This window comes from Nerophis lumbriciformis, linkage group LG23 (genome assembly GCF_033978685.3).
Source record: "Nerophis lumbriciformis linkage group LG23, RoL_Nlum_v2.1, whole genome shotgun sequence".
In the NCBI taxonomy this organism is placed as follows: domain Eukaryota; kingdom Metazoa; phylum Chordata; class Actinopteri; order Syngnathiformes; family Syngnathidae; genus Nerophis; species Nerophis lumbriciformis.
The window spans coordinates 34,305,742-34,357,278 of record NC_084570.2 but is presented as its reverse complement, the minus strand read 5'-3'; the positions used below and the strand labels follow the sequence as shown (position 1 = coordinate 34,357,278).

Below are 51,537 nucleotides of genomic sequence, written 5' to 3'. Positions count from 1 at the left end.
TGCTTGTTGGCTTCAATCATGATCCGTAGGCCGTTCTCTTTGAAAATTTGGCATATGCGCTTCTTGGTATTCTCGCTGCTCCTTGGCGAGGCGCGACACACTGCCAGTCCGTCATCACGGTAAATACCAAGGTTCAGATTGAGGCTAGCGAGCTGGGAGAGGAGGAAACTCCCAACGAGTTCACACGTTTCTGCTCCGTCAAAACTTCACATAGTGACGTCAAATGTTGCATTGTTCTTTTTTTGCCATGGTGTACTTTTGTGGATGAGAATGGAGTTTTTTGCGTGGATGATGATGTTTCTTTCGTTGCCTGTGATTGAGTCGTAGTCTGAGGTGAAGTCTAGTGCTTGAGTCAGTAGGTCTTGCGTGATGGAAGGGTAAAATTCTTCGATATCAAAGGAGATAAAGTTGTGCTGTTGTTTGTCTTGGATGTTGTTGAACCATTTGATTACTGCTGCTGTATTTCTCCATTGGTTGAGTGGTGTTTTGTCCTTGATTTTTGTGTTGACTCTGTCCAGGATTATTTTGCTGATTTTTCCTATTTCAGATTTAGTTGGGTTTATTAGTCGGCATGTTGGGTTATTTGCGAAGTTGGGTTTGTGGTCCTTCAATGTGATGAAGGCTTCCTTGTTGGCTGTGGCGTCCACCCTGTCCTCAATGTCCAGTTCAGCCGCGATCCTTTTATTTTCCAGGTGGATGTTCTGTAAGGTGTTGGGTTGCGCTTTTTTGTATGATTTGGTGATGCTTCTGTCCAGTAAGGTGTGATGTTCTGGTATGTCCATTCTGTAGAAGTTTGTGGTTTTATCGGCAGCTATGATGAGGTTGTTTACTTTCTTGATGCGCTCCTTGTCATTTTTCAGCTTGGTGAGGAGTGGGTTGCGGATTGGCTTGAATTTGACTGATTGTATCATTTTGAGCATGTCGTTCTCAAAATCCTTTAGTTCCTCAACTGTGGGTGGGTTCTTGGTAGATTTGAATCCGTAAGTTTTCTTTTGCGTTCCTTTTGTTTCAGGGTGGAGGAAAAAATGTGCTTTCCACCGCATCCTTCTTAGGAAGTGTTCCGTCTTTTCTATGAGCCTTAGCTTGTAGTCATTCTGCGCGGGTATGGGAATGTTCTTCGTGGAGTAGTCGATGTTGAATTTTTCCATTTCTGATCGTCGTACAGTGCTCAACAAATGTCAATTTGGAGCGGAGTATATGTCTTAATAAGGTTATCCAAAAAATAGTGCTCGATACCGTAGTAGAGCGCAATATATGTATGTGTGGGAAAAAAATCACAAGACTATTTCATCTCTACAGGCCTGTTTCATGAGGGGGGGTCCCTCAATCATCAGGAGATTTTAATGGGAGCATTCACATACCATGGTTTGTATAGGGCACAGAGTGGGTGGGTACAGGCTGGCGTAGGGGCGTGGTGATTGGCTCATGTGTTACCTAGGAGGTGTTTCCGTCTGTGGCGGCATGCTGTTACAATTTCGCTGCGCTTGTTGAGGGATGACAGGTCTGGACGGTAAATAATAAACAGTTTCTCTTTCAAGCATAGGTTGCATCTTTTATTACCACTATTGTAAGGTGTGCTGGATGCAAGAATTTGCCATGTTATTGAATATTCAACATTATTGTCTTTGAGGTCCCAAATGTGTTTGCTGAGTTCTGTGGTATTCCGCAGGTTTTGGTTCCTGAAAGAAGCCTTGTGATTGTTCCATCTGGTTTTGAATTCTCCCTCGGTTAATCCTACATATGTGTCGGATGTGTTAATGTCCTTGCGTATTACCTTAGATTGGTAGACAACTGATGTTTGTAAGCACCCCCCGTTGAGAGGGCAATCAGGTTTCTTTCGACAGTTACAGCCTTTGTTGGTTTTGGAGTCGCTCTGTCCGGGGGCCGACGGCTCATTTGCAATTGTTTTGTTGTGGTTTGAGATGATTTGTCGTATATTGTTCATACAGCTGTAGCTCAATTTAATGTTGTTCTTGTTGAATACTTTTCTTAGGGTGTTGTCTTTGGGAAAGTGTTTGTCAATCAGATTGAGGAATTTGTGTCCAATGTTAGTTGAGACGTTTTTGCTGTATGGGGGGTTGTACCAGATGATGTCGTTTCGTTTTCTGTTCTTTTTTGGCTGGTTTCCTGGCGTGGGTTCATAGGTGAGGGTGAAATTGTATCTGCTTTCATCAAGGGCTTTTTGGTACAGGGGGGTTGCTTGGTCAAATTCAGCTTTGCTAGATGACAGCATCAATAGCCTTTTATTAATTCCGGAAGGTATTCTTTTCGTGGTGGTGGGTGGGTGGTTGCTGTCATGGTGCACGTATTGGAGTGTTGTGTTGGGTTTCGTGAATGGTTGGTAGCTGTTATTTCTCAGGTTGAAAGTGACGTCAAGGAAGTTGACGGTTTGCTTGTTGGCTTCAATCGTGATCCGTAGGCCGTTCTCTTTGAAAATTTGGCATATGCGCTTCTTGGTATTCTCGCTGCTCCTTGGCGAGGCGCGACACACTGCCAGTCCGTCATCACGGTAAATACCAAGGTTCAGATTGAGGCTAGCGAGCTGGGAGAGGAGGAAACTCCCAACGAGTTCACACGTTTCTGCTCCGTCAAAACTTCACATAGTGACGTCAAATGTTGCATTGTTCTTTTTTTGCCATGGTGTACTGTTGTGGATGAGAATGGAGTTTTTTGCGTGGATGATGATGTTTCTTTCGTTGCCTGTGATTGAGTCGTAGTCTGAGGTGAAGTCTAGTGCTTGAGTCAGTAGGTCTTGCGTGATGGAAGGGTAAAATTCTTCGATATCAAAGGAGATAAAGTTGTGCTGTTGTTTGTCTTGGATGTTGTTGAACCATTTGATTACTGCTGCTGTATTTCTCCATTGGTTGAGTGGTGTTTTGTCCTTGATTTTTGTGTTGACTCTGTCCAGGATTATTTTGCTGATTTTTCCTATTTCAGATTTAGTTGGGTTTATTAGTCGGCATGTTGGGTTATTTGCGAAGTTGGGTTTGTGGTCCTTCAATGTGATGAAGGCTTCCTTGTTGGCTGTGGCGTCCACCCTGTCCTCAATGTCCAGTTCAGCCGCGATCCTTTTATTTTCCAGGTGGATGTTCTGTAAGGTGTTGGGTTGCGCTTTTTTGTATGATTTGGTGATGCTTCTGTCCAGTAAGGTGTGATGTTCTGGTATGTCCATTCTGTAGAAGTTTGTGGTTTTATCGGCAGCTATGATGAGGTTGTTTACTTTCTTGATGCGCTCCTTGTCATTTTTCAGCTTGGTGAGGAGTGGGTTGCGGATTGGCTTGAATTTGACTGATTGTATCATTTTGAGCATGTCGTTCTCAAAATCCTTTAGTTCCTCAACTGTGGGTGGGTTCTTGGTAGATTTGAATCCGTAAGTTTTCTTTTGCGTTCCTTTTGTTTCAGGGTGGAGGAAAAAATGTGCTTTCCACCGCATCCTTCTTAGGAAGTGTTCCGTCTTTTCTATGAGCCTTAGCTTGTAGTCATTCTGCGCGGGTATGGGAATGTTCTTCGTGGAGTAGTCGATGTTGAATTTTTCCATTTCTGATCGTCGTACAGTGCTCAACAAATGTCAATTTGGAGCGGAGTATATGTCTTAATAAGGTTATCCAAAAAATAGTGCTCGATACCGTAGTAGAGCGCAATATATGTATGTGTGGGAAAAAAATCACAAGACTATTTAATCTCTACAGGCCTGTTTCATGAGGGGGGGTTCCCTCAATCATCAGGAGATTTTAATGGGAGCATTCACATACCATGGTTTATATAGGGCACAGAGTGGGTGGGTACAGGTTGGCGTAGGGGCGTGGTGATTGGCTCATGTGTTACCTAGGAGGTGTTTCCATCTGTGGCGGCATGCTGTTACAATTTCGCTGCGCTTGTTGAGGGATGACAGGTCTGGACGGTAAATAATAAACAGTTTCTCTTTCAAGCATAGGTTGCATCTTTTATTACCACTATTGTAAGGTGTGCTGGATGCCAGAATTTGCCATGTTATTGAATATTCAACATTATTGTCTTTGAGGTCCCAAATGTGTTTGCTGAGTTCTGTGGTATTCCGCAGGTTTTGGTTCCTGAAAGAAGCCTTGTGATTGTTCCATCTGGTTTTGAATTCTCCCTCGGTTAATCCTACATATGTGTCGGATGTGTTAATGTCCTTGTGTCTGTTACTACAGTATATATACAGTATACTTGCAGTGTGTATATTGTACATATTACATATTGTTATGAGGGTGTCTTTTACTACATCATATATATACTTGCAGTGTGTATTTTGTACTTAATACATATTGTTATGAATGTGTCTGTTACTACATTATATATATATATATATATATATATATATATATATATATATACTTGCAGTGTGTATATTGTACAGATTGCATATTGTTATGAAGGTGTCTGTTACTACATTATGTATATATACTTGCAGTGTGTATATTGTACATATTACTTATTGTTATGAAAGTGTTAATTTCTACATTATATATATACTTGCAGTTTGTATATAAAACATTTGACATATTCAAGATTCAAGATTCAAGATTGTTTATTGTCAGATGCACAGTTAAACAGACAGTACAATGAAAATCTTACTTTGCTAGTCCACCCTTCAACAAGTCACACGGTACTTAGCTAAAAATAAAAAATAAAAATAAAAAATAAAAATATATATACAAGGCACAGTAAGTAACATAACATTATTACACATTCTGATTGACAGTCAACAGTATAAATATGGAGGTGACCTTGGGTCACAGCAGCAGTTAAAGTGTCTTTAGTGATCAAAGGTGACAAGTGTCTACAGTGATGGTTCACAGTTCAGGGGTGGTCGTGGTAGCTGTCTTTTGTTCAAAAAGATGAAAGTAAAACGGAAAGGAAAACGGGGGGGGGGGGAGAGTTAGCATTCACAAGCCTGATCACAAGTTAGCACTCACAAGCCTGATGGCCTGTGGGTAGAAACTGTTTGTCAGTCTCGTAGTCCTGGATTTCAGGCTCCTGTATCGTCTGCCTGATGGCAGGAGGCTGAAGAGACTGTGCTGGGGGTGTGTACTGTCCTTTATGATGTTGTGTGCTCTCCTGGTGGCCCTGGTAGAGTACATGCCCTGTAGTGAGGGGAAGGCTGCTCATGATATGTACTGAGCAGTTTTAATCACTCGCTGGAGTGCCGTCCTGTCCTTAGCAGTGCAGTTTCCATACCAGACCGTGATTGAGCTGGTCAGGACACTCTCAACCGTACTTCTATAGAAGTTGCTGAGAATTTTGGGTGGCATGCCAAATTTTTCAGCCTTCTTAGGAAGTACAGTCGCTGCTGGGCTTTCTTTATTGTTTGTTGGGTGTTGTGATCCCAGGTGAGGTCCTCGCTGATGTGGGTCCCGAGGAATTTAAAGCTTTTCACCCTGTCCACCTTTGTCCCCCCTATGTACAGAGGTGTGTACTGTGCACTCCTTCTCCGTGGGTCAATAATCATCTCCTTGGTCTTGTCTGTGTTCAAGGAGAGATTATTATCCTGACACCAGGCCACCAGTTCCGCTACCTCCCTTCTGTACGCTGCCTCAGCTCCCCCGGTGATCAGTCCGACGACCGTAGTCCATCCATCCATCCATCCATCCTTCCATCTATCTTCTTCCGCTTATCGGAGGTCGGGTCGCGGGGGCAGCAGCCTAAGCAGGGAAGCCCAGACTTCCCTCTCCCCAGCCACTTCGTCCAGCTCTTCCTGTGGGACCCCAAGGCGTTCCCAGGCCAGCCGGGAGACATAGTCTTCCCAACGTGTCCTGGGTCTTCCCCGCGGCCTCCTACCGGTTGGATGTGCCCTAAATACCTCCCTAGATAGACGTTCGGGTGGCATCCTGACCAGATGCCCGAAGCACCTCATCTGGCTCCTCTCGATGTGGAGGAGCAGCGGCTTTACTTTAAGCTCCCCCCGGATGGCAGAGCTTCTCACCCTATCTCTAAGGGAGAGTCCCGCCCCCTGGCGGAGGAAACTCATTTCGGTCGTTTGTACCCGTGATCTTGTCCTTTCGGTCATAACCCAAAGCTCATGACCATAGGTGAGGATGGGAACGTAGATCGACCGGTAAATTGAGAGCTTTGCCTTCCGGCTCAGCTCCTTCTTTACCACAACGGATCGATACAGCGTCCGTATTACTGAAGACGCCGCACCGATCCGCCTGTTGATCTCACGATCCACTCTTCCTTCACTCGTGAACAAGACTCCGAGGTACTTGAACTCCTCCACTTGGGGAAAGATCTCCTCCCCAACCCGGAGATGGCACTCCACCCTTTTCCGGGCGAGAACCATGGACTCGGACTTGGAGGTGCTGATTCTCATCCCAGTCGCTTCACACTCATCTGCGAACCGATCCAGTGAGAGCTGAAGATCCTGGCCAGATGAAGCCATCAGGACCACATCATCTGCAAAAAGCAGAGACCTAATCCTGCAGCCACCAAACCAGATCCCCTCAACGCCTTGACTGCGCCTAGAAATTCTGTCCATAAAAGTTATGAACAGAATCGGTGACAAAGGGCAGCCTTGGCGGAGTCCAACCCTCACTGGAATCGTGTCCGACTTACTGCCGGCAATGCGGGCCAAGCTCTGGCACTGATCATACAAGGAGCGGACTTCCACAATCAGACAGTCCGATACCCCATACTCTCTGAGCACTCCCCACAGGACTTCCCGAAGGACACGGTCGAATGCCTTGTCCAAGTCCACAAAGTACATGTAGACTGGTTGGGCAAACTCCCATGCACCCTCAAGGACCCTGCCGAGAGTATAGAGCTGGTCCACAGTTCCACGACCAGGACGAAAACCACACTGTTCCTCCTGAATCCGAGGTTCGACTATCCGGCGTAGCCTCCTCTTCAGTACACCTGAATAGACCTTACCGGGAAGGCTGAGGAGTGTGATCCCACGATAGTTAGAACACACCCTCCGGTTCCCCTTCTTAAAGAGAGGAACCACCACCCCGGTCTGCCAATCCAGAGGTACCGCTGTTCACGCGATGCTGCAGAGTCTTGTCAACCAAGACAGCCCCACAGCATCCAGAGCCTTAAGGAACTCCGGGCGGATCTCATCCACCCCCGGGGCCTTGCCACCGAGGAGCTTTTTAATTACCTCAGCAACCTCATCCCCAGAAATAGGAGAGCCCACCACAGACTCCCCAGGCACTGCTTCCTCATAGGAAGACGTGTTGGTGGGATTGAGGAGGTCTTCGAAGTATTCCCTCCACCGATCCACAACATCCGCAGTCGAGGTCAGCAGAACACCATCCTCGCCATACACGGTGTTGATAATGTACTGCTTCCCCTTCCTGAGGCGGCGGATGGTGGTCCAGAATTGCTTCGAAGCCGTCCGGAAGTCGTTTTCCATGGCTTCCCCGAACTCCTCCCATGTCCGAGTTTTTGCCTCCGCGACCGCTGAAGCCGCGCACCGCTTGGCCTGTCGGTACCTGTCGCTGCCTCAGGAGTCCTATGAGCCAAAGAACCCGATAGGACTCTTTCTTCAGCTTGACGGCATCCCTCACCGCCGGTGTCCACCAACGGGTTCTAGGATTACCGCCATGACAAGCACCAACTACCTTGCGGCCATAGCTCCAATCAGCCGCCTCGACAATAGAGGCGCGGAACATGGTCCCATACTTGCCAACCTTGAGACCTCCGATTTCGGGAGGTGGGGGTGGGGGGCGTGGTCGGGGTGGGGAGGGGGCGTGGTTGGGGGCGTGGCTAAGAGGGGAGGAGTATATTTACAGCTAGAATTCACCAAGTCAAGTATTTCATATATATATATATATATATATATATATATATATATATATATATATATATATATATATATATATATATATATATATATATATATATATATATAAGAAATACTTGACTTTCAGTGAATTCTAGCTGTATATATATATATTTTATTAAATATATATACGCAAACCACAGTCAGGACCCGTTCCCCCACCCGAAGGCGGAGGGAAGCTACCCTCTCGTCCACCGGGTTGAACTCCAACGTGCAGGCTCTGAGCCGGGGGGAAACAAGAATTGCCACCCCAGCCCGTCGCCTCTCACTTCCGGCAACGCCAGAGTGGAAGAGAGTCCAGCCCCTCTCGAGAGAACTGGTTCCAGAGCCCTTGCTGTGCGTCGAAGTGAGTCCGACTATATCTAGCCGGAACTTCTCCACCTCGCGCACTAGCTCAGGCTCCTTCCCCCCCAGCGAGGTGACGTTCCACGTCCCAAGAGCTAGCTTCTGTAGCCGAGGATCGGACCGCCGAGTGCCCTGCCTTCGGCTTCCGCCCAGCTCACATCGCACCCGACCTCTATGACCCCTGCTATGGGTGGTGAGCCCATTGGAGGGGGGACCCACGTTGCCTTTTCGGGCTGTGCCCGGCCGGGCCCCATGGGGACAGGCCCGGCCACCAGGCGCTCGCCATCGTGCCCCACCTACGGGCCTGGCTCCAGAGGGGGCCCCGGTGACCCACGTCCGGGCGAGGGAAATCTGGGTCCTTTGTTTTTATTTTTCATGGAGGTCTTCGACCGTAGTATCATCTGCAAACTTGATGATACTGGTGTTGTTCTGGGAGACCACACAGTCGTGTGTGAAGAGGGTGTACAATAGGGGGCTCAGCACGCAGCCTTGGGGGTCCCTATGCTTAGAATCTTTGTGCCTGATGTCTGGTTGCCGATTCTGACTGACTGGGGCCGGTTTGTGAGAAAGTTCAGGACCCAGTCACAGAGAGACCAACAGTGAGGAGTTTAGCAGTGAGTTTTTGTGGGATGACCGTGTTAAAAGCAGAGCTGTAGTCGATGAATAATAGCCTGGCATGGGTGTCCTTGCCCTCTAAGTGGGTGAGGGTGGTGTGGATGACGGTGTTGACTGCATCCTCAGTGGACCGGTTCTGCCGGTAGCCAAACTGTAGAGGGTCCAGTGTGTCTGGGATGGTCTTCTTGATGTGTGACATGACTATCCTCTCAAATATTGTTATGAAGCTGTCTGTTACTACATTATATATATACTTGCAGTGTGTATATTGTACATATTACATATTGTTATGAAAGTGTATGTTACTACATTATATATATACTTGCAGTGTGTATATTGTACATTTTACATATTGTTATGAAGGTTTCTTTTACTACATTATATATATATATATATACTTGCTGTGTGTATATTGTACATATCACATATTGTTGTGAAGGTGTCTGTTACAACATTATATATATACTTGCAGTGTGTATATTGTGCATATTACATATTGTTATGAAAGTGTCTGTTACTACATTATATATATACTTGCAGTGTGTATAGAAAATGTTGATGGAAGATTTTGAAGTAGTTTTAGAGGCTCGGAAGGCTACAAAGGTGACTACCATTAGCCGCATCTTCCAAGCGGTTTTTAAGATGTTTAAAATCCTAAAAAAAAACATACGTGTTCTTGTCGCTCATAAGGGACGGCGTGGCGCAGTGGAAGAGTGGCTGTGCGCAACCCGAGGGTCCCTGGTTCAATCCCCACCTAGTACCAACCTCGTCATGTCCGTTGTGTCCTGAGCAAGACACTTCACCCTTGCTCCTGATGGGTGCTGGTTAGCGCCTTGCATGGCAGCTCCCTCCATCAGTGTGTGAATGTGTGTGTGAATGGGTAAATGTGGAAGTAGTGTCAAAGCGCTTTGAGTACCTTGAAGGTAGAAAAGCGCTATACAAGTACAACCCATTATAATGATTGTGAATGACAGGCAAAAGTCAGAAAAAATTGCTGTTCCCCTTTAAGGCAATTTAAATCATGCAAGCGAATAACAACCTATAATTAATCATGATTAACCCAAGTTCAAAAGTGTAATTAATCTAATTAAAACTATTACTATGTATATATATATATAATATATAATGCATATATATATAATGTATAATGCATATGTTCCTTTTGACTGTACATGTACTGTAAATGTATAATGTATTTATATTATGACTGCGTGGGTTCCCTCCGGGTACTCCGGCTTCCTCCCACCTCCAAAGACATGCACCTGGGGATAAATTGATTGGCAACACTAAATTGGCCCTAGTGTGTGAATGTGAGTGTGAATGTTGTCTGTCTATCTGTGTTTGCCCTGTGATGAGGTAGGGACTTGTCCAGGGTGTACCCCGCCTTCCGCCCGATTGTAGCTGAGATAGGCTCCAGCACCTCCTGCGACCCCGAAAGGGATAAGTGGTAGAAAATGGATGGATGGATGGATTATTCACATGTGAATAATACGGTATAATAGACTGTATCTATGTTATTCACATGTGAATAATGCTGTATAATAGACTGGATTTATATTATTCACATGTAAAAAATACCTAAGTGTTTATCGTCTATTGTGAGCGAACTGTGGTGCTGAATTTCCCCCAGGGATCAATAAAGTACTTTCTATTCTGTTCTATTCTATTCTAATATTTGACAGCACTGGTTTAGACATGAGTACCGTATTTTCCGCACCATAAGGCGCCCTGGGTTATAAGCCGCGCCTTCAATGAACGGCATATTTCAAAACTTTGTCCACCTATAAGCCGCCCCGTGTTGTAAGCCGCATCTAACTGCGCTAAAGGAATGTCAAAAAAACAGTCAAATAGGTCAGTCAAACTTTAATAATATATTAAAACCAGCGTGATGTGGGCGCGCATGGAATCGTATATCAACATGGACGAAGCTGCGTGAAAAAAGCCACCCGGCCTCTTCGAGTAAACTTAAACTTACCTTAACCACTCGCTCATCTTTTCTTCATCCATCCCTTCGAGTTAGCTTTTATGATGACGCCGGCTGGAAAGGTCTCTTTTGGCAAGGTCTTCCTTTTGAATATCACCATGGGTGGAAGTTTCTGGCCATTAGCATGGCAAGCTAGAACCACAGTGAAGGATGACTTCTCATTCCCTGTGGTGCGAATATTCAACGTACGTGCTCCCGTTGTATCCACAGTGCGGTTCACAGGAATATCAGTTGCTGTGAAATAGTAATCCGTGTGCGGATGGAGAGATTGCGTCTTTTCATGAACCGGATCCCTGTCGCTTTGTAGGAGCCATTTTGTGGTCTTTACAGATGCAAACACACAAAGGAAATGATAATATCCGCGCGCTTTTTCTTCTTCTACGCGGGCGGGTGGTTGCTTACAGTAGAAGAAAAAGCGCTTCCTGTTCTATGGGGGCGGGTGCGTAGAAGAAGAAGCGCTTCCTGTTCTACCGGGAAAAAAGATGGCGGCTGTTTACCGAAGTTGCGAGACCGAAACTTTATGAAAATGAATCTTAATATTTATCCATATATAAAGCGCACCGGGTTATAAGGCGCACTGTCAGCTTTTGAGAAAATTTGTGGTTTTTAGGTGCGCCTTATAGTGCGGAAAATACGGTATATACAATATGTCGACTATCCCAAACTGGAATCTTTTGCTAGTATCAAGTCGAACAACTGTCAAACAATTAGTTAGCTTGCTACTTACACTCTCAATTACAGCTTTGCCTTCGCAATTATTTTTTTTCTTGTGTAAAAGTTTTATTTTATACATATATATTTTTTTCTTTCTTTTTTTTTTCTTTGATGCGCCTGAAATAGCATGTCACAGTAGCTCCTTTGATTTCTTTCATTTTACTTTATTTTTGGTATTCTTGTCACCTTTTCTTTATTATTTTTATCACTTATCTTTTCCATAAACCACTAATTATGGTTCTTGGGCGCATTTGTGTGTTTTCGTTACTTTTCTTTTTCTTTTCGGGCCGTTTTTGTGTTTGGCTTTGATCAGTTGAGCAGCCGGGTTTTTGTGTATACACTCGAAGAGATGTTTGCGCTCTCCTTGGCAGCGCTTTGGGAATCTTGGCCGAACATTCCCGTGGAACTACGGTAAAAGCGCCGGGGATGCCGTGCAGGCACAACGATGAAGGAGCGGAGAAGGAAATTTAGGCCTGCAATTCCCTCTGGCCTCATGGGGAACGTGCGGTCTTTGGCGAATAAAATGGACGATTTGTTCGGGCTCGTCCGAACTCATTAGGAGTACGCCGTGTGCAGTGTCATGTGAGACTTGGCTACCATTGCCATCTTGGTGAACGAGAGGTGGTGTAATCCTGGACATATTATTGTAAAGGAGTGTGTTTTTATGCCGGACATCTAACTTCTGGCTGTTGGAATTCGACCTTATTATTTGCCAATGGAGTTTAGTTCTGTAATCTTCATCGGAGTGTGCATCCCTCTTTATCCTTTCCATTCTTTGTAACTGAGCTAGTGTGTGGAACAATCTCCCTTGTGGATGAATAAAGTTTGTCTAAGTCTAAGTCTAGGTGAGCCCTGATCCTAGGTGAGAAGGTGTGACAACCAACCTCGTTTCTCCCCAAATCAAACGACACATCAATAGTCACATAATGGTTGAATTATTTTATTGCTGCCAGGTCACATATTAGTTGATGGCTTGATTCACTCTGTCAGATGTTGTGCAACTATGTTTGGAAAATGAGCACGTATACTAATTTGGTTTGCTTCATTTAGCCGTGGAGCCTCTTCCTCGGGGACTGTGGCAGCTCATTGAAGTGCATCTTGGAGCCTGTGAAGAAAGGAAAATGTAGTTCCGCTCCATTACCATTGCACATTGAGCTTTCCCTCCTCTCATGGACTTAACTCTTACTTGAAATCGCCACCGTCCAGCAGGCTCTTGTAGGTCTCAATCTCAGCTTCCAGTTTCATCTTGAGGTTGAGCAGCGCCTCGTACTCCTGAGTCTGCTGGTTGATGTTTGCGCGCAGATTTCCGAGCTCCTCCTCCAGACGTACAAGAATGGCGTTGTACTTCTCCATTTCCATGTTGTTGCGTAGCTCTGTGTTGCGCAGTGTGTCCTCAAGAGAGGCTTTCTGATGGTGCATCAAACAGGACTTGTTATTCCAGTGACTTGTGAACAGAAAAGAAACATATTTGATGTGTGCTTACCAAGCTCTGTTGAGACGCGAGCTCTATTTCCAGAGTCTGTATCTGTCTGGTTAAGTCACTCCTCTCCATTTGTGCGCCCTGGAGTGCCTCTGTGTTCTGTGATACCTGCGCCTGAACATCTTCTGTCTAATGACCAGGGAATGACAGACAGCATCGAATTAGAAGACTTCCAACTTGATGCATGATGAACCTTTTGTAGCGTGTCCTCACCTGACTTTCATGCCACCGTTTCAGATCCGCCGCATTCTTTAGCGCAATCTTCTCATAGTTCCCCCTCATGTCCTCCATGATCTGGGACAAGTCCTGACCTTTGGGGGCATCAACGTCTACTTGCACTCCTGACTGAGAGATCTGGTTCCTCAGCTCCATCACCTCCTGCATGGCACACAAACAAGAACATCAATGCATAGTATAATGTTCATAAGTAACGTATGTTAGGTCACTACCTATTAGTGCTGTAGTGAGTAATGAACAAGTACACTTGGAACTTGGAAAATGATAGTTTGATTGTCCTAGGTGAGTGGAGTGTGTGGATGGTGGAACGGTTCGAATCGGTTGAGAAATGTGGATTATGGAGAGGTTTGCGTATTGCCCATTCATTGAGAAAATTCCTGGAAAACAGGGAATTTGGGGAAAAGAAAACATGTTTTGCGTTCCATATATGGGAAGAGTAGTGTGGGTGGATGATTGAAAGGTCGGGATCGGGTTTAAAAATTTGAGTGTTTGGACATTGCAGAACTTTGAATACATCCGTTCATTTGAATGGGAATTTCCTGGAAATTTGGGAATTTCGAAAAACCGGGACGTTTTGAAAATTATGATACTAGCACAATTGTCCTAGATGATATCAATTTGTTGGTGTGGACATTTTTGGAATGAAAAATGTTGACGTAGTAACAGTTTGAATTGAGAATGGGTATTTTGAAGTACCTGGAATTTTGGGAAAAGCGGAAAAAAATAGAGGAATGTTTTGAAGGTGGAATGGTCAAAAACAGTTGAACAATGTGGACCGTGAAAACTTTCCGGGAAGTGGTGAAAATAGGGCTTTGGAAAACCGGGAATTCTGGGAATTCCTGGAATTAAAAAAAAAACTTGTCCAAGGTGAGTGAAGTGTGTAGATGGTGGGACGGTTCGAATTGGTTGAGAAATGTGGCATATGGAGAAGTTTGTTTTGAATTTACATGGGAGGAGATTCCTGGTAATTCCGGGTAATCAGGGAAGTTTTCCAAACCGGAAAACATGCATGATTGAATGTCCAGGCTGAGTGGAGTGTGTGAATGTTGGAACGGTTCAAATCGGATGAGGAATATGGGATAAGCACTAAATTTCAAATTTTTCCATTAATTGTCAGTGGGGAGAATATTCTTGGAAATTCTGGGAAAACCGAGAATTTTGAAGGAGAAAATATATTTTGTGTTCGGTATATCTGAAGAGTAGTGTGTGTGGATGGTTGAAAGGTTAGATTCAGGCACAAAATGTTGAGAATTTGGGACATTGTAGAATTATTATATGCCCATTTATTTGAATGTGAATCTCCTGGAAATTTAGGAATTTTGTGAAAATTGGGATTTTTTGACAATATTGATTCTACCACAGCTGTTTGAGAAGATATGAATGGGTTGGTTTTGGAATGTTTTCAATAGGTTGAAAAATGTTGACGTAGTAACAGTTTGAATTGGAGAAAGGGTATTTGGGAAGTTCGGGAAAACCAGGAATTTGTATGGGAAAAAAATAATTGTTCCAATTAAGAGGAAGGTTTTGAAGGTGGAATGGTTGGAATTGATTGGAAACGTGGTCCGTGAAAGTTTTGAAAAACCAGGAACTCTGGGAATTCTTGGGATTCGGAACTCGGTAGTTTGATTGTCCAAGGTTTCGAATCGGGTGAGAAATGTGGGATGTGCAGTAAATGTTATATTTCTCATTCTGGTTCAAACTGAAGAAAAGAGCTATACAAATAACTGAATGAATATATTGGAACTGGCCTCAGCCCTGATCATAAACCATCGAGTTTGTCTTCATTTTCAAAATATTACAACAAATAATAACAGCACTCCCCATGTTAGCATGAAAAACACAAATGATAATTCCCAAATAAAGTTGCCTCTTTTCCGTCGATAAATGACGACAACATGTTGTTTAGGTTGAAAAAAGTCACACTTAAGACCCTTGGGTCTAAAACGGGCCACTGCCGAAAAAATGCTGTACAGATCATATCAATTAATATTTTATAATCCATCCATCCATTTTCTACCGCTTATTCCCTTTTGGGGTCGCGGGGGGCGCTGGAGCCTATCTCAGCTACAATCGGGCGGAAGGCGGTGTACACCCTGGACAAGTCGCCATCTCATCGCAGGGCCAACACAGATAGACAGACAACATTCACACTCGCATTCACACACTAGGGCCAATTTAGTGTTTCCAATCAACCTATCCCCAGGTGCATGTCTTTGGAGGTGGGAGGAAGCCGGAGTACCCGGAGGGAACCCACGCAGTCACGAGGGAGAACATGCAAACTCCACACAGAAAGATCCCGAGCCTGGGATTGAACCCAAGACTAAAATACCTTCGTATTGTGAGGCAGATGCACTAACCCCTCTGCCACCGTGCTGCCCATATTTTATAATATTATTATTATTTTTTGAAATATTCGCTTCAATCCTAATTAGGACTTTTAAAGTTTTTCTTTTTCAAAGTATAGCACTTATCTCTCCACACTCGGCCTCAACATTTGTGGTAAAAAGTGTTATGTGCAAAACTGAAGGACGACCTTGAAGTACACTGATTCAAGTGTACTGCACACTCACGTTCTCATGGTTCCTCTTCAGGAATGCGAGCTCCTCCTTCACAGCCTCGATCTCACTCTCAATGTTCATCCGGCTCATGTTGGTGTCATCAATCACTTTCTTCAGCCCGGCAATGTCGGCCTCCACCGACTGGCGTATTGCCAGCTCTGTGTCAAACCTGTAACACCGACAAACACTTCACTGTATCACACACATTAATCAAAGTCCTTAAATGACAACACTGGCAGTCAAAGCTCTATAAAGTTACATCCCGCTACTTTTTACCTCATGTTTAAAGCCTGCGGCTTATAAAATTGTGCAGCTAATTAACTATTTTTTTTCCCGCTATATGCAATAGTTTTCGTAAAACATCAACAGAGACACTGAAAAGGTGTGTTATTGTTTGTGCTAAGGCGCCATCTTTTGGACGAGTTCGCTCACTGCAGGTGCTGCGGGTTGAAAAAGTGCTTCCTGTTTCGGGCCGTTCATAGCGTTTCTGCTCGAAAGGATTCTTCATTCATCACTCCAAGCGACGTTTTGTAAGTTTTACAATATAAACAAAACAATTCATACCTACTAAACCGACCCATCTGTGAGAAGTGTTTTCATGCATATTTGTACGTGCTATCATAATGTAATCAAGCTAGCGTTGTTAGCTTTGGCAACTATGCTAACATGTTCCCAAGTGTCTATGTGTCTACCTTACAATGGAATTCTTTTTGTGTTGTTTCAGTTTGGTAAAATCACAAAAACGTCACCGTGGAGTTATTGAGTCTGTTTAGCTGATTGGAGAGCAGCAGTGGGTCCATGACCATGACTTCTGTTTTGTTTGATCAACCATTTTACTGCCGTGTTTCAGGCACAGTTTGTAAACAATGCATGGAAATAAACATTTACAAAATATATCTGCTAATTTATGTAGACACATTGATTTATTCTCAAATTTGCTGGGTGCGGCTTATAGCACTCTAGCCCGGAAAATAGGGCAAATAAACAAGAGAATGAAGTGAAAAGGACATACTTCACTTTGAAGTCATCCGCAGCCAGACGGGAGTTGTCAATCTGCAGCACCACGCGAGCATTTTCCGCTATCTTGTCAAAGATCTGGAAAGGAACAACGGGACAGCTTTTAGTTGACGTAGTCTTGGTGCTCCGTTGACATTTCTTGAGGACTCTGCTCCTAAAATTATGTGCAACTAGAAGAAGTAATTCCTGAAGGAAGTGCGTTTGAATGCTCCAATGGTGAAGTTGAAGTGAAATGCTGACAGAAAGTAAGAATAGTTTAAATGTTGGAATGGTTTGAATGTTGAAGAGTTTGAATTTCCAGGAAAACTGGAATTTGGTTTGGAACTTGGGAAAGTGTTAGTTTGAATGTCCAGGATGAGTGGAATGGTTTGAATAGGTTGAAAAATGTGGGAATTGTGCAACTTGGAAAAATGTCCCATTCATTTCAAATGGGAACTTCCTGGAAATTTTGGGAAAAGCAGGATTTTTTTTGTAAATGATTAAGAGCATGCATGTAATGAATGAGCTGAATTTGTTGGTGTTGGAATTGTTTAAATCCGTCAAGAAATATTGAAGTAGGAACAGTTTTTTAATCGAGAAATGGTATTACACAATTTCGAGAAAACCGGGAATTTTTCAAGTTCTTAAACCAACTTGTTTTTTTTTTTGTCCTGACTAATAAGAATGTTTTGACAGAAAACTGTTGGAATTGTGCAACTTGGAAAAATGTCCCATTCATTTCAATGGGAACTTCCTGGAAATTTGGGGAAAAGCGTGATTTTTTTGAAAATGATTAGGAGCATGAATGTCCGGAATGAGCTGAATTGGTTGGTGTTGGAATTGTTTAAATCCGTCAAAAAATGTTGAAGTAGTAACATTTTTTTATTTAAAAAATGGTTTTACAGAATTTCGGGAAAACCGGGAATTTTTCAAGTTCTTAAACCAACTTGGTTTTTTTGTCCTGACTAAGAGGAATGTTTTGACAGTGGAACGGTTGAAATGGGTTGAAAAATGGGAAAGGAGTCATCGCACTAAAAAAGGTTGAAAATAAGGTCAGAAAAAACAGGAAATCCTGGAAATTTGTTGAACATGGAACAATAGTTGTCTGAATTTCCCGGATGAATTAAATGTGTTGAAGGTGGAATGGTTTGAATCAGTAGAAACATGTGGAAATGGTGGAAGTTTGAAAAAAATGGCCAATTCATTTTAAAAGGGAAAAATGTCCCGGAAAACTGGGAATTCTGGGATTTTTTTGGAATTTGTCAAGGGAAAGCCTGTGATTCCCAAATAGGCTGAACAGTTTGATGTTGGAACGGTTTGAATTTCCAGGATGAATTAATTGTGTTGAAGGTGGAATGGTTTGAATCGGTTGAACAATTTGGAAATTGTGGAAGTTTGAAAAATGGATCATTCATTTTGAATGGGGAAAATGTACCTAAAGACTGGGTATTCTAGGAAAATCCGGGATATATTTTTTTGGAATTGTTGAAAGGAAGCACACAATTCCTTAACAGGCGGAATATTTCGAAGTTGGAACGGTTTGAATCTGATAAAAATGTGGGAATTGTGGATCTTTGAAAAATATCCCATTGTTTTCAATGGGAATTTCATGGAAATTTGGGGATTTTGGGAAAAGTGGATTTTTTTGAAAATGCTAACAAATGTGAATGTTCTGAATGGTTGGTGTTGGAATTTTTCAAATCAGAAGTTGGAACGGTTTGAATCTGATAAAAATGTGGGAATTGTGGAACTTTGAAAAATATCCCATTATTTTCAATGGGAATTTCATGGAAATTTGGGGATTTCGGGAAAAGCGGGAATTTTTGGAAAATCCTAAAAAAATGTGAATGTTCTGAATGAGTTGGTGTTGGAATTTTTCAAATCAGTCGAGAAATGTTAAGGTAGTAACATTTTTAATTGAGAAACGCTATTATGGAATTCCTGTAATTTCGGGAAAACCGGCAAGTTTTCCAGTTCAAAAACAACTTGTTTTTTTTCCTGATTAAGAGGATTAATTTGACGATGGAATGGTTGAAGTGGTTGGCTCATGTTGGCAACGACAGTGAAACCTGGAGAGGCGTGATTGGGAAGAATGGCCGCCCGGATCTGAACCCGAGTGGTGTTTTGTTATTGGACTTTTGTGCTCGTCACAGATTGTCCTTAACAAACACCATGTTCAAGCATAAGGGTGTCCATATGTGCACTTGGCACCAGGACACCCTAGGCCGCAGTTCCATGATCGACTTTGTAGTTGTGTCACCGGATTTGCGGCCTCATGTTTTGGACACTCGGGTGAAGAGAGGGGCGGAGCTTTCTACCGATCACCACCTGGTGGTGAGTTGGCTGCGATGGTGGGGGACAATGCCGGACAGACCTGGCAGGCCCAAACGCATTGTGAGGGTCTGCTGGGAACGTCTGGCAGAGTCTCCTGTCAGAGAGAGTTTCAATTCTCACCTCCAGAAGAACTTTGAACATGTCACGAGGGAGGTGCTGGACATTGAGTCCGAGTGGACCATGTTCCGCACCTCTATTGTCGAGGCGGCTGATTGGAGCTGTGGCCGCAAGGTGGTTGGTGCCTGTCGTGGCGGTAATCCTAGAACCCGTTGGTGGACCCCGGCGGTGAGGGATGCCGTCAAGCTGAAGAAGGAGTCCTATCGGGTTCTTTTGGCTCATAGGACTCCGGAGGCAGCGGACAGGTACCGACAGGCCAAACGGTGTGCGGCTTCAGCGGTCGCAAAGGCAAAAACTCGGACATGGGAGGAGTTCGGGGAAGCCATGGAAAACGACTTCCGGACGGCTTCGAAGCGATTCTGGACCACCATCCGCCGCCTCAGGAAGGGGAAGCAGTGCACTGTCAACACCGTGTATGGTGCGGATGGTGTTCTGCTGACCTTGACTGCGGATGTTGTGGATCGGTGGAGGGAATACTTCGAAGACCTCCTCAATCCCACCGACACGTTTTCCTATGAGGAAGCAGTGCCTGGGGAATCTGTGGTGGGCTCTCCTATTTCTGGGGATGAGGTTGCTGAGGTAGTTAAAAAGCTCCTCGGTGGCAAGGCCCCTGGGGTGGATGAGAACCGCCCGGAGTTCCTTAGGGCTCTGGATGCTGTGGGGCTGTCTTGGTTGACAAGACTCTGCAGCATCGCGTGGACATCGGGGGCGGTACCTCTGGATTGGCAGACCGGGGTGGTGGTTCCTGTCTTTAAGAAGGGGAACCGCAGGGTGTGTTCTAACTATCGTGGGATCACACTCCTCAGCCTTCCCGGTAAGGTCTATTCAGGTGTACTGGAGAGGAGGCTACGCCGGATAGTCGAACCTCGGATTCAGGAGGAACAGTGTGGTTTTCGTCCTGGTCGTGGAACTGTGGACCAGCTCTATACTCTCGGCAGGATCCTTGAGGGTGCATGGGAGTTTGCCCAACCAGTCTACATGTGCTTTGTGGACTTGGAGAAGGCATTTGACCGTGTCCCTCGGGAGGTCCTGTGGGGAGTGCTCAGAGAGTATGGGGTATCGGACTGTCTGATTGTGGCTGTCCGCTCCCTGTACGATCAGTGTCAGAGCTTGGTCCGCATTGCCGGCAGTAAGTCGGACACGTTTCCAGTGAGGGTTGGACTCCGCCAAGGCTGCCCTTTGTCACCGATTCTGTTCATAACTTTTATGGACAGAATTTCTAGGCGCAGTCAAGGCGTTGAGGGGGTCCGGTTTGGTGGCTGCAGGATTAGGTCTCTGCTTTTTGCAGATGATGTGGTCCCGATGGCTTCATCTGGCCAGGATCTTCAGCTCTCACTGGATCGGTTCGCAGCCGAGTGTGAAGCGACTGGGATGAGAATCAGCACCTCCAAGTCCGAGTCCATGGTTCTCGCCCGGAAAAGGGTAGAGTGCCATCTCCGGGTTGGGGAGGTGACCCTGCCCCAAGTGGAGGAGTTCAAGTACCTAGGAGTCTTGTTCACGAGTGAGGGAAAAGTGGATCGTGAGATCGACAGGCGGATCGGTGCGGCATCTTCAGTAATGCGGACACTGTATCGATCCGTTGTGGTGAAGAAGGAGCTGAGCCGGAAGGCAAAGCTCTCAATTTACCGGTCGATCTACGTTCCCATCCTCACCTATGGTCATGAGCTTTGGGTTATGACCGAAAGGACAAGATCACGGGTACAGGCGGCCGAAATGAGTTTCCTCCGCCGGGTGGCGGGGCTCTCCCTTAGAGATAGGGTGAGAAGCTCTGCCATCCGGGGGGAGCTCAAAGTAAAGCCACTGCTCCTCCACATCGAGAGGAGCCAGATGAGGTGGTTCGGGCATCTGGTCAGGATGCCACCCGAACGCCTCCCTCGGGAGGTGTTTAGGGCACGTCCAACCGGTAGAAGGCCACGGGGAAGACCCAGGACACGTTGGGAAGACTATGTCTCCCGGCTGGCCTGGGGACGCTTGGGATCCCCCGGGAGGGGCTGGACGAAGTGGCTGGGGAGAAGAAAGTCTGGGCTTCCCTGCTTAGGCTGCTTACCCCGCGACCCGACCTCGGATAAGCGGAAGAAGATGGATGGATGGATGGATGGTTGAAGTGGTTTGAAAAATGTGGAAGGAGTAGTAAACAGAAAAAAGGGTGAATAAAGGGGTGCAAAAAAACGGGAATTCTGGGGATTCCTGGAATGTTTTTGAAATTGAAAAAAATATAGTTTGAATGTACAGAATAAGTTGATTAAGAAGAATGATTTGACGGGGGAACGGTTGAAGTGGGTAGAAAAATGTGGAAGGGGTAGTCCACAGAAAAAAGGATGAAAAAAGGGATGTGAAAAACCGGGAATTCCTGGAATTTTTTTTAAATTGATAAAATATAGTGTGAATGTCCAGGATGAATGTGTTGAAGGTGGAATGGTTTGAATCGGGAAAAAAATGTGGGAGTTGTGGAACTTTGAAAAATGTCCCATTATTTTCAATGACAATTTCATCGGAATTTGGGGATTTCTTGAAAAGCGGGGAATTTTTGGAAAATACTAAAAAATGTAAATGAGTTGAAACGGTTGGTGTTGGAAATTTTCAATCCAGTCGGGACATGTTGAAGTAGTAAGATTTTTAATTGAGAAATGGTATTATGGAATTCTTGGAATTTCGGAAAAACTGGGAATTTTTTCAGTTAAAAAAACAACTTTGTTTTTTTGTGCTGATTAAGAGGAACGATTTGATGGTGGAACGGTTGAAGTGGGTTGAAAAATGTGGAAGGAGTAGTCGACAGAAAAAAGGGTGAAAAAAGGGATGCGAAAAACCGGGAATTCTGGGGATTCCTGGAATTTTTTTGAAATTGATAAAATATAGTGGGAATTTCCAGGATGTGTTGAATGTGTTGAAGGTGGAATGGTTTGAATCGGATAAAAAATGTGGGAGTTGTGGAACTTTGAAAACGTCCCATTCTTTTCAATGAGAATTTCATCGGAATTTGGGGATTTCGGGAAAAGCGGGACATTTTTTGAAAACACAAAAAAATGTAAATGAGTTGAAACGATTGGTGTTTGAAATTTTCAAACCAGTCGGGACATGTTGAAGTAGTAACATTTTCAATTGAGAAATGGTGTTATGGAATTCCTGGAATTTCGGAAAAACTGGGAATTTTTTCAGTTCAAAATACAACTTTGTTTTTTATCCTGATTGAGGAATGATTTGACGGTAGAATGGTTGAAGTGGGTGAAAAATGTGGAAGGAGTAGTCAACAGAAAAAAGGGTGAAAAAAGGGATGCGAAAAACCGCCAATTCTGGGGATTCTTGGAATTGTTTTGAACTTCAAAAAATAATAGTTTACATTTCCAGGATGAGTGGAATATGTTGAAAGTAAATTGGTTCGAATCAGATAAAAAATGTGGGAGTTGTGGAACTTTGAAAAATGTCCCATTCTTTTCAATTGGAATTTCATGGGAATTTGGGGATTTCGGGAAAAGCGGGAATTTTTTTGAAAATGCTAAATGTTCTGAATGAGTTGAAATGGTTGGTGTTTAACATTTTCAAACCGGTCGGGACATGTTGAAGTAGTAAGATTTTTAATTGAGAAATGGTATTATGGAATTGTTGGAATTTCGGAAAAACTGGGAATTTTTTCAGTTAAAAAAACAACTTTGTTTTTTATCCTGATTAAGAAGAATGATTTGAGGGTGGAATGGTTGAAGTGGGTTGAAAAATGTGGACGGAGTAGTCGCCAGAAAAAAGGGTGAATAAAGGGATGTGAAAAACCGGGAATTCTGGGGATTCCTGGAATTTTTTTGAAATTGAAAAAATTATAGTGTGAATGTCCAGGATGAGTGGAATTTGTTGAAGGTGGAATGGTTTGAATCGGATAAAAATGTGGGAGTTGTGGAACTTTGAAAAAGGTCCCTTTCCTTTCAATGAGAATTTCATGGGAATTTGGGGATTTCGGGAAAAGCGGGAATTTTTTTGAAAACGCCAAAAACTTTAAATGTTCTGAATGAGTTGAAATGGTTGGTGTTAAACATTTTCAAACCAGTCAGGACATGTTGAAGTAGTAACAATTTTAATTGAGAAATTAAAAATGTTTCCAGTTCAAAAAACAACTTAATTTTTTGTGTGTTTTTCCTGATTAAAAGGAATGATTTGACGGTGGAACGGTTGAAGTGGGTTGGAAAATGTGGAAGGAGTAGTCGACAGAAAAAAGGGTGAATAAAGGGATGCGAACAACTGGGAATTCTGGGGATTCCTGGAATTTTTTTGAACTTGGAAAAATGATAGTTAAAATGTCCAGGATGAGTGGAATGTGTTGAAGGTGGAATGGTTTGAATCGGTTGAAAAATGTGGAAATGGTGGAAGTTTGAAAAATGGCCAATTTGTTTTGAATGGGAACAATGTCCCGGAAAACCTGGAAATCTGGGGAAATAAATTAATTTTGGTGTAGAAAACCTGTGTGAATACTTTGGAGCATTCACACAATGAGAAAGTCATGTGCAGATGTCTACATGTGTGTGAGGGCCCAGGAGTCAGATTACACAAAGGGGGCCATGGAGGACCCTGGAACCCTCCTTCTCTCTGGGAAAGAGTCAACCCACATAAATTCCAGTCTTCCTCATTTCTTTATGCGCGTGTGTTTGTGTGGGCGCAATTCTTGGTGGTTTTATGCGATTTTTTTCTTCTTTATGAGTGGAGAAGAAAAATGTGGCATTAGAGACGCTGGGAGAGAGATTGGGACAAATATGTGACTTGTGAAGCTGATTGTTACGCTCACACACACCACATGCTCACACACACACATTTGGTCACACACACACATGCTCACACACTCACATGCTCACACGCACACATAGTCTCACACACACATGCTCACACACACACATAGTCTCACACACACATGCTCTCACACACACATAGTCACACGCACACACATGCTCACCCACACACATAGTCACACACACACACACACACACATAGTCACACACACACATTGTCACACCCACACACACACACACACACATGCTCACACACTCACATGCTCACACACACCCATGCTCACACACACACATGCTCACACACACATAGTCACACGCACACACACACCCACACACATGCTCACAAACACGCATGCTCATAAACACACATGCTCACACACTCACATGCTCACACACACACCACATAGTGGAGCACAAGATCCTTTGTGCCACACATCTGTTTGACATTGAGGCCCATGGGGGAGTGGTGCAGAATGTGGAAGTTGCCCCCCTGCTGGTGACTCATCATGGGGAAGTTCTGACCAACTTCTGCTATGAAACACAGATTGATGGTGGGGGAGGGGAAGCGCTGGGCCGCCACACCCTTCATTCAGATGCAGGAAACTCGATAACTTTTTGAGGGCCTCTTCTTTGCATAAGTATTATCAGTGGCGGGCTGGGCCCTCAGTGATGTTCTACGTAGCCCAGCTTTAATGGACACCACATATACCCACATAAGGACTAGTATACAGAAACACACTTGCACACTACTTTTGTTGAAACACCTCAATAGTGCACAAAACAGGCTGATTTCCGGCGCATTTAAAAAAGATTCCAATCGAATGGCCTTGCAAGTATATATCTGTAAATGAATCTTCTTCAGCCAATGTGTAGTAAAAAAGCAAGTCCATATCAAATGTCTCTGCTCGCCAAATTACTTAGACTTGGATTTAGACTTAGACTTAGACAAACTTTAATGATCCACAAGGGATTTTTGGTCATTTTTACCATGCATTACTGTAAAAATGGGACAATTATAATTTTAAATTCTGGTGACTGAGCTGGAAAATGTTTTTTTTTCCAGGTATTTTTTTACAGAGCATTACTGTAAATTGAAAAAGTATACTACTGTTATTTTTTACGCTACAATTCTGGCAACTGAGCTGCTTTTTTTTTGTTGCTTTTTTTTAACCGTAAAATCTGTGGTCATTATTATTATTTTTTTTTACAGTGCATTACTGTAAATCGACGAATTATACTTATGTTTTTCGATATTTTTTACCGTAACATTTTTGGTCGTTTTTACCGTGCATTACTGAAAAAATGGGACAATTATAATTTTAATGGTAAAAGTCTGGTGACTGAGCTGGAATTTTTTTTTTTTTTTCACTTATATTTTTACAGGGCGTTACTCTAAATCGAAAATTATACTATCGTTATTTTTTACGGTACAATTCTGGCATCTGAGCTGCTTTATTTATTTTTTTTACCGTAAAATCTATGGTCATTGTTTTTTTTTAATCAAATATATATACTTATGTTTTTGTTTTTTGTTTTGGTTTTTGTTTTGTTTTTTACCATAATTTTTTTTACCGTGCAGTAATGGGACAGTTATAATGGTATAATTCTGGCAACTGAGCTGGAATTTTTTTTTTCTTCTTAACTTATTGTTTTACAAGGCGTAACTGTAAATTGAAAAAATTACACCACTGTTATTTTGAAGGTATCATTTTTTTTTAACGTGCGGTTCTGTTGATTTGCAGAGCACTTCCTGCTTTGGCAAGTCCCAACGAGTGCCTACAGGAGGTGTTCAACATGTGGCAACCTAGTGAGGCGTACTGACAACAACTCGTCACCTGATTGGCTGTGGCAAATGTCTATCAACTGTATGCCAACTTACACTGCACAGACCGCCGCCTTTTTTATTCAGAAGGCGTCCGGCAGATTTCATGCAACAAGCTGGTTGGATTAAAGCACTATCTAATGTAAAAATGAAAAATAAAGTTCACTTTAATCAATTTATGATCATGATTTAGGTGAGGCCAGCATAGGCCTTGCTGCCCCCCACTGAGCAATATTCATTTTTGCGTCTTTGTTTCTTCACGCCAATGTCAACCACGTTTCTAACTTCGAGAACCTGTTTCCATATCTTTATTCGGACCTTTTTGCCGCACCCACCTGTTGACGCAGGTCTTCAATGATGGGTTCGTACTTGCTGTAGTCTCTCAGGTCGGGCCCTCCCGCTTTCAAGGCCACCCTGATCTTCATCTCCAGCTCCTGGTTGGCCTGCTCCAGGTTCCTCACCGTCTCGATGTAGTTGGCCAGGCGGTCGTTGAGGTTCTGCATGGCTCCCTTCTCGTTGCCGGTGATCCCCGCTCCCTGGCCACCACCCGCAACAACCGAGCCCCCGAAACCCGAACCCATCCCGCTGCTCACCCTGAAGGCGCTGGAAGAGGAGATGACGGGAGCTCCGGAGCGCATGGAGGATGAGGACACGGAGGAGATGCGGGCATCGCGGCCGCCGGCGCCACCGTAGATGCTGGCGGATTGGTACCGGGGCGAGACGTGCGAAGCAGAGACCTGCTGGAAGTTGGACCTCCTGTAGCTCATGATTCAGTTTCTGCGTGACAGAGGAAGGGAAGTAGAGGCTGTTGCTTGGTCGGCTTGAAAAGAGGCGATGGCAGCAGGAAGTGGGGAACTTATACTCCTCCCTCAATCATGGCCCCTTCTAGACCCTGCCCACCTCAACGTCGCCCCATTTTTTTATTTCCCTCCCCTCTCTCTCTCTCTCTCTCTCTCTCACTGCCCACATGTTTCCTTTTGTCACCTCGTGTATCTTTCATCGCCATGGAAACCGGTAGCCGTACGAACCAAACACGGGAACTATGCAAATGCGTCCATTTGCTTCAGAGACTTGAGATGAGAGGCAAATGAGGCACGAGCTCGAACTGAAGCACAACTTTAGGCTGGAATGTTATCAGAGGAGGAATGGGGCCTGCTAGTTTGGTGCAGACTCCCAAGTTTGGTCAAACTGACACAAAACTAAACACAAAAGGAGATAAAGGAACAAGGTCAGATTTTCTTTCTGTGCTCAGTGAAAGAAGCACGTTTTTATTTTTTTTAAACATTAGTATCAGATTTACAAAGTTGGATGACCGCGCCTGCAATTGTACTGTGTTCACTTTTCAACAGCCAGGACAATGACTGTTAACAAAGACACCTTCATTATAACATTTATACAAGAATTTTAAAGTCCTTTTGATAGTAGGCTAATATAGACACTTATATCATGTGTTGTCTTCATTACAACACTTATATAAGACTTTAAACATAATTTTGATAGTAGGCTAATATAGCTAATATAGACATTTACATAATGTGTTGTCTTCATTATAACACTTATATTAGACTTTAAAATTAATTTTGATATTAGGCTAATATAGACACTGACATCATGTGTTGTCTTCATTACAACACTTATATAAGACTTTAAAAGTCATTTTGATAGTAGGCTAATATAGCTAATATAGACATTTACATAATGTGTTGTCTTCATTATAACACTTATATAAGACTTTAAAAGTAATTTTGATAGTAGGCTAATATAGCTAATAAAGGCACTTACATCATGTCTTGTCTTCATTATAACACTTATATAAGACTTTTAAAGTCAGTTTGATAGTAGGCTAATATAAGTAATATAGGCACTTACATCATGCGTTGCCTTCAATACAACACTTATATAAGACCTTTAAAGTAATTTTGATAGTAGGCTAATATAGCTAATATAGACACTTACATCATGTGTTGTCTTTATTACAACACTTATATAAGACTTTAAAAGTCATTGTGATAGTAGGCTAATATATACACTTACATAATGTGTTGTCTTCATTATAACACTTATATACGACTTTTAAAGTAATTTTGATAGTAGGCTAATATAGCTAATATAGAAACTTACATCATGTGTTGTCTTCATTATAACACTTATATAAGACTTTTAAAGTAATTTTGATAGTAGGCTAATATAGACACTTGAATCATGTGCTGTCTTCATTACAACACTTATATAAGACTTTAAAAGTCATTTTGATAGTAGGCTAATATATACACTTACATAATGTGTTGTCTTCATTATAACACTTATATACGACTTTTAAAGTCCTTTTGATAATAGGCTAATATAGCTAATATAGACATTTACATCATGTGTTGTCTTCATTATAACACTTATATAAGACTTTTAAAGTAATTTTGATAGTAGGCTAATAAAGACATTTACATCATGTGTTGTCTTCATTTCAACACTTATATAAGACTTTTAAGATATTTTTAAAAGTAGGCTAATATAGACACTTACATCATGTGTTGCCATCATTAAACACTTACCGTATTTTCCGCACCATAAGGCGCCCTGGGTTAAAAGCCGCGCCTTCAATGAACGGCATATTTCAAAACTTTGTCCACCTATAAGCCGCCCGGTGTTGTAAGCCCCATCTAACTGCGCTAAAGGAATGTCAAAAAAAACAGTCAGATAGGTCAGTCAAACTTTAATAATATATTAAAAACCAGCGTTCTAACAACTCTGTTCACTCCCAAAATGTACGCAAATGTGCAATCACAAACATAGTAAAATTCAAAATAGTGCAGAGCAATAGCAACATAATGTTGCTCGAACGTTAATGTCACAACACACAAAATAAACATAACGCTCACTTTCTGAAGTTATTCTTCATTCATAAATCCCTCGAATTATTCTCCTTCGTTGTCCGAATTGAAAAGTTGGGCGAATGTGGGATCCAAAATGTCGTCTGGCGCTGTCTCCCTGCCTCCCTGTCTTGGTGAACGTCACGTGTGTTCGCCTTCTGTCATCCACTGTTCCCACGCAGTTAGCAGTCTAGCTTCGAATGCCCTGTTGACACCAATATCTAGCGGCTGGAGGTCTTTTGTCAATCCACCCGGAATGACGGCGAGTATTGAATTAAGCGCGTAAGCGTGTCTCTTAATGTGATGTTATGAGCTAGCAAATATAACAACTACACTACCCAGCATGCAACGATAGTGACGAGCATGCGCGGTAGCCCTGAGAAGCGTTGTTGTATGCTGGGAGTTAGAATGTGGTTATGAGCACGCTGTGAGCAAACGTTGAGAACTCAGTTAACACGCCTCGTCTGCATTATTTATAATTAGACAGACAACACACTTAATAGGAGCCATTTTGGGGTCTTTACATAAACACACAAATGGAAATGAAACGTCACATATCCCAGCATGCACCGCGCGCTTCTTCTACGGGGAAAAAAGATGACGGCTGTTTACCGAAGTTGCGAGACCGAAACTTTATGAAAATGAATCTTAATATTTATCCATATATAAAGCGCACCGGGTTATAAGGCGCACTGTCAGCTTTTGAGAAAATTTGTGGTTTTTAGGTGCGCCTTATAGTGCGGAAAATACGGTATATAAGATTTTTAAAGTCATTTTGATAGTAGGCTAATATAGCTAATATAGACACTTACATCATGTGTTGTCTTCATTTTAACACTTATATAAGACTTTTAAAGTAATTTTGATAGTAGGCTAATATAGACACTTACATCATGTGTTGTCTTCATTACAACACTTACATGAGACTTTTAGAGTCAGTTTGATAGTAGGCTAATATAGCTAATATAAACACTTACATAATGTGTTGTCTTCATAATAACACTTACATAAGACTTTTAAAGTCATTTTGATAGTAGGCTATTATAGCTAATATAGACACTTACATCATGTGTTGTCTTCATTATACCACTTATATAAGAATTTTAAAGTCAGTTTGATAGTAGGCTAATATAAGTAATATAGACACTTACAACATGTGTTGTCTTCATTAAAACACTTATAAAAGACTTTTAAAGTAATTTTGATAGTAGGCTAATATAACTAATATAGACACTTACATCATGTGTTGCCTTCATTATAACACATATATAAGACTTTTAAAGTAATTTTGATAGTAGGCTTATATTACTTATATGGACACTTACATCACTTGTTTTCTTCGTTATAACACTTATATTAAGACTTTTAAAGTCATTTTGATAGTAGGCTAATATAACTAAAATAGACACTTACATCACATGTTGTCTTCGTTATAACACTTATATAAGACTTGTCTTTATTTTTTCCAATTTTTTTTTTAAATTTTGGCTTTTTCAACATTTCGGGTTGTCGACTCCTGAGCTAAAATCACAGAGAATTTTCTTAAGAGCATAAATGATGACTGAGTGGTGAAGCTGTATTTGACGACAGGCGAACTTCAGAAATACCCTGGAGATTACGGAGACACTTTGTTTACCTTTGATATAATACTCTGATATCATCAAATACCAAATAAAGGTGACTTTTGTTCACCACTCTTATTTTATCTGATTGCCGGTATCAGTTTGTGTCGGGGGTCAATAAATTCGACTGCGCTTTAAAACTCGTCTGCATGGGCTACAAAGTTCAAAACTGCTATGTAATAACATACAATCCAAGCCAGGGGTTCTTAACCTTTTTGACCTCGGGGGCCCAACTTTTCCACTACAGAGGGGCCCGGGGGCCACTCAAATATTAACACTGAATTAATAATCTCACTCTTATTCAATAATTATTTACAACCACTTACAGTTGAACAGGATACACCTTGTCAAATTACATGAAGGCACGTGTTATTCATAAAAAAATTTTTTGTAATCAGCCTGACCTAAGCCTTGATATTAAATACTAATACAAATATACTGCAAAAGGAGAGACAAATAAAAACTGATTAGAAATACTTTCACAAACAATTACGCAGTGCTAAAATAAATACAGTCTAACTGAATTTTTGATAGATAATGATATATGTTTCCTAAATAAACTGTCAATAAAATTTAAGTACAAATGAAAATACAGCTTCACCACTCAGTCATAATTTTTGCGCTTGAGAAAATCCTCTATGACTTTAGCTCAGGGGTCGGCAACCCGAAATGTTAAAAAAGGCAAATACACAAAAAAAATCTGACAAACAAAACAAAAAGCCTTATATAAGTGTTAAAATGAAGACAACACATGATGTAAGTGTCTATATTAGTTATATTAGCCTACTATCAAAATGACTATACAATTCTTATATACGTGTTATAATGAAGACAACACATGATGTAAGTGTCTATATTAGTTATATTAGCCTACTATCAAAATTACTTTAAACGTATTATATAAGTGTTATAATGAAGGCAACACATGATGTGTCTATATTAGTTATATTAGCCAACTATCACAATAACTTTAAAAGTCTTCTATATGTGTTATAATGAAGTCAACACATGATGTAAGTGTCTATATTAGTTATATTAGCCTACTATCAAAATGACTTTAAAAGTGTTATATAAGTGTTACAATGAAGACAACTAATGATGTAAGTGTCTATATTAGTTATATTAGCCTACTATCAAAATGACTATGTGCAGGCTGACGCAAATCTTCGTTGACATAAATGTTGAAATGTAATATTTATTCTACACATTTTTACAACCTTGGAAAACATTAGTAAAACTTCTCAGAGGGTGAGATAACTCCTGGAAATGATGGTATAGATGTGTGTGTCCAAGTTAAAGGAAATGGCAGGCTGTCTAGTAGAATTATTACAATCTTTGCAAGCTGGGTAATGTTTGCTGTGGTCTGGAACAACATGGCACACAAACATCAGACATGCAGCCTGTATTACATACAGATAATGTGTCATGAGGCATGCAAATACAAATTAAATACACAGAGGACATAAGTAAAGAAAATTAAATGAGCTCAAATATACTTACAAACGAGACATAATGATGTAATACGTACATACAGTTAGCCTAAATAGCATGTTTGCATGGATTAGCTTGCAGACATGCAGTGACCAAATATGCCTGATTGACACTCCACACAAGTCAATAACATCAACAAAGATCACCTTTGTGCATTTACGCACAGTATACAATGTTTGGTGGACAAAATGAGACAAAGTAGGAGTGGCATACAACACGACTTTCTGTGGCAGCGTCGGAGAAAGTTGTACATGCAAACTGTTATGTCTTGGCAAAAATGAGGACTCAGATGCAGAAGAGAGACAATTGACTCAGACTTTATTTAATTAGTTTTCTTTGCTATCTCTTGGACAGAGTGATTAAACAAAGTGGCTACAAAATCTATCTATGATATACTTGAGTAACTAGAGGATGTGTAGCATAGGACATAAGGCAATAAACAGAAAATCACTCCATAAGGAGGAAAAGGGCAATAGCAAAATTTCTATATAAGTCTAATAACAAAAAACCAACAATCTATGATAATCTACAAAAAGATAATTTCACTCATGAAAAGAAGTCGAGAAGCTTGCAAACTAAAAGCGCTCCAGAAGGAGGAAAAAAAAGGAAGACAAGGCACTAAGAAAATTGATACAAAAAGACTTGACCGAAAAAACTTTAGCAAAAGAAAATCACTCTCTCAGAGGAAACAAAGAAATCAATAAATAAAGCGAGACGATACTTATCAAGGCTGTGGACAAGGCTGGAGGTACGTAGCGAGACGATATACTCTGGCACAAGACAAGAGGAAGAAGAGACATTTATACACATGAGGGAGGGTGACACAGGTGGGCACAATCAGGCAATCAGGAGAGACATCAGACCAGTGAAACGGGAGGAAGGGCAAGTGACCTGAAACGAGAGGGAGAGTTGACCTTTCAAAATAAAACAGGAAATGACAAGACAACATGAAACCAGACGAAACCCAGACAAGACTTCACCCAGGTGTGACAGAACCCCCCCCCCCCCCCCCCCCCTCTAAGGCCGACACCTGACGGCCCAGGAACCTCAGGGTGGAGTCTATAGAAGTCCCTGATGAGAGTGGGGTCGACAATGTGGCGGGACGGAACCCACTGTCTCTCTTCGGGTCCATATCCTTCCCAATCCACCAGGAATTGTCTTCCCCGGCCCCGGTTGCGTACTGCCAACAAGCATTTAACCTTGTATACTGGTCCGCCTTCGATCATTTCGGGTGGTGGAGGGGACGTGGTGGCTGGGACCATGGTGCTTACTTTGGCTGGTTTGATCTGACTGACGTGGAAGGTGGGATGGACGCGGAGGGATCGGGGCAGACGAAGCCGTACCGCTGCAGGTCCGACGAGTTTATTGATTGGGAATGGGCCTACAAAACGTGGTGCCAGTTTCTTTGATGGAACCTTGAGGCGTAGGTCCTTGGCTGATAGCCAGACTTTCTGACCAGGCTGGTAGGCGGGCGCAGGCCGTCTCTTGCGGTCTGCCGCCCGCTTCATCCGATCTCCTTGTTTGTTCAATACCTGGCGGGCGGCTGCCCAAATACGGCGACAATGTTTGACGATGGCATGGGCGGAGGGGACCGACACTTCCAACTCATTCTCCGGAAAGAGAGGGGGCTGGTACCCTAAGGCACAATGAAAGGGAGAGAGGCCGGTGGCTGATGTAGGCAGTGAATTGTGCGCATACTCTACCCAGACCAGGTGCTTGCTCCATGTGGAGGGGTTCTGGCAGACCAAGCACCGGAGGCCGGTTTCCAGCTGCTGGTTTAGTCGTTCGGTCTGGCCATTGGCTTCCGGATGATATCCAGATGTTAGGCTGGCCTTGGCTCCAATTAGTCGGCAGAACTCCCTCCAGAACCGTGATACAAATTGGGGCCCCCGGTCTGAAACAATGTCTTTGGGGAATCCATGAACTCTGAACACATTAGTCATCATAATCTCCGCCATCTCCTTGGCGGATGGTAATTTAGGCAAAGCGATGAATCTGACCATCTTGGAGAATCTGTCGACCACAGTGAGGACGGTGGTCTGGTCTTGTGAGACCGGGAGCCCTGTAACGAAGTCCATCGCGATGTCTGACCATGGTCTGGAGGGGATGGGGAGCGGGTGGAGAAGTCCCATGCGAGACCTGGAAGATGTCTTGTTCCTGGCACAGACCGAACACGCCTCTACGTACTCCTGGACCTCCGTCTCCATGGCTGGCCACCAGAACCGCCGGGAGATCACAAACATTGTTCTTTTAACTCCCGGATGACATGAAAGCAGCGAGGTGTGGGCCCAATGAATCACCCGGGGACGCAGCTCAATGGGGACAAACAATCGATTATCAGGACATCCCCTAGGTGGCGGGGCCACACCGTTAGCTTGCTTTACCTCAGTTTCTATTGGCCAAGTTACCGCTCCTACCACACAGTTCAGTGGAAGGATGGTCTCAGGTTGCTTGGCCTCAAGCTCGGGGTCGAACAGTCGTGACAGGGCGTCTGGCTTGACGTTGCGGGACCCCGGCCTGTAGGAGAGCGAAAAGGAAAAGCGATTAAAGAAAAGCGCCCACCTGGCCTGGCGAGAGTTGAGTCTCTTAGCCTTCTTGATGTATTCCAGATTCTTGTGATCAGTCCAGACGATGAATGGGTGTTCGGCCCCCTCAAGAACAATGCCTCCATTCCTCCAAGGCGAGCTTCACCGCCAGCAACTCACGATTGCCAACATCATAGTTTCTTTCAGCTTTGGACAGCCGCCGCGACAGAAAGGCACAGGGATGCACAGGGGCGGATTAAGAAATTTTGGCCCCCTGGGCCTGACATGGTCTTGGCCCCTCAACCCCGCGCGTGCACGCGCACACACACGCACGCACTTTGCAAGAAATACTGTATACTGTGAACAGACATGCACACTGTACTGTACAGAAGAGTGCACATACTGCACACACACTATTAGGTATACCACACAGACAAGCACAGGTTTCACACAGACACAGGTAGGGGGAGGGGATAAATGGCCTAAAAATAAAAATTTTGGAAAATGATTACGCCCACTTCAGTGATGGTGCATTGGGTCATTTGAGAGATATTATGTATTGGAAGTTGGTACCTATCATGAAATAAACCCCCCACCCCACCCAAAAAACTAAATTGGACATGATTTTTGCCCCCTTTTCCTCCCTTCTATCATTAAAAATAAAATAATATCTTAGGAAAACACTTTGGCATAACGGCAGCTGTGCAGCAAATTGAGGCTCAAAGTCTGTATCTATTTTGTGGGAAAGCTTGAGGAGGAGAAGGAGAAAGGTAAAATGATAACACATGCATCGGAGAGCACCACAAAGAAAGGTGTAGGCCAGTTCATGGTACAAGGGCTGCATGCAGGTCAAGATAGCCCATTTCCTCTGCCTGTCTTACCCATTCACCGAGAGACCACTGAGGACATAGAAATGCAAGTGGATATGGGGTTCGAAATACTGGCGTCGGTCAGAGGAGTCAATGTGGAGGATGTTTATAAACTTGTAGATGCACATATGACTGACAGCACAGAGCACAACAAAGGCTTTTCAAAGCTGTTGGCAGAGATGAACAACTTGAAAAAACCAGCAGGGCAGATCTTTTGTGGCACCCACACTACACTGGGCTTCAGCAGTGCCATGAATAAAGTGATGCGGTTGGCGGAGGCCGATATGAAGATGGAGCAAGTGCTACAGAGTTTCATGGTGGATCTGGATGTAGACAGCAAGAATGCTATAGTGGCTGGACAGGCACTGGACATGTCCTGAACTCAGTGTCAGACGTGGCTGCCGAATACTTGGATGAAGTGAAGCAGCTGACAGATCTCATGCTGCCCCATCTGAAGACTGTCCTGGCCAGGCAGAGGATGGACTATGGGATCGATGAGGAGACCTTCCCAATGGACCCTGTCAGTGAACAGGCTAGTAACATTGATGGCACCCCTGTGCACAACATTGGGATGGAGAGACAATGTGGCAAGGTGGACTACAGACTGAAGAAGTTGGGCACACTGAACGCAGTCAATAGGTCAATAATTTTACAGAAGAGCCAGGAGCTTCAGAGGTTTCAAGGCAGCAGCACAAGCAAAAAGAGAGGTTGAACTCAACTGGAGTAAACTCATGAAGGCAAAATTCGAGAGTTGGGCTGACGAGAAACAAGAGATGGCTCAAAGACAGGAGAAGAAGAGACTAGACATGCTGGACACACTGAAATCTTTTGGTGGCCCCTTCACAATAGTGGGGAAGTTGAAAAGTTCCTTGTCGATGAAAGTCTGAACAAGAATGCAAAGCTGCAGAGAATGAAGCTTGAGGTTCAGTTTGCCAGAGAAAGCACCAAGCTTCTGCCTAAAGTCAATCCTATCTTCAGAATCCAGGTGACAGACAGTTCCCAGAAATGGCGAAAGTGCAATTCTCCCAGTCATAATGGATACTTAGAATTTTATGGTGGTGGTAAGTATTCATGAAAACAGGTAGCCTAACATTAGTGAATGGGTGAATTCTGGAAATAACAACCTAAAAATCTTACACAGTGCACCTTTAAGCAAGGGGTTTCTTTCGTGCTTTCAATTTCGCAAAATCATCCACCACATCATTGAAGTCCAACTCTCTTGTCAGCTCACTCTCAATTGCCATTAGAGATAACACATTTAATCTTTTCTGAGTCATTCTTGTGCGCAGCTCATTTTTGACTCTTGACAAAAGAGAGAATGAGCGTTCTCCCTCACAGTTACTGACCGGTAGAGTGAGAAAAATCTGTAGCGCAATGTATGTATTAGGAAACGTAGGCTGTAGTCCAAAATGTATTATTGTTTTGAGCAGTCCTGAAGGGGTCCTCTCCTCATCAGTGTTGTTGAGCTGTATAAAAGATTTGAACTGTATAAGCTCCTGTCCAAGACTTTCATTGAGGTCAGATGAGTATGATTCAGTGAGAATCTTGGCCTTGTGAAGGACTGAAGCATTGGACTCTGTATCCAAAGAGAAAAGGACACTGAACAAATTGTTCAGATGTTTGTAGGCCTCCAGACGGTGATTAAGGCTTGAACTCAGTTGATCAATAGAGGCAATAAATGTCTCTATTTGAAACAGTTGCCTTCCCTCAAGCACAACATCTGGGGATGCTGATTCATCAGCAAACTTTTTACGTTTCTTCGTCCGTTCAGCCCTGTAAGATGGGGTGCCACCCAACATGTTTAAGGCTTTCTGCTCAAAATGATCAAATAGATCTCTTTGGGAGAGAACAAAGGTGCGCAGAGATTCCAGCAATCTAACTGCTGTACCAAGGTCCATGTCTGCTTTTTGAAGTTGCAGACTTGTGGCCTGAAATCTGGACAGAACAGTGTCCCAAAAGCCTGCCATGAAGGCCATCTCAAGTGAATCCAGCTTCCGCACTAGACTGTCAGCTTCAGTTTGTGTGTCTCGTTTCTCTGTGTCATCAGTGGAAATACCCTGTAGTGCTGCTCTTATTTTACTGTAGTTCTGCCACAGTGCTTTGGTAGATTCTGCACGGCAACTCCAACGCGTGTTGGATAAAGCTTTAAGTGTGAGATCTATGTTGGAATTGCCAAATACCCTGTCCCATCGGTGTGTGGATGCAGTTGTGAAGTTGTAAATAGACTGAATCAAGTCAAAATACTTAGAGACTTCATTTCCACATCTGTCAATGCTGTTGACTCCCACCAAATTCAAAGAGTGAGCTGCACATGGAATATAGTGTATTAATGGGTTGCTTTTCTTTAAGTGAGCCTGCAACCCATTATACCTCCCTGACATGTTGCTGGCATTATCATAAGCCTGCCCCCTGCAATTTGACAGCTCTAACCCTAGATTTTCCAACACAGACATGACACAGTTAGCCAAACTTTCACCTGTATAGCTAGTAATGGGCTCAAAACCCACAAAGCGTTCAACAACACTGCCCTCTTTGCTAACAAAACGGAATATGAATGTCAATTGGTCCACATGAGATAAATCTGGGGTTGAATCCACAATGATAGAGTAGTATTTGCTTGCTTGCAGTTCATCTGCTATAGCCTGTTTGGTTTTTGCACCCATCAATTCAATGAATTCCTCACAAATGGTGGAGGACAGATATGAGGTATTACCTCGACCCATCTGCCCAAACTTTCTGATGTGATCCTTTAGAAAGGGATCAAATTCAGCCAGGACCTCCAGAATACCAAGGTAGTTCCCATTGAGAGGAGACACTAACGATTCATTTTTACACCTAAATGCAAGGCCCCTTTCTGCAAGGAATTTAATGACTGCAACAACTCTTTGTAACACCTGCCTCCAATAGCTGCTCTCTGCCTGAAACTGTTTGAACAGGTCTGCATCAACTGTGGCACCTGTGGCGCGGTTCAAGACTGCTTGCATGCAGGTTATGTGCTCAGCACTTCGCTCATGTTCACCAAATCTTTCTGAGTGTTTCCAATCACAATAGCCTGTCACAAAAGAATGCGTTTTTGGGGAAAACAGTTTGCATGCAAAGCAGTAAACATTACCAGTAGAGGGAGAGTACATCATCCACTCTCTTTGTACTCGTTGTCCATTGGGCAGGTGTGAAGTAAAATGTTCATTGTTTAGGCATCGGGTTTTGCCTCCTAGCCCACTGTTCCTCACAGAAGCTGGATAATGGCTGTGACGGTTGTGAAATGATTTTGCACCTCTTTGAATAAGAACTTCCTTCATTGACTCAGTGAGGGTATCAGCCCATTTAGCAGGATCACTAGGTAGAGTTGTCACTGTAGATGGTGTTGAAGAAAGATTCAACTCATTTTCTATGCTGTCCAGAGGTGCAGTGACTTCACATTCATCCGAGCAACTGGCTACTGCTGAGTTGGTTGAATCATTAGCATCCGAAGCATTTGGTTCAGTGCGTACACTTGTAGTGGTCTCAGGATCTTGGGAGCTACATGCTAGCTCAGGTGCATTGCTAACCTTAGCTGAATTTGCAGTAGCATTTATAGAATTGCTTTCAGCAGATGTCTTTGTACTGAAGAAGCTGGAGATATTTGGAACACTCAAGTAAAACTGATTCCTTTTTTTTCTTTTCTTGCTGATTTTCTAGCTCCTCCACTTAGACGTTTATGATCCATATTTCCCTTCTTTCTGTGCACATTGGCTCTTTGCCTATCACAACAGCTTAACCAACTATGTGTGTGTGTGTGTGTGTGTGTGTGTGTGTGTGTGTGTGTGTGTGTGTGTGTGTGTGAGTGATGCAATTTTCAAAACTAGCAATCTAGCATTAACAGTCAAAAGCAGAAATCAGCTGATTTCTATAAGAACTGATAACAGATTTCCAATCAATGCTAAACTCAGACAGCGAAAGTCACTAGATGACGTTTTGAGTCGCCAGTCATGTATGGCCAAAAGTCTCTAAATCGAATGCCAACGTTGCTTAATCGCCAACACACTGGGACTCACTGAAGGACTGACAGTGAATAAAAAAAGATGATTAAGATAATTGTGTACTTTTCTCTTCTGATATTTTCACTAAGGACCCCAAGCTATCTGCATGCAGCAACAATGTCTGACAGACAGGAGAGCGGAGTGGTCAGTGATGAATGGCAAGGGAACAGACTGATTTGTACTGAGGAGAAAGAGAGAGCCAATTACAGTGAAATAAATTCCAAAAGAGCCAAGTGACTAGCTGAAGGCAGGGACAAATGCCTTGGAGTGACCAACAAGAGTGCAAAGTACCAAATGGCAAAATGTGGGAAGACCAACAGGCAGATCTGCTTTTACCACTTATCTTCACAACCAAAAAGTTGCTAAATGATGTTTTCAGTCGCTAGCCAGGTATGGCCAAAAGACGCGAAATCTAGCGGTAAAGTCGCTCAATCACACTGACAGTGAAACAAATAATTTTTAAAAAGATAGTAATCGTACAATGTCTTGTACTTTTGTCTTCTTTCTTAATATTTCTCAAAGGACACCAAAATGTCGCTATCTGCAGGCAGCTTGCTAGCTATGATGGCAGCAACAATGTACCTTAGAGTGACTGACCAACAAGAGCTCAAAGTACCTAATGGCAAAATGTGGAGAGACAGACACAATAAATTGCATTAAGATGAAGAGAACTGTTGCTATTATTAATTTTAACAACAACCACAGTAACAGAGAAACAAACAAACAAAAAAAAAGATCATAAAGATAATAGTTGTACAACTTGTACTTTTGTCTACTTTCTAAATATTTTCACAAAGGACACCAAAATGTTGCTATCTGCAGGCAGCTTGCTGGCTATGATGGCAGCAACGATGTCTGCCAGACAGGAGAGAGTGGTCAGTGACGATCGAATCAAGAAAATGACAAAATGGGTCAAAGACCAAAAAGTTATTAACTGACAGCAGTGACAAATGTCAGACTGTAAACTTTTTTGAAAGAAAAGGACAAAATGGGAAGATGCTGATAATAACAGCAAAATGGAAAATATAAGAATTTCCAAGTAATGCTCAACTCAAGTGTGTGTGTGTTGTGTGTGTGTGCGCGTTAAACTTCTTGTGGAATGATTTCAAATTATCTCTGAGTCTGAACTGAGGGAAAGGAAACCAAATTTTGAGCAGTCACTCACGAGTTCAAAGTACCAAATGAGGAGATTCTAAAAGAACAGACCGGTTTATGAAAGACTCGATGGGGGAGGGACACAGCTAAGAATACTTGAGTGAGATACTGTGATCCAAATTCGAGATAGAGCTTTTTGATAATGATAATTTGTCAGAGTAAGGTTGTGTAATCAAAATTTGAGAATGAGCTTTGCCAATCAATCAAGAATATTTGCATTAAGTTCTGTGATCAAAATTCAGAAACAACCTTTAATAATTGATAAAGAATATGTGAGTGAGGTTGTGTGATCCAATTTGAGAATTAGCTTTGATAATAATGATTGAGAGCCTCTGGCCCTCTGTGGATCGTGGCCGCGGGGCCAAGTTGGCCTGGCCCCTTGGGGCCTCTGACCCTCTATGGATCGGGGCCAAGTTGGCATGACCCCTCGGGGTCTCTGGCCCTCTATGGATCGTGGCCGCGGGGCCAAGTTGGCCTGACCCCTTGGGGCCTCTGGCCTTCTGTGGGTCGCAGCCGCGGGGCCAAGTTGGCCTGGCCCTTTGGGGCCTATGACCCTCTGTGGGTCGTGGCCGCGGGGCCAAGTTGACCTGGCCCCTTGGGGCCTCTGACCGTCTATGGATCATGGCCGCGGGGCCATGTTGGCCTGGCCCCTTGGGGCCTCTGGCCCTCTGTGGGTCGCGGCCGCGGGGCCAAGTTGACCTGGCCCCTTGGGGCCTCTGACCCTCTATGGATCATGGCCGCGGGGCCGAGTTGGCCTGGCCCCTTGGGGCCTAAGATTATTATTTTTGCAAAAGTAGTTTTGCATGCGTCGCGGCCGCGGGGCCAAGTTGGCCTGGCCCCTTGGGGCCTCTGGCCCCCTGGGCCTGGGCCCGGTAGGCCCGTTCATTAATCCACCTATGGGGATGCATCTTGCCGTCCTGTTGAGAACGTTGAGACAGGACCGCTCCTACTCCTTCATTAGAAGCGTCAACTTCCACGACGAACTGGCGCTGCGGGTCCAGAATGGTGAGGATAGGCGCTGAGGTGAAGCGGTGTTTGAGTGTCTGGAAGGCCCTCTCTGCCTCTGGAGACCAGTGGAACCGCACCTGGGGAGAGGTAAGAGCATGGAGAGGAGCAGCTATTGCGCTGAAGCTTCTGACAAACCGCCTGTAAAAGTTAGCAAAACCCAAGAATTGCTGAACCTTCTTGCGGTTGTCAGGTGTAGGCCAATCAGCCACAGCGCTAACTTTAGCCGGATCCATTTGCACTCTTCCAGGAGCTACAATGAAGCCCAGGAAGGAGGCAGTGTCGGCATGAAAAACACTCTTTTCAGCTTTAACATACAAGTCATTGTCCAAGAGTCTCTTTAAAACCTGAGTTACGTGGACTTGGTGAGTATCACTGTCAGGAGAATAAATCAATATATCGTCAAGGTAGACATACACAAAATGGTCCAGGAAGTCTCTTAGAACGTCATTGATCATTGCTTGGAACACGGCGGGAGCATTGGTGAGTCCGAAGGGCATGACCCTGTATTCATAGTGGCCGCTGGGTGTGTTGAATCCAGTCTTCCACTCGTCTCCCTCTCTAATTCGGACCAGATGGTAAGCGTTGCGTAGATCCAGTTTGGTGAATATTTTGGCCTGTTGGAGTTGGTCAAAGACAGAAGACATGAGGGGGAGAGGGTAACGGTTCTTGATGGTAATGTCATTGAGTGGGCTGTAATCAATGCAGGGTCTTAATGACCCGTCTTTCTTCTTCACAAAGAAGAACCCTGCTCCTGCTGGCGATGACGATGGGCGGATCAAGCTAGCTTTCAGTGATGTAGAGATGTAATCAGTCATGGCTGCGTTTTCTGGACCAGAGACAGAATACAGGCGACCCTTGGGAATAGTGGCCCCGGGCAGTAAATCAATGGCACAGTCGTAGGAACGGTGGGGTGGAAGTAACAGAGCCTTAGTCTTGCTGAAGACTTGTCGTAGGTGGTGGTAACAGGAGGGAACAGATTTCAGGTCTGGAAATTCTGAGTCTGTGGCAGGATTGGCAGAAAAAAGGATTAATTTCTTTGACATTTTTCTTTTGGACAGTAGAAAAACTACATTTCTGGGTACATTCCATTCCCCATACACTGATCTTCCCTGTTTTCCAGTCAACACGAGGGTTATGCTGGTACAGCCATGGATACCCCAAGATTAGCGAATGAGAGGGTGAAATAATCAGGTATGGACAAATTTGTTCCTGATGGCCGTCTATGTTCATTTGGAAAGGTTCACTGATGTGTGTGATGGTGAAAAGCTCCTTACCATTTAGAGACCTGGCCCTAATGGGTTTAGCTAGTGGTTCTGACTTGAGTCCTAGTCTCCTAGCTAAACCCCAGTCCATCAGACTCTCATCTGCCCCAGAGTCTATTAGCGCCTCTAGAATTGTGGTCGTGTGATGGGTTATCATGATCTTGGTAAGAATACGGGGCATCTGAGGAACAGCCGGAACGTGACTCACCGCCTGGGATCCCTTGGTTGGACACGAAACGACAAGATGGCCGCCCTCTCCACAGTAAAAACATCTTCCCTCCATCAGCCGCTTGCGTCGCTCCTCTGGGGTCAGTCGGGCTCTCCCCAGCTGCATGGGTTCCTCCTCCCGATTTGTACGTAGGTGAGGAAGTAGCTCCGGAGGTGGGCGCCGAGTCGTTGACCAGCTAGGTGCGAAAGGACGGGTGGTTCTCACTGCAGCTTCCGATCCTCTACCTCGCTGTCGTTTGAGCTGGGCTAGTCGGTTGTCCGTCCTGATAGCGAGCACGATGAGGGCATCTAGGTTATCGGGTAGGTCTAGGGGAATGAGGAGGTCCTGTATGGAAGCTCCAAGCCCCTTAAGAAAAACATCATAGAGCGCCATGTCGTCCCACCCACTTTCAGCTGCCAGTGTGCGGAAGTGGATGGCGTAGTCGCACACGGAACCGCTGCCCTGCTTTAAGCTGCTTAGCTCTTGTGCCTTTTCTCTGCTGGAGGACACCAGGTCAAAAGTTCTTGTTAGAGCAGCTTGAAAGTCTGTAAATGAGTGGCAGAGTGACGAGTTCCGCCCCCATTCGGCAGAAGCCCACGCCTTGGCTCTATCCGTAAGATGGGAAATCATGAAAGCAATCTTGGAACGGTCAGTGGAAAATGCATGGGGCATCAGTTCATAGTGAATAGCACAGTCAATCAAAAAGGTTTTGCACAAACCGGGGGCGCCAGCGTATGGCGCCGGAGGGGCCAGCTTGCATCCGGCTCCGGTAGGAGGTGACGACAGAGTGGGAGCGGCGGTTGCCGTGGGGGGCGGAGACGCCGGTTCTGGTCGAGCAAACTGCCCGAGTAGTCCTTGCAGCTGGGAGGAAAGGTGAGCCATGTTCGCTGTCATCGCCGTCTGAAAATCCTTCTGTCGGGCGAGCTGTGATTCCTGGGCGCGCAGGATTTCCGTCAGTTGTTTAGCCTCTGCTGAGTCCATTCTGGCCAGAGTATAAAGTTATGTCTTGGCAAAAATGAGGACTCAGATGCAGAAGAGGGACAATTGACTCAGACTTTATTTAATTAGTTTTCTTTGCTATCTCTTGGACAGAGTGATTAAACAAAGTGGCTACAAAATCTATCTATGATATACTTGAGTAACTAGAGGATGTGTAGCATAGGACATAAGGCAATAAACAGAAAATCCCTCCATAAGGAGGAAAAGGGCAATAGCAAAATTTCTATACAAGTCTAATAACAAAAAAACAACAATCTATGATAATCTACAAAAAGATAATTTCACTCATGAAAAGAAGTCGAGAAGCTTGCAAACTAAAAGCACTCCAGAAGGAGGAAAAAAAAGGAAGACAAGGCACTAAGAAAATTGATACAAAAAGACTTGACCGAAAAAACTTTAGCAAAAGAAAATCACTCTCTCAGAGGAAACAAAGAAATCAATAAATAAAGCGAGACAATACTTATCAAGGCTGTGGACAAGGCTGGAGGTACGTAGCGAGACGATATACTCTGGCACAAGACAAGAGGAAGAAGAGACATTTATACACATGAGGGAGGGTGACACAGGTGGGCACAATCAGGCAATCAGGAGAGACATCAGACCAGTGAAACGGGAGGAAGGGCAAGTGACCTGAAACGAGAGGGAGAGTTGACATTTCAAAATAAAACAGGAAATGACAAGACAACATGAAACCAGACGAAACCCAGAAAAGACTTCACCCAGGTGTGACACAAACAAACTACGGTGAGTTCAAGGACCGCCGAAATTAGCAGGACAAAATGGCGCTCGCCAAATACTGTCATCAGTGAAGCATGTTTAATATCAACAGTGGGATTTCTAACATTTAGAAAAGTTTGTGTCATGTTTGTCCTCCTCCAGAAACCATATCAAAACAAAAAAATATATTCTCCCCCCCATTTTTTTCCATTTTCATACATTTTTGAAAAATCTCTAGAGAGCGACAAGGGCTAAAGAGCTAATGAGAGTTGCCGACCCCCACTTTACCTTCAGACTGCTTCCGTTTGTTTAATATTGTCATTACTGCCACAGGTGGTGGAAAAGTGTATTACAACTGAGGCCCATACAGACCACAGCAGAGAAACAGATCTTTGTTTGGCAGCCCAATGGTTAAGAAACACTGATCGAAGCAAACTTGTAGTTTCAGTATTTTGCATGCAGCACTACAAAACCAGACAGCAAAGTCAAGTGATCCTGTTTGCCAACGCCCTGCAGGCCTGGCATGCGACTTTAGATCTACGTTGATCAGATTGCTTTGTCCCTGCCTGGCCACGCAACACTGCAAAAGAAGCAGATAGCCAAGAAAAGAAGTGGAAACAAATGTGGTTTGTGAAAGGAAGAGGGAGATTTAAAGAGGAAGGATCAATTCATTCAGCATGACTTGAGAGCGCGTGACCGTCTTGTTTGTATGGAAACATGCTGACTACATCAACGCTTCACCATCACAACCCTCAAACAAACAGAGCAGAGTCTGAAACACTCAATTCTTGTCCTGATATGACAGGATGAAGTCACAGCGGTGTCTTAGTCATAACAGGAGATGATGACAAAGATTATCCAGCCTTGAATGAGCTGTTTCATCCCTCCTTATAGTTACCCTGCAGACTCAACTTTTAACAACTTCTTATTCCTTGGGGCTCCCCCAAATGTGGTGACTTTCATAGGTCCCGGGGGCCCGAAAGGGCTTCAGCCATAAAATTCTTAAAAGTAAGTCATATACTGCATATAAATATATATATATATATATATATATATATATATATATATATATATATATATATATATATATATATATATTTATATGCAGTATGTATATACAAACCCTGTTTCCATATGAGTTAGGAAATTGTGTTAGATGTAAATGTAAACGGAATAAAATTATTTGCAAATCATTTTCAACCCATATTCAGTTGAATATGCTACAAAGACAACATATTTGATGTTCAAACTGATAAACTTTTTTTTTTTTTGCAAATAATCATTAACTTTAGAATTTGATGCCAGCAACACGTGACAAAGAAGTTGAGAAAGGTGGCAATAAATACTGATAAAGTTGAGGAATGCTCATCAAACACTTATTTGGAACATCCCACAGTTGAACAGGCAAATTGGGAACAGGTGGGTGCCATGATTGGGTATACAAGTAGATTCCATGAAATGTTCAGTAATTCACAAACAAGGATGCGGCGAGGGTCACCACTTTGTCAACAAATGCGTGAGCAAATTGTTGAACAGTTTAAGAAAAACCTTTCTCAACCAGCTGTTGCAAGGAATTTAGGGATTTCACCATCTACGGTCCGTAATATCATCAAAAGGTTCAGAGAATCTGGAGAAATCACTGCACGTAAGCAGCTAAGCCCGTGACCTTTGATCCCTCAGGCTGTACTGCATCAACAAGCAACATCAGTGTGTAAAGGATATCACCACATGGGCTCAGGAACACTTCAGAAACCCACTGTCAGTAACTACAGTTGGTCGCTACATCTGTAAGTGCAAGTTAAAACTCTTCTATGCAAGGCGAAAACCGTTTATCAACAACACCCAGAAACGCCATTGGCTTCGCTGTGCCTGAGCTCATCTAAGATGGACTGATACAAAGTGGAAAAGTGGTCTGTGGTCTGACGAGTCCACATTTCAAATTGTTTTTGGAAACTGTGGACGTTGTGTCCTCTGGACCAAAGAGGAAAAGAACCATCCAGATTGTTATAGGCACAAAGTGTAAAAGCCAGCATCTGTGATGGTATGGGGGTGTATTAGTGCCCAAGACATGGGTAACTTACACATCTGTGAAGGCGCCATTAGTGCTATTATGAAGCCTAAAATACCACAACGGAGACCCCCGGACTGTTGAACAACTTAAGCTGTACATCAAGCAAGAATGGGAAATAATTCCACCTGAGAAGCTTAAAAAATGGTTTAAAAATATTCGACGCATAATCTGCCAACAATTTATATGCAATAAAAAACTCTAATAAACTCTATTGTACTCTGGCGGTATCTAGTGGTCGAGGGGTCAAATTACACCTCTTGTAGGATTTGCAGGTATTTAAAAGCGGCCATATTTCATCCCTCTAACCTAGGGGGGTCCAAACTTTTTGACTTCGGGGCCACATTGGGTTAAAAAAATTTGGACATGGATATATAGTAATATAATAGGATATTAAGAGTATGTGAAAGTTCGACTTCTACCTTGTTTATTTCCATGACAAACTCCTTAAAGTTTTGTAATCGATCAGTAATATCAAACAGCTAAAATGCACCAATCATGGATACGTGTGGAGAGTGTTTTGCATTTCTACCATCATGCTTTGTAATGGATTTAAATGCATGTCATTTTTACTTTTTTATGAGGGGTTGGACCTTTTTTTTTATAATGTCCACAGGTTGTGTAATGTGTGACCATGTCTGTTGACATTGTGTGCTGCTTGGATTTTTTTGTTGTTGCACCATTACTCGGGAAGGTTGTTTGCTTTGGGTCTTATAACTACACTTTTATTAATACTTTAAAGTCATTGACCTGGGTTTCTTATGTTGTTTACTTGATTGGATATAATAGAAGCCTCTCTGTGGGTAAAATTCCTTACTAAACTCATGACCTGTCGCAGGCCAAATTGAAGACATGTCGCGGTGCCCATTGGCAGTATTTAAGACACTCCTGCTCTAACCTTTAAAAATTAACATTCTGTTGCATAATGCCATCTTCAAAGGCAATACAATGACCCACAAAGGTCAGACTCTCCCAACAGGTTTACTTATGTACAAACCCCAAAAGCAGTGAAGTTGTCACGTTGTGTAAATGGTAAATAAAAAGAGAATACAATGATTTGCAAATCCTTTTTAACTTATATTCAATGGAATAGACTGCAAAGACAAGATATTTAATGTTCACACTGGCAAAACGGTGTTACTTTTGGCAAATATTAGCTCATTTGTAGTTTGATGCCTGCAACATGTTTTAAAAAAGCTGGCACAAGTGGCAAAAAAAACGGAGAAAGTTGAGAAATGCTCATCAAAGACTTATTTGGAACATCCCACAGGTGAACAGGCTAATTGGGAACAGGTGGGTGCTCTGATTGGGTATAAAATCAGCTTCCATGAAATGCTCAGTCATTCACAAACAAGGATGGGGCGAGAGTCACCACTTTGCCAAAAAATGCATGAGCAAATTGTTTAAGAACAACATTTCTCAACCAGCTATTGCAAGGAATTTAGGGATTTCACCATCTACGCTCCGTAATATCATCAAAAGGTTCAGAGAATCTGGAGAAATCACTGCACGTAAGCGATGATAATACGGACCTTGGATCCCTCAGGCAATACTGCATAAAAGCGACATCAGTGTGTAAAGGATATCACCACATGGCCTCAGGAACACTTCAGAAACCCACTGTCAGTAACTACAATTGGCCACATCTGTAAGTGCAAGTTAAAACTATACTATGCAAAGCAAAAGCCATTCATCAACAACACCCAGAAACGCTTCGCTGGGTCCGAACTCATCTAAGATGGACTAATGGAAAGTGGAAAAGTGTTCTGTGGTCTGACGAGTCCACATTTCAAACTGTTTTTGGAAACTGTGGACGTCGTGTCCTCTGGACCAAAGAGGAAAAGAACCATCCGGACTGTTCTAGGTGCAAAGTATAAAAGGCAGCATCTGTGATGGTATTGGGGTGTAGCTTTTGGAGCAACATATGTTGCCATCCAAGCAACGTTATCATGGACGCCCCTGCTTATTTCAGAAAGACAATACCAAGCCACGTGTTACAACAGCGTGGCTTCATAGTAAAAGAGTGCGGGTACTAGACTGGCCTGCTTGTAGTCCAGACATTGAAAATGTGTGGTGCAATATGAAAGGCTAAAATAGCCAAAGGGAGACTGTTGAACAACTTAAGCTGTACATCAAGCAAGAATGGGAAATAATTCCACTTCAAAAATGTGTCTCCTCAGTTCCCAAACCTTTACTGAGTGTTGTTAAAAGGAAAGGCCATGTAACACAGTCACAGTGCCCTTGTGACAAATTTTTGCAATGTGTTGCTGCCATTCAATTCTAAATTCATGATTATTTGCAAAAAAAAAAAAAAAATCTCAATGTGAACAGGAAATATCTTGTCTTTGCAGTCAATTCAGTTGAATATAAGTTGAAAAGGATTTGCAAATCATTGTATTCTCTTTTTATTTACCATTTACGCAATGTGACAACTTCACTGCTTTTGGCTTTTGTACTAAGTTGGTATTCTTGCCTGGATTTTCCCCATATTAGCTCGGCCATAACGTTCAACATTTGACACCTTTAAAGTGTGAGAGTGAGTGCAGGGGGTCAAATTTTGAAGCAAATCTACTCATTTAAAAACCTCCTACAGTGGTGCAGCCATGTTATTTTACTGGCGTGCTTTTATGTCTAAGGCCACAGGATGTGGTATACCGATGTTTCCTCAGTGTTCAGAATACTTTTTTTCATGAATGTTTAAATATGGGAGGAACACAGCACACTATACAATGAGAGTGTATTGGAAGTGTAGGGCACAAACACATAGTAAAACAACCACAATAAAGCTGCAAGATCCTAAACAAATGCAAAAAGAAAAATCACAAACCCTCCAAGTTACCAGGAGCAAATTCTGCAAGATCACAAAACAAAAGTTTAACTGTTGAATAAGGGGCCTCATTTCCTGAAAAAGTAAGGACCAGGCAGTCGGACTTCGCTCTTCACTATTATTCTCATTTTGAAAACCAGCATTCTCTGTAGAAATGTTTTTCTTTTGTCAGAGTTACACATTTCAGAACATTTATTTACACATATACACACACATAACACTCATCTACTCATTCTTGAGTTAAGGGTTGAATTGTCCATCCTTGTTCTATTCTCTGTCACTATCTTTCTAGCCATGCTGAACACCCTCTCTGATTATGCATTGCTGTGTGGCACGCACAAAAGTGCTTTCATCAAATGCGCTAGATGGCAGTATTGTCCTGTTTAAGAGTGTCACAACATTGCTGTTTACGGCAGACGGACTGCTTTACTGTAGACGTTCTTTATATTGTGGGAAAGCGGACTCAGGTCGGGACAAATTTTCTCCCGAAAATCTCCCGAAATTCAGCCGGAGCTGGAGGCCACGCCCCCTCCAGCTCCGGCTGAATTTCGGGAGATTTTCGGGAGAAAATTTGTCCCGGGAGGTTTTCGGGAGAGGCGCTGAATTTCGGGAGTCTCCCGGAAAATCCGGGAGGGTTGGCAAGTATGGTCTCCATATGTTTCACATTGCCATGATGACTAATGTTGGAACCCATTTCCTCAGCGTATCAGCATATTGAGAAGGAAATAGGCACTGACACTACCCATATCCACGTAGATTTTATTTGTCCAAAATATATGTAAATATATATTTCCCCCGTTAGCCTATATGTCCATGTGTCATTGACCGGGCTAGCATGCTAACATTGGTTGCAGGAACATACTATCTTTGTTAGACAAGATCATAGACTGTATTGGAAAATATAGTTTACACACCAAATGTCCTTTTCCATTTATTACAAGTGATAAGAAAAGGTAAATGCCTGACTTACCTCTCAAGGAGGAAATGAGCAAGTTTGCCGTCAGATGAAAAAATCTTCAATGGTCTCCATCTTTCAAAGGCATCCCGATACAAATCCTGGTTTTGTACGTGGCTTTGTCTTGAATAAGTTGAGAATGGTAACTTTTAGATGGACTAAGGTCTGACATCTTTAGTAACTTTACCAGTGGCAGTAGCCAGACCAAGATGGCGGTGTGTAACTGGCAACCTGGATGTGACACACTCACGGACGTTCTAATTGGTCAAACGGTGGAAGGCGGGGCATCGAAATGAAAACAATAATATTTCGGGGCTGTAAATCTATTTTTGAAATGAGCATATCCCGGCTGAACTACTGTTATCAGTTATAGCGGTATTGGAAAATAACATGAATTATTAATGCATTTTGACATATCAGGGCCATTTAATGATGATTTGACATGACATTATTACATATGGCTCCTTTAAATTAGATGCATATTTTGGACCTAATAAAAAGTTAGTTTGGATGCAATAAACACACACATTGAACATAATTAAAACATGAATTAGGCAAGGCAAGTTTATTAATAGAGCCCAATTCGTACAACAGGGCAATTCAAAGTGCTCTACAGAGAATTAAACAAATTTAAATATAAAATAATTATGAAAACAATCATAATTCAAATGAAAAACAGTTGAATCAAAAGCGTTTTTTTGGTACTTGGCCTTGAGTAATTGAGAAGTTTATTATGTGCGTGATGATTGGGGCAATGGTGGTGGCAGAGTCCCTGAGGAAACTGGAGGGGATATTGTCAAGGCCGGTGGGCTTGTTTGGGTGGAGCACGCTCAATTTTTTAAGCTGAGACCATTTCTAATTTGAAATCGTTGTTGGATACTCCTAGCTTTCTGTAGAAGGCTTTAATGTGTTCTACACCAAAGCGACCAGAGTGGTGGGACAGCTTGTTGACTAGAGTTGTGGCTATGCAGGTGAAAAAGGTGTTAAGTCTGCTTACTACCTCCATTTTGTCTGTAATGAGGGAGTCACCCTCCTTGATGTTGATGTTGGTGAGTCTGGTTTTTAGTTTCTGGCTGCAACCAGGAAGCTGGTTGTTGAGGATTTTCCAGAGCTCACGTGTCTTATTTGTGTTTTCCTCTATTTTGTCGTTAATGTAATTTTTTTTTAAGGATTTAG

General features: G+C 43.1%; 1 protein-coding gene across 2 annotated transcripts; it reads right to left on the bottom strand.

The window, feature by feature from the left end:
* Positions 1-12,383: 12,383 nt before the first annotated feature.
* On the bottom strand, positions 12,384-26,611 carry LOC133622759 (keratin, type I cytoskeletal 18-like). Of its 2 annotated transcripts, none has more exons than XM_061985702.2 (7): positions 26,105-26,611; positions 16,747-16,829; positions 15,747-15,903; positions 13,153-13,317; positions 12,943-13,068; positions 12,640-12,866; positions 12,384-12,564 (listed from the first exon to the last, which is right to left on the bottom strand). In XM_061985702.2, exons 1-6 carry the CDS (start codon positions 26,534-26,536, stop codon positions 12,642-12,644), a joined length of 1,188 nt encoding a protein of 395 aa, XP_061841686.1. In that variant the 5' UTR covers positions 26,537-26,611; the 3' UTR covers positions 12,384-12,564; positions 12,640-12,641. The 2 variants fall into 2 exon arrangements, with proteins under 2 accessions (XP_061841686.1, XP_061841685.1); XM_061985701.2 differs by having other exon boundaries at positions 12,646-12,866; positions 26,105-26,610.
* Between the last annotated feature and the right edge of the window lie 24,926 nt (positions 26,612-51,537).

What these genes read in the sequence shown, in the direction of transcription:
- LOC133622759 (XM_061985701.2), bottom strand. Translation starts at nt 26,536, where the DNA reads ATGAGCTACAGGAGGTCCAACTTCCAGCAGGTCTCTGCTTCGCACGTC. An exon ending in TTGAAGACCTGCGTCAACAG is followed by an intron (nt 16,830 to 26,104) that starts GTGGGTGCGGCA and finishes GTTCCTTTCCAG; the next exon opens with ATCTTTGACAAGATAGCGGA. An exon ending in TGAAGAGGAACCATGAGAAC is followed by an intron (nt 13,318 to 15,746) that starts GTGAGTGTGCAG and finishes TGTGCCATGCAG; the next exon opens with GAGGTGATGGAGCTGAGGAA.